This window comes from Lycium barbarum, chromosome 11, assembly GCF_019175385.1.
Source record: "Lycium barbarum isolate Lr01 chromosome 11, ASM1917538v2, whole genome shotgun sequence".
Taxonomy (NCBI): Eukaryota; Viridiplantae; Streptophyta; class Magnoliopsida; order Solanales; family Solanaceae; genus Lycium; species Lycium barbarum.
The window spans coordinates 2,025,412-2,097,500 of record NC_083347.1 but is presented as its reverse complement, the minus strand read 5'-3'; the positions used below and the strand labels follow the sequence as shown (position 1 = coordinate 2,097,500).

At 33.6% G+C, this 72,089-nt stretch overlaps 4 protein-coding genes across 4 annotated transcripts; 2 read left to right on the top strand and 2 right to left on the bottom strand.

The window, feature by feature from the left end:
* Positions 1–10,002: 10,002 nt before the first annotated feature.
* Positions 10,003–12,592, top strand: LOC132618800 (fasciclin-like arabinogalactan protein 1). The gene is made up of 3 exons (XM_060333806.1): positions 10,003–10,598; positions 11,155–11,562; positions 11,808–12,592. Exons 1-3 carry the CDS (start codon positions 10,193–10,195, stop codon positions 12,212–12,214), a joined length of 1,221 nt encoding a protein of 406 aa, XP_060189789.1. The 5' UTR covers positions 10,003–10,192; the 3' UTR covers positions 12,215–12,592.
* Positions 12,593–14,690: 2,098 nt separating this feature from the next.
* LOC132617753 (nudix hydrolase 2-like) lies at positions 14,691–18,646 on the bottom strand. Its single transcript, XM_060332826.1, has 9 exons — positions 18,347–18,646; positions 17,991–18,173; positions 17,351–17,416; positions 16,872–17,009; positions 16,231–16,308; positions 16,090–16,140; positions 15,899–15,933; positions 15,336–15,444; positions 14,691–15,250 (listed from the first exon to the last, which is right to left on the bottom strand). Exons 1-9 carry the CDS (start codon positions 18,386–18,388, stop codon positions 15,041–15,043), a joined length of 912 nt encoding a protein of 303 aa, XP_060188809.1. The 5' UTR covers positions 18,389–18,646; the 3' UTR covers positions 14,691–15,040.
* A 13,096-nt stretch (positions 18,647–31,742) lies between these two features.
* Positions 31,743–42,661, top strand: LOC132617889 (NAD-dependent protein deacetylase SRT1). The gene is made up of 14 exons (XM_060332957.1): positions 31,743–32,021; positions 33,442–33,471; positions 33,562–33,654; positions 34,642–34,761; positions 35,998–36,098; positions 36,263–36,371; positions 36,644–36,723; positions 36,876–36,954; positions 37,915–37,968; positions 38,712–38,808; positions 39,313–39,395; positions 40,158–40,225; positions 41,001–41,106; positions 42,142–42,661. Exons 1-14 carry the CDS (start codon positions 31,923–31,925, stop codon positions 42,433–42,435), a joined length of 1,413 nt encoding a protein of 470 aa, XP_060188940.1. The 5' UTR covers positions 31,743–31,922; the 3' UTR covers positions 42,436–42,661.
* Positions 42,662–47,691: 5,030 nt separating this feature from the next.
* LOC132617476 (uncharacterized) lies at positions 47,692–48,162 on the bottom strand. Its single transcript, XM_060332475.1, has one exon. It carries the CDS (start codon positions 48,160–48,162, stop codon positions 47,692–47,694), a length of 471 nt encoding a protein of 156 aa, XP_060188458.1.
* Positions 48,163–72,089: the final 23,927 nt, after the last annotated feature.

Here is a 72,089-nt window from a genome sequence, read left to right as displayed (position 1 = left end):
TAATTTAGTAACTAGTACAATATATATTACGTGAAGACAAATAATAATTAGTGTGTATAAAGTAAAAAATTAATTTAACGAGTACAAATCCTAAAATGAAACGATGACGAACCATTTAAAATTTGTGATAAAGTAATGCCCGTAAATGTTAAAAAAAATAAAAGTAGTGATATTAATAGTGGTAGCAATAAATATACAATAGTGAAAATAAAGTATTTAGCTCGTCAATAAATTTAGAAACCCGAGTAAATGAAATAAAAATAAAAGAGGGACAAAATTGGGTGTCAACAACATTGCCACGACAGTAGACACATGTTGCACCACGTCCGGTTTGCTAAAATAGTATAGTCCATCCCTCCTAACTCCCGTTCCAATCAGCTCCTTCAGTGGATCATGAATAGAATATAATCTTGAACCCTAGTGAAACAAGGAAACTAAGATCCTAGTGAAACAAGGAAACTAACTAATATATGGTAATTATCTCCCTACAAATATGCTACCAAATAATATCAAATAATATAAAGATATTATACCGCAATACCAACTCTTATCCTTACCCCCAACACCTTCAAGTTGCTCGATTTTATATCATTTTCTCTCTTGTTCTATCTATTTTTCTATTTAACCTCAAATCATTTTTTTATTTTGTGACATATCACTGTCAGTGATTACTATGGTGAGATCTTTTTAAGTGGTAGCATCTCCTCCATATAAGCTTCTAATATTTTTACAATGAAGAAAGCTATTTTTCTCACCGAAGGGTTTTAGTGGAGTTTAAAATTCTTTTCATTTATGGGTGAAGATTGGAAGAAAATGAAATTGATGGACTGAGATGTGTCGGTGAAAATACAATGATTTGTGAGTGAATTTTATGAGTCTTCTAAGGAGTGTATATACATTGTATAAAATGTAATAGAGGTGTATATACACACTATACACCTACATACAATATATATATACCTATATACACTACTTATACATCTTTATACATACTTATACATTGTATGATAAACATATAGCTATATAACAATGTATAAAAGGTGTATATACACATTTATACATTATTATATATTAATATAAGATTCTGATATATTTTTTGTATCTTTAACTTTTCTTCTTTGGATCTGAGTTTTCCTTCTTTTTTTATCTTTTTTTTTTTTTTTTGTATAATTATTATAGATCCTTCATTGTGATTATTGCAAGAGTAGTAAATGTGACAATTATGATATTTTCTGTTGATTTATGGATAGACCTTTACTTTTTTTTTTTATGTTGTTGAAAATTGCGATTGTTTATTCGGTGCAGGAGGAAGTGTGATGGTAGGGATGAAGTTGTGGTGTTGTTGTAGATGTGGTGTTGCTGCAGTGGTGAATAAATGAATTTATGAAATTTTATGAATGTGATAATTTTCTTACATGGTGATGGAAATGGAAATTGTTGTGAGATTATAATTGTGATCGATGAGCATCTTTATTTTTCTTCCCTCTATATTTTTATGAGCATCTTTATTTTTCTTCTCTGTATATTTTTTCTTGGTGAAATAAAAGATTGGTAATGCTCCGAGAAGAACATAGTTATACAATACTTGAAAAAAATACTTGAGAAATATGTTGTATTAAAATTATTTTGCTTGTGTGCTTTATTAACAATTTGTTAAAAATATATTGTCCAAAATAAAAATGAAAGATTAGAATTTGAGAGAAGGAAAAATAAAGGTGTTAGAAAGGAGTGTTATGTGGGAAGGATTTAGGAAAATGATAGACGTTTAGCAGAGTGTAAATCAATATGAGGCTATCAGAAGTGCAAAACTGTTAAGTTGGATGGTACACGTACGTAAGCTCCCCTTATCATCCTGAAATCTTTTGAACCCCCTTTGGTAAAATTGTTGCCTCCGCCGCTACTAAAATATAATTGACATTATTTCTTATAAGCACAATATATACGAATTTTAAAACTTAAAGAAGTATCAAGTCATTAGCACAAAGAGACAGGAAAAAAGACCAAATTTATTGTTTTGGTTAAACAAAAAGATTAATTTTAACTAAATATCATTTATAACTTAGCTATTGTGACAATGTAATAACATTTTTTCATTATTTAAATAAATATTTTAACTCTAATTACTATTTTCAATAATTTACTCTTTTATAGGATAAGAGGGGGGGAGGAGGGGGGGGGGGGGATGATTTGAATTATAAAGAAAAGTTTGGGGATCAAAATGAGTTTTAACCTTTAGAATTCAATCATCCAGCGTTACTTTTATACCCCCAAATTCCAATTCCCAAATCAAAAATCAAATTTCAAAATGGTTGCAATTCAATTTGTAAGCCTGATATTCCAATCCAGTTCTAAAGTGATAGCAAAGAAGGTGAAGAATTGATCAGCTTCTCATCCATTATTTTAGAAAGGGATAATGGATATGGCACACGCAGTGTTTTAAAAGGCAGTTTCAAGACTCGTCTCAGGGCGAGGCACTGGCAAAACGTCTCGGGGCTCACGTGCGGGGCTTAGTTCCAGTGAGGCTTACGCCCTAGGAGCCCGACTGTACCCCCTAAACACGCCCAACGCTCGGGGCTCACCTAACAGTTCTTACACAATTTATATATTAAATTCTTTAATTAAAATCGTTGACCCTTATAATTCTTTAATAAATGAATGATACTTAATAGTTTTTCATCTATAGAAATAAGAAGATTGAGTGTAACTCAAATAACAAGTCGTAGTATTGCATACTTACTATTTGAGAACATCGTCAGGGTGAATATCACTTAATATTTATTTTAAAAATACATAGTTGATTTGTACATTTTCACTTGTCATTGGTCTTTTGTCCTGTATATCAAAATTATCATATTTTATTATTTCGCTATTTGAAAGTAATTTTCATTTTAGTCATAAAGGAATTATGTTTTAATTATAATACTGATAAAATTTATTGATATAAAATGAATAGTGTGATAGTAATATTGTTTTAAGAAATTATGATTTTTTCATTGTTTGAAAAGCTAAGATGTTAGAGTTGATTTGTATTCCATAATAGCTTTTATTTCATTCTATTGTTTATACTTGTAAAATTATGTTATATATAATTACAAGTTGTAAGCAAGGGTGGCTCAAGGGTGAGGCTAGTAAAGCTTTTGTTTTAGACCCTCAAACTTTTGAGGCCCCAAAAAATTTTACTGATAAATTTTATGGTTTAAGTTTCTCTTAAATAATATTGAAGATTGTAAAAAGAAGTACAAAATATATATAACAAAAGAAAGAAAAAACGCTATTTACGTTTTAAAACTTTGAACTAAACTACTCAAATCTTCATATTATTAAATAAAGTTTTTATAATAACATCCTAGGTAATATCTTTAAAACACATAGCTAATATCTTATTGACTTGAATTGATCCTCACTAATATAAATACTAATGTTACTATTATCATTTATTTACAGATTTCTTTTATTTTTTTATGTAATTTTACCTATTTAAAAAATATTTATTGTAATTATAATATTTTACGAATACTAAAAATATATCGCCTAGCCGAGGTAAATGTTAAACGCCTGCCTTACGCCCCCGCCTTTTAAAACACTGGGCACAGGTACTGCAATTCGAATTTGAGTTCAAAAATCGATCAAATTCGAATTCGCATATTTATTTCTACTATTTTTTTCTTTTCAGAAGCAGAACTACTACAGATCTAGGTTCAATTCTGTGTTGGATGAAACCAACACAAAATTTGGACCTTTGGATGAAGAAAAAGCCTTGGATTGGCGTCCAGTCTCGTTGGAAATATGTTCATTTTATCTGTAAGTATATTAAATATTAAATAGTCATACAAAATTAAAACCCAGAATTTCTTCATTTTGTCCTTCTCTTCTATCGTAAGCATTTTGGAGTTGTATGAACTGTCACAAATTTGAATTTTAGAATTTGATTTTAATTTTCTGCTAATTTAGAACGAAGCTTTATGTTCATATTTACTTCGATTTCAGTTTCTGCTTCGATTTACTTCGATTTAGAATGAAGCTCTATGTTCGTATTTACTTCAATTTTAATTTTCTGCTTCGATTTACTTCGAAACTTAGAACGAAGCTTTATGTTCATATTTATTTCAATTTTAGTTTTCTACTTCGATTTAGAACGAAGCTTGTTTTAGTTTCCTACTTGGATTTAGAACAAAGCTTTATGTTCATATTTACTTCGATTTTAGTTTTCTACTTGGATTTAGAACAAAGCTTTATGTTCGTATTTACTTCGATTTTAGTTTCTGCTTTGATTTAGAACGAGGCTTTATGTTCGTATTTACTTCGATTTTAGTTTGTGCTTCGATTTACTTCGATTTAGAATGAAGCTTTATGTTCATATTTACTTCGATTTTAGTTTTCTGCTTCGATTTAGAACGAGGCTTTATGTTCGTATTTACTTCGATTTTAGTTTTTTGCTTCGATTTACCCTAGGGCAGACTACAATTTATTTCCTTATGAGTGGCAAGAATGGCCGCTTCTTCTTAAGGATTAGTGCTATTGTAAATCCAGATTGTTTAATCTGGATGGTTGTTTCCTATGGTATCGTATCCTATCGTCATTTTAAATACAATTTTTTTAATTATTATTACTTAAATTTTGCCCTGTCATATTGTTGAATCCATCCTCATGTAATGACGAAAAGTTCCATTTATGTAATGACCGATTTGGTGTGGCAGCATAAATTACCTTATTTTTTTTCTTCTCCTTTTGATTTTGCTTATTACTGGATAACCCAATTTTATCATTTATTCTATTTTTTTATTATTATTATTGTAACTTCACCCATATTGTACATTTTCTGTTTTATGAAATTGTAAGTTTATTCTTCACACTGTTGATGTGTGGAATTATATAACGACGAGAAACTATACAATTTATCCAAACATTATTTCACCAAAATAATATAATACAATGAGCTTTTATTTCTCATATAGTCATATGTACTTGCATAACAAGAAATGAGCTCTTTTATTTCTCATATAGTCATATGTACTTGTATAACAAGATAACATTAGTTGATTTTATATACACTAGATATGCAAATTTAATTTGTTACTGGAATGAACAACCTAAATGGTCATTAGACTATAGCAAATTCATCACTAAAGTCAATCAAGTTCCTATAGCCAAAAAAAACTAAAAGCATAATTACATAAACCTCCCCTAAAGTTTGAGGCTTGATCCTTTTTTTTTTTTTTTAAATAACTTTTTAACCTATTTATGACAAATTTTTCCTTTATGATATTTTCCTTTGCTTAAATGATTTTGTAAACTTCCTTTTTTAAAAGAAAAAATCATCTCCACTGCTATTGTGTTGGATTCTACTAGTCAAATTTCTAGAAACTTATTTTCAAAATACCAGAAGAAAAATAAGAAAGAAAAAAAAAAAAAATTTGTAACTGATTTTCAGAAGTATTTAGACCAAACCAAGTTAGCCCGCTAGATTTTCTGGCTTAACGTTTTATTGACTGGCTCGTAGAAGTTTTATCACATCTAATTAAGTTTTTTAATCTAAGTTTTCGGGCTTAGGATTGCCAACCTTACCGTGGGATGTTCGGGTTTTAGGCCGACAATCAAGTTTAGCCATCGTTTTAAATGTAATTAGAAAATAATTAATTTCAATGTGAAAATATATCTAGACAAAATACGGAACAACTCCGCCACACAGGTAGAGTTCAAAATTTGATAATAGCGGTGTAAATGATTTTTTCTGAAAGAGAATAAGGATCTGCTTACAAAATTATTTAAGCAAAAGAATGTATCATAAAGCCAAATTTGAATGGAGGTTTAAGCAATTATCTCTTTAATGTTTTAGCTACAGTATCTTTTTAGATAAATTAGCATAACTTGAGTGACTTTATTGATACAAAATAAATATAAATTTTTAGTAAATAATTTACTATAGTTGAATGATCATTTAAGTTATTCACTCTTTATTACCGGCGTCGTGCCTTTACTCTAATTTGAATATATACAAACTTCAGTATATGTGTACAACTGGGCGCAACAGCAACAAATTAAAGGGACTATTGTTAGTGCGGATGTAAAAATTTCACAATGTACCCTATTTGAACACTGCTATTTAATCCGTATAAGCATACTTTTTTTAAGAGTTTTTTCACATCTATCTGCTTCCGTAACAACTTCAGAAATGTTGTATTTGAAGTTCAGGCAAAAATAACTAAAATTCAGGAAAAAATATCTGCGTCAAAAGTCTCACACTGGGATTAAAACGCTCGCTACTAAAGGCAATTCCATTCTCAAAACAACATTTGTGGTTATTAGAAGATCTTTTTCACTGAGAATTTAATTAAATTATGCAGAAAATTGATTATATTATTCGTGTTTTTAAGGGGTGGATAACTTCTATAGCCAAAATTAAATAGTACTGTACAAGTTAAACACATATTTCTGATTTTGCAAGTAAATAGTAGTATAAATCGTACAAGAAATTAATCACTTTAGGAGAGTGCACAAGCTTCACTAATTTCAAAGAGTACTGTCCAGCAGACAGCTGATAACGTGCTGTTTGATTCCTACATAAAATTAGTAGTAAGTACGAAAACCATCTGATTCAGATTTCAGATAGGAAAAAAAGGGATTCTTCCCTTTCGTGCTTGAGCAATTCTTCACGTACTACAATTTATTATTTTATTTTTTGGTTTTTCATCCGATATCCAGTATCCGCTTTAGAGCCTGATTAATTCAAATTCACGTCAAAAAATCCCACTTTGGGGGTTAAGTATTCTCGATCATAGATCGCAAACCCGAGACCTTTGATGATGTACGGAACTTGTCACTCCACCATAATCTTTGGCAGACACGTACTACAATTTTCAAAGATTGTTAGCTATAGTTCTCTCTTGTGCGTGTAGAAGCCCAGATCTAGAGTGTTCTCTACAGATTCATGTGAACTCGGTAACTTTTGTCCAGACTTATGAAATTAAACTAAATATCTATAAGTATTTGACTATAAACCAGAGATTATTGTATATTATTTTGAGGTCGTTATAGAACTTGTAACTTCAAATCCTGGATTCGTTTATATGTACTTTTTTTAAAATATTAATGATTTTTTTATTTTCTCTATCATCCTTTTTGCCGTTTTGGAAGAAACCATTTTTCCTATCAACATTCAACATGCAATTTTGAAACTCCCGAAATCAACAAGTAGGTTGGGACATGAAGAAACTTGCGTACAAGGACAAAACTTGCGCATTTTTATTCTTGTTTGTATTCCGATATATACAAGAGAACGAATAAAAAATAAAGTTAGTTGTGTATATGAGATTTTGGAGCAGAAGTTGACTTGTAACAACTTCAGTTTAAAGGTAGTATTTGAGACCAATAATTCTCAATTGACTTACAATACTGCATTATAATATTAGGACACAAATATATTTAGATTACCAAAAATAATTGCATATATATTTGAATCATACCTCTGATTGATGAATGATTTGGTCTTCCTCTCTATTACCGGCCTTCTTTAATAAGACGGTGTCAATAAAATAACTACAGAACGCACAACGAATATTATGAAATAACGATGGTAGTATATATAATATAAGGGAGAGAGAGAGAGGTGAAGTAATTGCAATTAATTAAACACATAAAATGTACCGTTCAATAACCAATAATCACACTTATAAATTACGGAAAAGGTCCAAAAATACCCTTAAACTATTGAAAAAGACTCATAAATACCCTCCTTCCATCTTTTGGTCTAAAAATACCCTTCCATCCACCTTTTAGGTCTAAAAATACCCTTAAGGTTTGTTTTTGGCTCAAATATACCCTTTAAACTAACAGAATATGTTTTTTTGTTTTTTTTTATCGGAAAAGGTCCAAAAATACCCTTAATCTATTGAAAAAGGCTCATAGACCAAAAGGTGGAAGGAGGGTATTTATGAGCCTTTTTCAATAGATTAAGGGTATTTTTGGACCTTTTCCGATAAAAAAAACAAAAAAACATATTCTGTTAGTTTAAAGGGTATATTTGAGCCAAAAACAAACCTTAAGGGTATTTTTAGACCTAAAAGGTGGATGGAAGGGTATTTTTAGACCAAAAGATGGAAGGAGGGTATTTATGAGCCTTTTTTAATAGTTTAAGGGTATTTTTGGACCTTTTCCGTATAAATTATAATTGAGTTCACATTTATAGAGTATATATCATTAAACCCATAATGTCTAAAACAGAATAAAATATACTTAATGTACGATTTTTTTTTTCCTTACAATAATAACTACACATTAGCTGTATTATATATCCAAGTGTGAATCTTTTCTTCATTTGATCGATTCAAATGTAAATGTAATTGAATTGCCAAATTTCTGAAATTGTTACATTTTCTAAATGCTGCAAATTCATTTCAACGAAAATAGGTCCATGCATATGAAGCACGCTTTGTCATTACTCATAAATTAATGGTAGAATTGAATGAGATTTTAATAATTTTAATAAAATCATAATATAAACAGCTGTGATAGCTAGCATACAATATTAAACGTTATAAAAGCTGAGGTTTTAAAGAATACTCAAATATCTATGTTTTTTTTTAATTTTACACGCCCCTTAAGAAATTCTATTAATTTGGAGGTGAATTCGACCTACTTTACCCTTATTTATATCTAAATTATAATTTCTCAGCGTTAAATGTTTACTCTATCTATGTATCATCTGCGTTAGTGATAAAATCACTAAGGGTAAAAAGGAGAAAAAAATACTTGAGCATATAAAACGACAAGTGATTTGAGACAATTATTTTTAGCAACCACCGACAAATAATTTGTGATGGAGGGAATAAAAAAGAAAGCTGAGGGTGTTGCAGAGAATCGTACCCGTCAACGGAATTACGTATTTCTGACAGCAATGTTTTATACACGTGTCATATTCTTATTGGATCTCCAGCTTTTGAACCTTATTTTCCTCCTTTGATTGCTCTGATCTATTTGGGCCCCTTTAACCGCAATGCAAGTCATTCTTCCAATTCCAAAATCACCCTCATATTTTTCCGAAAGCACTAAATCATCCTCCCCACAACTTTTTCTAACATTTTTACGCCAATTAAGGACCAAAATCAGCAGCTTTTAAAATATGTAAAATCAAAGTAACATAAGAAGTCGTATACTATATTTGTCTGTTTGTGAAGAAAAGAGGGTAACTGAACCCGGATAATATGGTAATGCTTTTTATTTCAGTTTTTTGGGGATACATTCACTTAATGTGGAGGATGAAGTATTTAAATCCAACAGACTGATAAAGAAAACCACTTATTACAATAATAAAGGTAACATTGGAAAAGAAAAAAAAGCAACATTGATGAGTTCTTAAATCAGCAAATTTAGAAGGTTCTTCTAGCCGACCAAAAAAATACTGTATAACTTTGTCAAGTTTTTATACTGGGAAGAAGTTGAAGACCCACTGCATCACACAAATCACTTGATTCAAAATCATGATATCACCGTTTAAATTGTGATATTTTAACGAGCAAAATATGTTACAGAACTTATTTTCTCAAGCTTATTATTACTATGTTATTTTTGTTTTCCTTTTTGTTGAAATATAACCTTATAAAAGAACTTGGGAGCAGGCCGAGCTATAGCTATCAAAGGTGATCACTTGAACATTTTTTCATTGAATAACCTTGTTTACACCAAATTACTTTAATTTACTATAATTAGGTCATAAATTAAGTTGATAACATACATTAGTTTTCTTTGTTTTTTCATCCGATGTTCGTACTCTTTTAGAGTTCAATTAATCTGTTGCAACAGAAAATCTCACTCAGGGTGATAAGTACCCTCCATCAAAGATGATTATATTCTTAAAACTCAATACTTTTAATTAAGAATAAATGAGTATTTATCGTTCCGCAATAATATTGTGGGTCTACGTGAAAGCACGTTATTTATGTGTAAACATCAGTCTATGTGAGTGCACGTTAAATTAGTGTATATGTAAACATCATTATATGTCATGAAAGCACGTTATATAGTATAAAAAACCACATATTATAAACATCGTGTTGGTACCCTTTCTGTAAATTTAAGGTACGTACGTATAACTTGGTCAATAAATTTGCAGTCACTTGAGATCTCACACTAACCCCAATAACAGCTCCCTTTTTTTACTCTTTCACTAAACTCCCACTTCACTCCAAACAATAATATGCAGCTTCCGTCGTCAACCACCGTTGTCGCGGTGGTTCTTTCTCTTTCTCTACTTCTTTGTGTCACTGAATCTCACAACATTACTCGCATTCTAGCTAAACACCCACAATTTTCCACTTTTAACCATTACTTAACAACTACACACCTTGCCAACGAAATTAATCGTCGTCAAACAATAACTGTGTGTGCTGTTGATAATGCTGGAATGTCAGATCTACTCTCTAAGCATCTATCTATTGCGTCGATGAAAAATGTTCTTTCTTTTCACGTGCTTCTTGATTACTTTGGTGCTAAAAAGCTTCACCAGATCACTAATGGCACCGCACTTGCTGCCACTATGTTCCAAGCTACCGGCTCGGCTTCCGGTTCTTCCGGTTTCGTCAACATTACTAACCTAAAAGGAGGTATTGTAATAATCATCTTTATTGAGAAATAATACACTCTCTCTCCTAATTCATGTTGCATTTTAATTTTTCAAAATTTAAATTTCTTAATTTAATGTGTTTTTGAAAATAGAATCTTTATTTTTGAAATAAAATTTAAACTACTACTACTCTCTCTGTCCCGATGTGATACATACATTTCTATAATCATAAATAATTTAATTTAAAATTTCTCCTCATGATTTATCGTTACACAAATATATATAACTTATTTTAAATCACAAATTTTAAAATTCTTATTTTTTTGCTCAAACTTTATACATAGTTAAATTATATCATATAAATCGAGACAAAAGAATTATAAGACACCATACTTAATAGGAGTAATTTAAAATATCTAAAAGTCATATAAAAAAAATTAGCGTTAAAAAAATAACTCGTTTAATTTTTAAAAAGCGAAAAGAGCCACGTAAATCAAGAAAAAGATAGTAAGAGTTGGCACGGCCGTGAGTTTTCTTCTTTTATGTGTTAATTCTTTTTGTTGTTATTGATTTCATACATTGTTTTATCATAACAGGTAAAGTCGGGTTCAGCCCAGCTGATTACGATGGAGCTCCTCCGGCCAAATTCGTCAAATCCATTGACGAGATTCCTTACAACATCTCTGTTATTCAGATAAGTACGATTTTACCCTCAAACGAAGCTGAAGCTCCGACTCCAGGACCAAGCGAGATGAATCTTACTTCTCTAATGTCAGCTCACGGCTGCAAGGTTTTTGCTGAAACCCTTTTGGCTAATCCAGCTGAAAAGACATTTGAGGACAATGTTGATGGTGGATTAACTATATTTTGCCCTGGTGATGATGCAATGAAGAGTTTTTTACCTAAGTTTAAGAATTTAACCAAGGAAGGGAAACAGTCATTGCTTGAGTATCATGGAGTTCCTATTTATCAATCGATTTCGAGTTTGAAATCCAATAACGGAGGTATTTGATATAAATTTCATGAATCTGAATGCTCTCTAATTTCCGCAATTCTCCCCACTAGCACCCATATTTACTCCCAACGTTTCAATATATATGACATCTTTCGGATTTTAAGATTTGACCGAATTTTTTTATATGCATTTGAAATAACTCAAAACAGAAAATCAATTCTTATATGAATTTGACTATATCAAATACTAATCAATTTTAATTTCTTACGGCTTTAAATTATTTTTTCCTAACAGGTATGAACACGTTAGCTACAGATGGAGCTAAGAAGTACGCTTTCGTAGTTCAAAATGACGGTGAAGATGTTACTTTAAAAACAAAGGTTGTAACAGCGAAAATCACGGATACTTTGGTTGATGAACAACCACTAGCAATTTTCTCACTTGATAAGGTGTTATTACCTAAGGAATTGTTCAAATCTGCTCCTGCTCCGGCACCAGCGCCAGCACCGGAACACTCTAAGAATAAACACAAGTCGCCGCCGGCACCTGAATCTCCGGCGGAATCTCCGGCGGATTCACCGGCGGATGGTCCTAGTGATGATTCAACGGCAGATGAGGATAACGGCGCTGTTAAGTATAACGGTGGGGCATCGGTTGCTGTTGTTTTAAGTATATGGTTTGCCTTCAAATTGTTGATGTAAGTTTTAATTTATTTTCCTTGGGAATAAAAAAAAAAAAAAGTTTGTTTTCTTAGGTTTTTAATTTTATTTTTTCTTTGTTAATTCTAAGGGCTTTTTAACTTGAAACAAGTTGAGCCAAAATTAAAGTTTGCAACTGTGTTAGAATAGCATAGGTTCTACACTTTCTATCAGGTTTTATGGTTGTTTCTTCTTAAGTTTTTTTAGAGTGATTTTCTTCTTTGTTAGTGTGTCTTTCATTATCCTTTCTTAAGTTGATTTTTAGACTTGGGAGTTGATTCTGTAATATGAATCATCTTTTGCGTGTGAACCATTAATTATGGTAAACTTTTCATATATTTCCATGACCATCATATTATATATTGTCATAAAATTTTACTTTTTCCTTTATCTGGTTATTAAATGATTGAACAACTGGCAGAATTTATTTACGATACTTAATTGACATTCATAAAAAGCATCTAATGAATTATGAGTGCAATTAAGGATTTGTTTGATTGGTGATTTGAAATAATTAATCTCTGCATACAATAGTTCTTCACTAGGTAGTGTAGTTAGTAGTGTCTGATTCGCCGTAGAAAAGAAATAATCACCACATAATTAATGTAGTGTTTGGTTGAGGTATGAAATAATATTTTCATTAAATTATGTAAGAATTTACATCTTATGTTATGCATATAGAATGCGGAATAAGAATAAGAATACATATATTAACAAATAAGTACGAATTAACCTATTTAAAGACGATATATCGTTTTCAAATTAAGTAATTCATGTATATGATAATTTGCACATAATTAATCATTGACATACAATTCCTTTATCATTAATAAATAATGCACGCATTAATAATATTTACATTATAACTCCGTCTAACTAGATATTCAGTTACTCAGTGAAAATGAACAATTTTTGGACCGTTGTAACAAATTGTTTATTATATTTTCTACCTTGCTTTTTACGCTTAAGCAATTACGCGTAAACAAATTAATTGCTACATTAACAAATCGATGAATTCTAAATTCACCTTTCGCATTGGGGTTGCGGAAACTGAAAGAGATGAACTTTATTAGTACTAGTTTTTGTACTTTTAAATTTGGCACACTGATCTCTATGTTAAACTCAAAATTTGAGATTCTAGAAAAGGTCGTTGAAATTAGAGCTCTGAGTCACTTGTCTAGAGAATTCTGAGTCTTCAATGTTGACCACGGGATTAGCAGTTAGTTAGGCACCGTTGCAAATCCTGTGAGGGACCTTTTTCTTTTTTCTGGTTCGGGCACAATATTCACATTGAGACTCTATTAAATAGGAATTCTCACTAAAAAAATCTCATATATCACAAACGACTTTATAGCACGGGCTCAAATCTAAAATCTTTAGTTAAAAAATAAAAAACGAAAGAATATTTACCACTCTTCAGTAGCCTTGACTGGCGAGGAACTATGGCTTTTGACAAAGTTGCTAAGGCCCACTAACTGGAAAATGTTGAGCCTTGCTAGGGCTCATTTTTAGTTAGTTCATGTTACTGATGCAAGTTGCAAAAGTAGATCCTATTGTGGACCAGGCTGCAGCCACATTTAGAATGGCCTCCCACTCGCACTACAGTATTATTATACCTATGGCTATCAGTTCAAAGTTGGATATGCATTTACTCTTCAAACTGTCCTCTTTAATGTACATACTTATAAAGCAGTGGAATGATTGACTTTCGGATCTCCCAATGTTGATTCCCAAATATTTCATGAATCATTACAGATTCACGAGCTTGTCTTTACCAAAGCTTTTGTTCACCAACGAGGCCCAAACCAATAGTTTGGCTCCTAAAGACTCGGATCAGATCAATCATAACAGCAGTAAGCTGAAATATTAGTTGGGGATGCTTAAGTCACTTTTGGTTTATGTAGCATTAAGCAAATTAGATAATTTCTTCTCATCTATGTAAGCATACTTATGCTAGTGGGAGGTAATATACCCCCATGAAACTAGTCAAAAGGCACATAAACTGGGCCAGACACCATATAATAGTAACAAAATAGTGAAAACTAATAACTGTTAACTTTTCTTTTTAAAAAGGACGGTAACTTTGGAAGAACTACCCAAACATAATATTTTTTTAGAAAACATTGAAAAAAAAAACTCTTAACAAACATTTGCTAAAAACGCCCAATGGCCACTCTCCATCTTACATCAGATTATCATTGACTGTAGTAGCTACAGTCAAACCCCTCTATAGTTGTGTTCATCCTTTATAACGATATTTCACTATAATAATCATTTAGCCCTGTAACTAATCTTTCATATTATGTTATAATATATGCTCTTTATAACAATAAAAAAATATCTGGACAAACAACGCTTCTACAGAGATGTTTGACTGTATATTATCCTTTTATACATTAGACCTCATCAGAATTCTTTCTTTTTGTTTTTCGTATTAAGTGCAGTCAATAAAATTATAATACCCCAAACATGTATTCCGTAAGTTCCAAATGGGGCAAGAATTTTACATTATAAAGTAAATGAATAAAGAATAAGAGACGAAAGCAAGCAAAATGGAAGAAGCTATGCTTTCTGCGTTTCATCGGATTTACATAACATACTTAGAAAATACATATTGTTTGAGTTTACGACCAATCGATCGAAATAAGTACAATTAAACACCAATCATCAAATTAGGTGAATATAATTACACAGAACCTTATGCAAGCACTTATCTTACTTCTTTAGTTTTAGAGGACGCCTATAACTAAATGGACCTAAATGGAGCGGTATAGATAAAAAGGGAACGTACAGTCAATCTGGCAATTTTGATGGACCTACTCTGTTTCTTTATAGATTAATTGCGGAGTTTTCTTGGACCAGATCATCCTCGTTGAAATAGAGGTAACTCGCAGGATAGCCAAAATACGATTTAATCGGCACAGGCGTAAACCCCAGGTAATCCCCTTCTGCCTTTGCCAAGCATAGATCTTTGATGTATTTGAAAATGCCATGTTTCTGAATTAAAGGTTGAGAAGCATACTGTTCTAGTGACATCCACTGCAAGGCAGTAATATTGCGAAATATTTGTTAATTAGGACTTGCGGACAGTGTAACGCATCCGTAAAATAATCTCTAGAAATACCTGAACTGCCTCAATTTCTAAATCTTGCTTTTGTAAGTTAAACGTAAGAGGGCGCATCATGCAAATGAAGAACAAGTCTGACTTTCCAAAAAATGACTTGTGCATCTGCCTGCCAACAAGAAATGTCATGATCCCATATATTCTAGGTTCTGAAACATCAAAAAAAATTACATCAATTCTCCAGATACTCCTCCTAGTCAATAAGTCTCATTTAATCGTACATGAATTCTCTAACGCATACAAAAGTTACAACTTATAGAACTTTTAATAGTTTAAACATATGAACATTTCATTTCAAAAAGCTATTTAATTATCTTTTGATTTTCACCATGGAAAGTGGTTAACCTCCTAGGTAAACCAAACAACATAGTCAAATTAGAGGAAAGGCAGTAGTTGCAAAATTGTCTGCACTTGCACTACTTTTCTCTTTCTTTACACATGATATATCGAAATGAGTAAACCCGCGACCGAGTGAACAAACAACTAAGGTATATCACATTGAACTTGAATCAATTCCTTTCTTTTCCCAGTCACAGAATCAGAAAAAGATACGAATTTCCTACCTGAATGCAAGCACTTCCAAAAATTCTGTTTCAATCTGCATCAAAAGAAACCCGGGATAATCTCAGAGAAAGGATAATGGTCATATGTATGACAGAAAATTTAGATGCACTAATTGATTGATTATGTAGCATTTCGGGTCAACTTCGACTGCTGAATATTTCGGTCTTCTATGTAGTACTTATATACTTACTCCTGTTTCTTCTTTCACTTCCCTTACTGCACCTTCAAATATATCCTCTGCCTGCAGGACAAAAATCTTAATCAGTTTAAGATTTCAAGTTGATGTATGACTTCTTTTTAAAGCTGGCTTTAGCTTCAACATTGAGCATACCTCTTCAACAACACCAGTAGGGATCTTCCAGATCCCTGTTCCCTTCATTCTGCCACTACTTTCTTGGACAACAAGCAACTGAAGCAAGAATTTGCAATTATAGAATGGATGGCAAATCTACGAAATAATTAACTCCAAGATGCTTAAGCATAGTAGTCCAAGACGAGAGACGTTTCTAATGATAAAGATATTTTCATGGAGAGTTACCACAGAGGGCCAAAAGATCTAGTTAGACAGAGATATCTGCAAAATAGGTTAGTGGATTCACCAACTATGATGCTAAATAGCTCTTTCTTTTTTTTAAATGCTAATTAGTGGCAGGTGCATTCACAATCATTATTCTTTGACTAAGAAGGGTAAGATGTTTGCAGAGAAACAGCTTTGACAAGTAGGAAGTTAAGTGACCAAATATATCAAATGGCAATAATACCAGCTCTATCAGAATGGCAGACTTTAAAGCAACCATTAGATCATCTTCAAAAATCATTTGATGCATCGAGACTATGATATACCATTTTAACATAAGTCTGAGATTCAAGGGAATGTCATATTGAGAATTGGAACAAACACATTCTAAGTGAACTACTATCATGTCCACATGGGTAACTACTAGAGCAGAACCAATAGCAGCTTCTAACTACCTCTCTTTTCTCATTCAAGACAATAGCACCAATACCCACTCGATGTGAAGCATTTGCAGGGATCGTATTCTCAGTTTCAGGAATCCAATACACAAGCATCAGGTAATGAGGTTCTGCATGGTGGTACCAGAACCCTTCCTGCACCCAATGTTAAAGATTTGGATCAACGACTGCACAGTTAATAAATTGTTTCGCAACTGAGCATTAGATAAGCGGCAGTTTTGACTTTTGAGTTTGTGAAATGATTGGTAAATACTTTCTCGCAGTCGATTTCTAAGAGCAAAGTTAAGTTCAGAGTTATAGTGATTATTTCAATTCAATTTGGATCAAGAAGACAATGTCTCATCATACAAATACTTGGGATTTGAACTTTATTTGTGTGTAATAATACGTTGAAGTATTTTAGCTGGAATTACATGAACTTCATATATCAAGATAAACTATATCATCCAAATTACAAGAAGTACAGAATACATTACCTTAACTGCAGTTTCAACCAGATTTACAAGTTCAATCGGCATTTTAATCCACACGCCTTTTTTCCCCTGCAAGATAATAAATGTCAACTAGTTGAAAAGAATTGAAAGAGAAAAAGGGAACCCAAGTCAACCATGTATACACAAGTACCCAAGCACACTGCTCTCATTGACTATATCATCTTGTTTATGTGTCGCTATACAATGCCACAACGTCATGCAAATTGAAAATTTTTAAACAGCCGTAAAGACTGCAGTTCCACACATGCCAATGCACAGAGTCACTTCTTGTAACAGCTTAAATCTTGTAGCCAAATAAGAAAATACTGGTATCTAGCTGATTTGATGCTGCCGTGACAGTCAAAAGAAAACATTTCTACTTTATATAATGCGACCCACAAACTCAGTGGTTACAAAAGTTCCCCCGTGTAGGAGAACATTTGCTTAAAGCACGCTTTACAAATAACTCGTTTTGAAAATCCTCCAAATGGTAGTAAATGGAAGACGTGTAGCCTATTGAACTTGCAAAGAAGAGCTAAGGAAAATTTAAAACCATAATTAAAAGGGCAGCTCTGATCTGGAGCGGAGTTAACAGAAAAATCATGCAAATCTTTGCTCCTAATAAGACTAACAAAATATATACCTGCAACTTCCATTGACGTAATGAACTTCTAAGCATGTTATGGAAGACATTTGGGTCCATAGGCTCCTCTAGTTCTATTATAACTCCTCCATGATCATCATTTACAGCTGGAAGCAACTGTACCTTCTTAACACAATTTTGAACTAACATCTGCTCCATAAGATCTGAATTTAGTCCCAAGTTCTGCAGCCAAATTTCCTAATTAAGCACCTGACAAACACAACAGGCTAGAAATGCAAGGAAATTCACGTGCCAAATTGACTTCTGATAACAATCTTGCACCAAACTAATTGAAATTGGCAATAAGCAAAAGCCAGAACCAAAGCTCCTGCACTAAACATTTTCTCGAAATATACCATTAATGACAAGCTACACATCTCATGGTGCTTATGAACCATTAAAATAGGACAACACTGTTGAATTGACTAATCTGAACAACCTTGGTCTAATATATTAAACTTCTAGAGAAGGTATACTTAATCAATTTTTTTCCTTTTAATGCCTGCAACACACTCTCAAGTGAGAACCTGATTTCCATCCTTTTTTATTTTTTATTTTTATAACCAAGCATGTAAATCTCTTTTTAATTTTTCTTCTCTTGACAGGCGATGGTGAGACTCTAACCAAAGCATCTGTCACGTTGAATGGGTGATGAAATTTAAATACAACAACAACAACATACCCAGTGTAATCTCACAAGTGGGATTTAGGGAGGTAGAGCGTGCGCAAACCTTACCTGGCTGTTTCTGAAAGACCCTCAGCTTAAGAAAAAGTAAGGCAAAAGGTCAGATAAGAATTGACGAAAGTAAAGAAGTCATCGCACACTACTATAAATAAGCATTATGAAGAAAAGTACCAGTAACTGCAGCAAACTAATACCATAAATGAAGTACAAGAGATAGCAGAGAGTAGCAGAGAATCGAAGCGCAGAAAACTATAAAGATAATACTACGCCAACTAGTATGCAAGCATACACGAGACAACGCTCTACGCTCAATTAAACTGTCAAATTTAAATATGACAATTTAATGACATAATTCAACATATAGTATAGCAGCAAAGACAATTTTCATAGGTGCTTTCTGAAACAGTAGAGATTACATAGTTCGAAAAGAGCAGGCAGATGATAAATTTCGAAATGGAGTTGACAGCACGGTTCTGTCTTTTCACTAATCAAATTGTTCGGTACCTAATGAATGAAAGTGACAGTGTTCGTTTGTCACAAATCAAATATACTTCCAGAGATAATAGAAAAATATCAACAAGTAAATCAAGGAGAAATTGGAAGAATTTCATTAAGCATATATTCCTCGAAGCTAACTAGACCAAGTGTTTGAACATAATTGCCAAAAGGCGCGTGACAACTTAATTTTCCCTTTAAAATTTCGTCTATATGACAGCTATTTCGTCTATATGACAGCTGACTTATTAATTTTGAGGTGTGCTTTGATACATATTTGGTGATAGTTCGGGTTGAAAATATAAACACCTAATAGTTTCGGGTAAAAAGTTCACAAAAAAGTGATACTTCAGGTGTGTTTTCTACCGCAAACAAAAAACAGAACAATGATGCTGATCAGCACGGTTCGTCTCTCACAAACCAAATTGCTCAGAACCTAATGAATGAAAGTGACACTGTTCGATTCTCACAAATCAAATATAATTCCATAAGTAATTAAACAAAAACAAAAACTACAAAATATGATATATTGAAAAACTTGAAGAGTACCTTTGAAAATGGAGCTCAACAATTTGAAAATGTGGCGAGTGCTAATATGATAGTGGTGCAAAATAAAGTTGAAGACGAGGAGTTTAAATAGACAGTGACTATCATGCGCCGTGTCCGTAATGATGGGCTTTCATTACCCGCGTTCCTCGGTCACTTCCTCTTATCCATAATAAATGTTACCGTACCAAAAAATAACGTATATTAAGAAATTAATAATATAATATAAAATTTATTATTAAGAATTTAATAATATCAAATTACTATATAATTTTTTTAATTATTATTTAGATATTATTATATTATTTAAGGATAGAATTGAAAAAAATTAATTAATTTATATTTTGATTTTCTAAAGTGATATTTATTATGAGAAAAAAAAATTTAACTGATAGATGAAGTAGTTGATTGTGTCATGTGGACCCAATTTCAAAAGCCGCCTGTGGATGACGTGGTGGGGGGTTTATACGCAATTAAAACAGGCCGCACTCGAATTTTTGAGATATTGATTGGCCACACATTTATATCCCTTCTTTTGTTTGGGCCTTCGGGGGGGAATTGCACGTGTAACCGATTTCAAGGTAAAAGATTGAGTGACAACCTGTTTTGATACCGTCATTTATAACGGCAAGCTTATTTTTCTCTTAAAAATATTTATTTTTTTAATAAATATTTCTTTTAAAAAAATAAGGTATTTGGTTAAATTTTTGAGAGAAAATAAGTATTTTTGAAGAGTAGTAGAAGTAATTTTTCAGAAGTTAAAAAGATAGTTTTTGCCCAAAAGTATAAAAAATACTTTTGAGAAAAATATACATAAAAACACTTTTTAAAAGTTTAATCAAACACTAATTATTGCTCAAAAATACTTTTTAAATTAATTGACCAAACACAAACTACTTTTAGCCAAAAATATTTTTTTGAAAAATACTTTTAAAATAAGTTACTTTTAGAAACTTGACCAAACAGACTATTGATATGTATCCGTTTTTAAAAACAATTTACATGCACCAACTTCAGATTTCAGGTAACTGAATTTAGGCTTGACAAAATCAAATTTTAACTAAAATGTCTGAAGTTACAGCATTTCTGTCTGGAGCTCATTCAAAGATGGTTGAACTTCAGTCATTTCTGCCTTCAGTCTTATGCGCATGAACTTCTGATAGAAATAGCTGAACTCCAGGCAAATGAAACTTCAAATATTTTGTCGGAAGTTAAACTTTGTCAAGATTAATTGTAGACATCGTATGTCCGAATTTGTTTGGAAAAAAAAAAAAGAGGCACAGGTTAAATGACAGCGCCAAATCGATATCCGTGCACATCGCTGGATTTCAAGACCCTTATCTATTGTATAACCAAAATTCATAATTTTCTTAAAAATGTTGCCGCTTTGAATTTATTTTCATATGCGTGAAACTTTAGACATATACGTTTAAAGTTGAGCTTGCAAGTCCCAAACTTCAGGCTCGTGCTTAAAGTTTGAAGTACTAAACATAGAGAGTTTTTACATGTTGAATTTTGATTTCAAGATCCTTCAATCCACTTTAAAACTTGCTTCACGATTGAAAATAATTATATGTGCACGAAAAAGAACATGAATAAGCAATTAGATATTGAGCATGAGATCCAGAGAGTACCGTCTTAAAGCATTCATTTTCATGCTTTTCATTTTTCAAAAAGCAGTCAATTAATTCAAAGTTGGTACTTTAGTGTTTGACCGCCAAACAACTCATCTACGTACCATGTAAATTCATTATCTCAATGTCATACTTATATGTTTATGCCAGTACGTTAAGTTTCGTTAATCTTTTATATGTTGGCCAAGGTGGTAGCAAAGTCGAAAATCGTTGTTATGTCTCGCAACAATTAACACATCTGGATATAACAATCTGGATATGGTGCATGTATTAATTGGAGTAATATCTAGTAGCATATGTTTTCAAGAAGGAGAAAGAGGAGAAGTGGAGGAGCAACAACAACGTTTTTGTATGAAATTTGTTAATATTAACTACTCCTATATGTTAAATCATTTTAAGAAATTGAATTTAACTTACATAGCATGGTGAAAATTGACTATATGATGCAATTTCTACAATTATTTTGAAAAAGCTGGGGTGCTTGGATTGGATTTAGTATTACAAGTTTTAGGGAAATTAGGTCCTTCGGGAAAGTACATAGTAATTTATTGTTTTATTTTACATGACACTCTATTTCTTGTTACTAAATTTATGGCATATTTTTTTTCAGGACTTTGCAAACCTAAAACGAAATCGAATTCCATCAAAAATTTAATTTTCGCAAGACCGAGTATTTTCGGGAGGAACATAAACAGCTAGCCATGTCTTATTAGTTGTATACATTTAGGAGGTGTAAGATAATTACCGCATATAATAGTTCTAGACTCTAAGCGAACATGACTCATCTTACAAATATTTTAACAAGTCATCTTTTAATTTGATTAAAGTTATAATTTTCCTTCACTCCTCTTTGTATTGTTAACTACAACTTTCATAAAAATTCTTTCGCTTGGACCATACTCCAAAACGAGACCTTATCCAAAATAAAAAAAGGAGATAGTAAAAGAACCGGTAACCAGCCCATGTTAATGGTGAAATAATAATCATCATTTTGAAGAATTCATACCCCAAATGAGTGGTCTTATGTACGGGTTAGGGCTCAGCTTTTCAAGTCAAGAGTCATTAGTGGAGTATCACAAGATCCAACTAGAATCTGTCTGTTTGAATGAAATTCAACGATGTTTGAAAATGGAGACTTGAGACTCACGGTAAAAATTATTTGAATGGAGAGACGTTTTGCATAAAAGTAATACTAATAACACGTTTTGCATAAATGGAGAAATCTTCTTAGTGAAAAATTCAAACGTTACGCTTGAATGGTGTAGGGGAAAATGGAAATATTTAGCCTAATAAATCACTTTGTTTCCTATTATAAAAAGGTGCTGATTTTAATTTTGCGTGCTTGACGAGACAAAAGAGTTCTAAAATTCACGAAATTGTGTAGAATGAATATAAGATCGATCATTTCACTTTTAATCTGAAATTTCAAATTTGAGTCTTGAAAATATTTTTTTAATTGAGAGAGCATTTTCCTTTAATGAATCTTATACAAGAATAATACTAATTAATCGAAACAAGTATGAACATCGGGTGATAAAATAAAAAAGTGCAAACTCGCATGGTCTGCCGGTCAATTTTGCCCAAGCAAAACTTGATTGACAAAAAGAAGATCGAAGAAAGTCAATGCTTTACACAGACCTCAACTTCAAGTCATTGAAATCAGTACACAAAAGGAGAGTTGTGCAAGTCATTGAAATAAGTACACAAAAGGTGAGTTGTGCTTCTCATTAATACGAGGTCTCCTTCTAGATTTACACAGACCTCAACTTCAAGTCATTCAAATCAGTACACAAAAGGAGAGTTGTGCAAGTCATTGAAATAAGTACACAAAAGGTGAGTTGTGCTTCTCATTAATCCGAGGTCTCCTTCTAGATTCATCAGATTCCTGCTGCAAAGTAGGAAAAAACGGTCATAGTAAATGGAAAAAATGGCCCCACAAGAATTAGTATGAAAGTTCATGATTATTTTATAGATTGAGATTTATTTACTGAAAAATCATGATAAAATAATAAAAACTCTTTCATTCTTAGTCAAAAATTTCATGTTTGAGCCCCTAAATATAAAATCGCTTTTGGTAGAGATGTTTTTATCCCAAATCGAAATTTTCCGACACGAATTCTAGTTAATAAGACCGCAAAATAGATATTGAACTCTGGTTAAAAATCAAAACAAGAAACAAATTAAGTTGTTTAGCTAATGTGTTTGTGATCATTTTACTCTTAACTGATTTTTGGTTCGAGTCTTATGAATGAATAATTTTTCGATAGAAGCACAATTCACTCCCACGTCTATCCGCCACAAATTTGAAATATTGATAATTATAATTAAATCGAAAAAATGAAAAGTATTTAGCACAAAGATTAAAATATTATTTACATATTGTACACCTCATCGGTGGGTTGTGGCTCATTTTTATCCTTGATTAAGAATTTCGAATTCAAGAATTTTTTGACGAAAAAAACACTTCACCCCCCTTAGTAGGTTTATACAATGCGAGTTCGAATTAATTGGGTTAGTATATTTTAGATACTGAATGAATTATGGGAAAATTACGTGTATATATATATATATATGTTAAGTAGAAATATTTACGAAACGTGACGATAGTTTTGCTTATTTACAAAACATAACGTATTTTACGAAACATGACGGATTTTCAGATATTTTTCATTTTTTTATTTTATTTATAGAAAATAATGTTTTTTAAAAAATTAAACTTTTAAAAAAATAATTTAAAAATAAATTTTTTTGCTCAAAGGCTTTCTTCCGAACACAGCCTCCCTACCTAAGGTAGGGGTAAGGTCTGCATACACTCTACCCTCCTCAGACCCCACATTGTGGGATTCATTGGTTATGTTGTTGTTGTTGCTCAAAGGCTTAAAAAAAATTTGTGTATGAAATGTGTATGTGTAAGCGAAAATTTTAATATAGTTTTTCATACACAAAATGTGAATGAAATTCTAAGTCTTGAGCGAGATATACACATTTCATATCATTCTCATACATAAATTTTTGAGCGTAATATTTAAGCTTTGATCGAAATATACACATTTCATACGTTTTTCATACACAAAATTTGAGCGAATTTTTCAAGCCTTGAGAAAGATATACGCATTTCATACACAAAAAATTAAGCGATTATTTTAAGTCTTGAATGTTGTATCAAAGTTGTATATAATATTGTTGTAGTTGTATTAATTTTAGAGAAATCTAACATGAAATTTATACACGAAAATGTGAGCGAAATTCTAAGCCTTGAGCGAGATACAAATTTCATACAATTTGGAGGTGATGTTTCAAGCCTTGAACGAGATATACACATTTCATACAGTTTTCATATACTAAAGTTTAAGCGTACTTTTTTAAGCCTTGAGCGAAATATACACATTTCAAATAACTTTCATACATAAATTTTTGTGTGAAAAAAAATAAAAAATTAAATAAAAATATATTTTTTAATTTTTTTCCTAAAAAAAGTATGTTTATTGTAAGGTTTGTAATGTTATGTTTTGTAAATAAAAAAATATCATCGCATTTCATAAATATTTTTCTTTAATACGTATATATACGTACTTTACCCATGATTAAATTGGGAAAATGGGAAGCTGTTTAGCAGAAATTTTTAACTAATGTATACTTATGGTAAAAGTATGGTAAACGGTTGTGGGCCTTCGCTCATCATTGTGTCCCTCATTTCTAGACACACTACTAGACCTCTGCGCATTCGAAGAAATTGCACGAATTGACCTGCAAATGAGCTGGTATTTAATTTTTGTCCTTTAAATGGGCTGGTATTTAATTATTGACCTTTAGCAATTGAATTTATGTCTAATGGACATAAATTATTTAATGGTGTGTGACATAATTAGTGGGAAATTATGATATGAAAGTATAAATTTATGCCCCGTAAAACAATTGTTTATTACGAGGGACAAAAATTAAAGACTAGCACAAATTTAGAGCATAAGTGTCAATGACTTATGGTCACATTTCCAATCATCGTCACTCTACTACATCTCTACATTCTACTTGCAGAGGTGACTAAATATTTAGTTTCAAATTTTCATTTTTCAAATTCAAAGAAACAACCACTCAAAAATTAGTTGTATTTGATTCTCGTACTCTAAATCTCATTATTCCTTTTTTAGGAAGAAAGAAATATTGTGAGGGGTTGAAAATTTGTTTAATCATCAAAGAGTGTGGCGAAATGAATGTGATTTATTCACTGTTAATCGGGCGTCTTCGGTTCAAGCTTGGGAATGTAAAAAAGTCCTAGTCAGGAGCGCTTCCATTTTAATCAGCATATATTGCGCCAATCCGGATTGTCCATTTATTAAATTTTGCATACGAAGTAGGTAAACTAGAAAAGAGAAAGAAACTTATTTTGTTATTCTTTAAAAAAAAAAAAAGGTAGAATGGCTTGTGAACAAAATAAGAGGGAAATTAAATGTTGTGGTGGAGTGGTAAGTACTACTGATGCACGTTTAGGACTGTGTGAAGTAGTTAAAGAGTTAGTTAGATATTTTCCAGAGTTAGTTACAAATTCCCAAAGTTAGTTAGAGCAGTCAGGTTCTAGAAATTAGTTGCACTGTTCACGTGATTAGTTAGAGTTAAGCTAGACGTTATGTTGATTGTATAAATACCCATTGTAACTGAGAATTAACATTCATTGATTATGATTCATTGATTGTGATAATAAAATCTTCTTCTCTCTCTTCTATATCATTCTTACTTAGCTATAATCTCGGATTACTTCCCCGACCTAGCCATCATCTTCCTCGAGTTCACTCATAGATTAAAAACTATACATTTCAATTTGATTGTACATCAATTGGTATCAGAGCTACTGATTCTCGGCAGTAGAATAATGACCAGAAGCAGCGAAATTGTTACTAGAAGCACACATCAAGATCGACCAGTTGAGGAAATTGAGGATAAACTGACACAGATTTAAGATCAATTACAGAAATTGATGGAGGGTATGAATAACATGAATGATCGCAATCTTATGGTTGATGAGGAGATGATGGAATTAAGAACAACTATTAATCAGTTGAATGGGAAAGGAAAGGAATAAGAAGTTAGAATGGCCGAATCTTCATTAGTGGATACGAACTGCTCTGTTGAATTTTTGCCAGAGATGAGGAAGGAAAATCACGCTAATCATACTCCCACGCATAATGGTAATTTCTTTACAAGATATTCTAGGTTGGAATTTCCCAAAATTTCTGGCCATGACTTAAGAACTTAGCTGTACAAAGTATATCAATTTTTTGCTATGGATGAAATACCTTTTGATCAAAGGGTTAAGGTTACTTCCATTCATCTGGAAGGAGAGGCCATAGCTTGGCATAGATCATACATAAAGGGTAGAAATTCAGTCTTTGATCCAACTTGGACTGAGAGATCCAACTTGGACTGAGTATGTGCTAGCTTTAAATAAAAGATTTGGTGAGGAGTCTGAAGATCATATGGAATCCTTGAAGAATTTAACTCAAACTGGTAGTGTTAGGGAGTATCAGGCCGAGTTTGATAGACTTTTGACAGTTGTGAATTTGGCAACTAAGAATACAATCAGTTGTTTTTTAGGAGGACTCAAACCTGAGTTGAACAAAGCAGTTAAGATTTAATCCCCATGAACACTTATGCAAGCTTATAAGATTTCAAGATTACAAGAGGAGATGTTTGAAGCTCAAGCCAAGACTTGGGGTTTGAAACCTATAACTAAGCCATTTCAAGGTGCTCTTTTGCCCACTCCAAGTCACTACAGACCATAAAACTTCCAAAAACCTTCCCTACCAAATTCCACATTCAAGAAACCTCTTGAAACCAATCTCAATAGACCTAACAAATTCAGTTCTGGTAGGAGATTAACCACAACTGAAATGGATGAAAAAAGAGCTGCTGGGTTGTGTTTTTTCTGTGATGAAAAATATGTGCCAGGGCATAATTGTAAAGCTAAGAAACAGTTATTCTTAGTGGATGTGGTGGAGGATGAAGGGTTGAATGAAAAAGATAAAGGAGAAATGATACATGACTTGCTGGATGTAACTGATTAGTTTATGGCTATATCTTTGCAAGCATTCACTGGAGTAACAGGCTATCAAACAATTAGAGTAATTGGATATCATGAAAAGAAGCCCTTACAAGTGCTTATTGACACTGGTAGCACACATAATTTCATTGACCAAGGGGTAGCTTCAAGTCTTGGATACAAGGCTAATCCTATCAATAAACAATATATTAGTGTGGCTGATGGAAGAAAAGTGCAGAAAACTTCAGTTTGTAAGAATTTACAGTGGTTACTACAAAGTACCACATTTTCTTCAGATTTCTTACTCTTGCCCCTAGGTAATGTTGATATTGTACTAGGAGTGCAATGGCTGAGTACTCTTGGAAGAATTCTGTTTGATTTTAAAAACAGATCCATTGAGTTTGTATACCAAGGGAAGAAAAATGTGTTAAGAGGTGTTGGTTCTCAACTCAAATCTGCTAAGGCAAAATCTTTACCCAAGGATGAAGGACAAGATGCTCAATTCTTCATGATGACCTTAGTCAACACTAAAGTAGAAGGATCTCAATGCCACAACATTCAAGCTGCTCAAGGTATTGAAATTTCACAAGAATTATCTACTTTGATAGATCAGTATTCTTGTATCTTTGAGATGCCTACTACATCGCCACCAAATAGAGGTTTATATGATCACAGAATTCCTCTCTTAGACACAGCTAATCCTATTAGTAAAAGACCTTATAGATATCCTGGTGTCAAAAAAGATATTAATGAGAAATTAGTACAAGAAATGATGGATCAAGGTATGATACAACATAGTACTAGTCCTTATGCATCTCCTGCGGTATTAGTGGGGAAAAAAGATGGCAGTTGGAGACTTTGTGTTGACTACAGAGATTTGAATCAAGTTATTGTGAAGGATAAATTCCCCATACAAATGATAGAGTATTTATTGGATGAATTGGGTGGTTCTGTGGTCTTTTCTACAATAGATCTCAGGGCAAGATACCATCAATTGAGAATGGCTAAAGAGGATACTCACAAGACTGCATTTAAGACTCATGAGGGTCATTATGAGTTTTTAGTCATGCCTTTTGGGTTGACTAATGCACCTTCGTCCTTTCAAAGCCTTATGAATGTTGTGTTTAAATCATTATTAAGGAAGTCAATGCTTGTATTTTTTGATGATATACTGATCTATCGCAAATCTATGTCTGTTTATATAGATCATGTAAAGGCTGTGTTTGAACTAATGAAGCAGTTTCAGTTGTATGCTACGATGTCAAAGTGTGCTTTTGGGGTGGCTAAGGTGGAATACTTGGGACATTTCATAAGTGCTGAAGGGGTTTCTACTGATCCCAAGAAAATTATAGCAGTTCAACAATGGCCATGTCCTTCCAATATCAAGCAGTTGAGAGGATTTCTAGGCCTTGCAGGGTATTACAGAAGGTTTATTCAACGTTTTGGGGCAATTTGTAGACCATTACATGATCTGCTTAAAAAGGAGGGGTTTATGTAGTCAGATGAGTCTACTACAACTTTCAACACATTGAAGCAGGCCTTAATTTCTGCTCTTGTATTAGCTATGCCAGATTACTCTAAACCTTTCTTGGTGGAAACAGATGCTAGTGGTAAATGCACTGGGGCCATCTTGGTGTAACAAGGGCACCCAATTGCTTATATTAGCAAATCTTTAGCTCCTAGACATCAGGCTTTGTCTGTATATGATAGAGAATTACTAGCACTCATCTTTGCTGTGACCAAATGGTCACATTACTTGCTTGGCAACCACTTTGTTGTCAAGACTGATCAGAAAGCTTTGAAACATTTACTCGATCAGCATATTCACACAGACTTTCAGGTTGTTATGATTTCTAAGCTGATGGCATTTGATTTTCAATAGAATACAAGAAGGGTTCAGAAAATAAAGCTGTTGATGCTTTATCTAGGAAACCTGATGCTGAGATTTTAGCTATTTCATTGCTTACTCCTAATGATTCTTTGTATCCTCAAATCAAGGATACTTGGGAGTCTGATGCTGCACTACATGAAGTTCTTACCAAACTCCCAACACAATATTATAAATCTTACATCTGGTGTAACAATCAACTGAGGTGGAAGGGCAGACTTGTAGTAGGAAATAACCAGCAGTTGAAACAAACTATCATTGGTTTGTGGCACAATACTCCTCAAGAGGGGCATTCAGGTATGGATGCTATTGTTAGAAAAGTTCAAGCACTGTTCCATTGGAAAAATCTCAATCAAGACATTAGAGATTTTATCAGCAAATGTGACATCTGCCAAAGACATAAGTATGATGTTGCTGCTTACCTAGGGTTTGTTACAACCTTTACCAGTTCCTGATGGTGTTTGGACTGATGTGTGTCTTGATTTTATTGATGGCTTACCCAAGTCCAGTGGTAAAGAGGTGATTCTGGTGGTAGTAGACATGCTAAGCAAGTATGGGCATTTTATTAGTTTGCAGCATCCTTATACTGCTCAAACTATTGCCCAAAGTTTCTTAGACAATGTGTTTAAGTTGCATGGTATGCCAGTTACTATGACTAGTGATAGAGATCCTGTGTTTATGAGTGCTTTTTGGCAAGAATTGTTTACCTTACAAGGAGTGCAATTGCAGAGATCGACTGCATACCATCCACAAACTGATGGTCAAACTGAAGTGCTAAACAGAACCTTAGAGACTTATTTAAGGTGCTTTTGTTCAGATAGTCCTAAGGAGTGGGCTGCTTACTTACACTTGGCTGAGTGGTGGTACAATACTACCTACCATACTACTATCAAATGCACTACATATGAAGTGTTGTGTGGTCAAAAACCCCCTATACATCTTCCTTATCTGGTAGGAGAAGCAACTACTGATATGGTGGACAGATCATTAGCTGCAAGAGAAGCTGTTATTCAACTTCTGAAGTTTCATATTGAAAGGGCTCAGCAGAGAATGAAAGATTTAGCTAATAAACACAGATCTGATATGGATTTTGTGGTTGGTGATTGGGTATATTTGAAGTTACAGCCTTACAGACAGATTTCAGTGGCAACTAGACCCTTCAATAAGCTTGCAGCCAAGTATTTTGGTCCTTACCTTGTTGATGCTAAGATTGGTGCAGTAGCATACAAGCTTCTGATGCCAGCTGATGTTTTAATTCATCCAGTTTCCATGTCTCTCAACTGAAGAAGTGTCATGAAGTACCTCATTCTATCAACCACCCACCGGTGTTTCATTTATCCAGTCCTTATTGTCCTACTCCGGAGTCTATGCTAGAAAGAAGATTGGTAGGGCAACAAGGCTGTTTGTCAAGTTTTAGTTAAGTGGAGTGGAATGGATGCTGAACAAGCAACTTGGGAGTACCTAACTCAGATGCAACATAGATTTCCTACTTTTCATCCTTGAGGTCAAGGATATTCTTTAGAGAGGGGTATTGATACACGTTTAGGACTGGGTGAAGTAGTTAAAGAGTTAGTTAGATATTTCCCAGAGTTAGTTACAAATTCCCAAAGTTAGTTAGAGCAGTTGGGTTTTAGAAATTAGTTGCACTGTTCACAGGATTACTTAGAGTTGAGCTGGACAGTTATGTTGATTGTATAAATACCTATTGTAATTGAGAATTAACATTAATTGATTGTGATAATAAAATCTTCTTGTCACTCTTCAATATCATTCTTACTTAGCTATAATCTCGAATTACTTCCCTGACCTAGCCATCATCTTCCTCGAGTTCACTCATGGATTAACAACTGTACATTTCAATTTGATTGTGCATCAACTACTCCGTCCTTAATCAGAAGTCTCGAGTTCAAGCTTTGATTATAGAGTTGCCTTTGTAGGGAATCCCCAAAGTAAGTCTTTTCAAGGGAAACTTACGTAAATGTATCCTTTGGCCAACTAGTTTACCAACATGTATAGAGTTGCCTTTGTAGGGAATCCCCAAAGTAAGTCTTTTCAAGGAAAACTTAAGTAAATGTACCCTTTGGCCAACTAGTTTACCAACATGATCGAAGTATAAACTACCGACACACTTCGGAAGTATACATTGTGTATACATTTTATAAACTAGATGACTGAATAATATTCGGCTGTAATTTTCCTATTTTTCAATGTGAATGTAGATTAGTCGGGCCCACACTGGATATATGATAACAAGTGGAGAAAAAAAGAGAGAATAAAAGGTGGAAAAGAAGAGTCTTTGATTCAATTAGAACATTTACCTAAGAAGGTAAAAACTACCAGTTCTGGTAATTTGGGGCCTCATTACAAATAAATTAAATAGGCAATTGGGCCCTCATGAGAGTACACAAAATACTGTTTGGGCCCCTTAAAAGATACATAATTAATAAAAAAGGAATAAATGAGCAAAGAAGGGAACAAGGGGGGCAAAAAAAGCAAGTACTTCACCATCTTTACTAATACAGCAAACTGAAAAGGCACTTCTTGTATATTATTCCTCTGCTTCCATTGTTCTTCAGTGATCAATCAAACTTTTTTTTTAACAAAAAAAAAAAAAAAAGGATTGTTACTGAAGAAAGAAAAAAGAGAAAAAATGTCTTTAGGTTATGCAGAAAAATTATCTTTTATAGATGATGTTGGCAATGTTGGAATGACTGAATATTTCGACTCACCTATCGTTTTGCAAGAAAAAGTGAGAATTTTTTTTTATATATTTTTTTTTTTGCATTTTTGTTTGCTACCCTTTACTATTTTTGTGTTACTTGTTGTGTTCTTTTAGTTGTTGGATCATTTTATGTGGCTGCAAATATCAAGAACTGTTTTTTTATTTTTTAGGTTTTTGTGCTTAATCAAGAATGGAAGTTTAGGAAGTGGGGTCTTATTTAATTGCTTGATTAGTTTGCATTTTAGATGTTTCATGAGATCTAGAAGTAATTCCCACATTACTGAGTTTGAAAGGACCCTGAAAATTGCAATTTCATTAGTCTTATTAGGGATTGTTAAATTTTAAGGGGTGCAAAAATGAAGCATTGGGAGTTTTGTAATGGTTTTATTCAAAAGAATTTTGATAGTATCATGCATTGTTTTGGTAATGAGCAAAATGTTAAACATTTTAGGATGATAAACTTCTAAGGTCTTTAGTCTTCTCGATTTGATAGAAATTCACGGTTTACCATAAAAATTAATATCAGTGCAAGTAGGACTATATTTGGAACATTCATGTGCATTAGGGCTTCAATATTTCCTTTACGTAATGAGGAAGTCTTTCTATTAGCAGCATTATTGCAGCTTGTTGAATATCCATGTGAATTATGTATTTAATGCTGCGATCGTCGTTCCTTTTGCTTTATCTGCTATGTTAAGGGCTTAAGGTAGCATTAGTTAATCATTTAGAAAAAAGGATTAGTGTTAGGTAGTCAGTTGATGATCCTATTGCTAATGTTTACTGTCAGAAACCTTCTGATAAAACCGATTAAAGTAAGAAATGAGAAGCAGCATTTCAAATCATATGCTGCCTACCTCTAATATAGTATTTCTTAGGAAAAAGTTGGACTATATAGAATGAAGAGAGGAAGGAATTAAGGAATAAAGATATCAAATCTAAAATAGGACAAGCTAAGAGTACCGGGATAGTGCTCAAAACTTATCGTTGTTCATTTGGGATGTATTTGGAATTTTGAAGTTCCCACTGCTGTAGAAGATGTTTCCAGCTTTTCGTTATCTGTGTCTAGGCAACAGAAATGAACTTAATTTTTTTTGGCAGATATATAGCAATTGTTTCAAATATCATCAGCGTTGTAATTTCTAATTGTCATGCCGTACGTTGTTTCTTCTTTTTTAGAATTCTAGGACCCAAAAACATTCTTTTGTTGCCCTCACGTTAAAGTGAAATCTTATTCTTAATAATTAAGGAAAGAATGTGAAGTAGATTTTTATCGCTGAATATGTAGATTCTAGCTTTAATGTCTATACATAATGCCGTTAAGATTTTCTGGTGCTAGAGTATCTTCTGTTTCTTTCAGTTGCTTGTCAAAGATCAGTTAAAAAAGGCAGAATCGCTTTATATTTCTGTGTTCTTACTAATGCTAATTCTTTTTATATAAAATTTTCAGATTGAGAGACTTGCCGTGATGATACAAAAGGTGAGTCCTTAAACGGTTGCGGTCTTAGCTATCCCATGCATAGCTTTTCCCATTAGAAATAACCCATTCTAACTCTTGTTTCTTCTACAGAGTAAGCATTTAGTGGTGTTTACAGGAGCAGGAATATCCACTTCTTGTGGTATACCTGATTTTCGTGGTCCCAAGGGCATTTGGACTCTTCAGGTAATATCGTAGATATATCAGTAATTGCAAGCCCCTCTTTTTGAAAGCACATTGCTTGACATGTTTCTACCTTTGATAATGTTAAGACTTCTGAATTGAATGCTGCCCCTTCAACCTAATTTTAGCTTATTTGTTCATTCATTATCTCCAATCCTTCTCTTTCCGCCTGCAATGTCATCTTTTAGGCCAGATGTCGGCAACTGAGAAGAGGATGTCTGTGGCTCTGTGGAATCCTTCTTTTGTGTGTATTTGATCCGGAAAGATTATATAAATAAGTGGAAGAGAACCATGTACGATAAAGTTGTTTGCTAGGTCTCTCACTTTGCTTGGTAATAGTGATATGAATAAATAAAGGTGGCCTTGAAAGCATGATCTATCTTGCGTTGGGGGAGCTGTTTTCTCCCACATGAGTTAGTTAGATCTACCCACATGCATGATACCTTCCACGGTTGAAAGAGAAATAATATCTCAATTTCTGTTGTTTTATGTGGTGTCGTTTGTGTATATTGTCTAGTTCTCTTAATTCATTTCTAATATTGTATTGACTATTAATTTTTTCACTAAGTAGGAAGAAGCTGAAAAAAACACTATAGTTTATACTTCCATAAGGAAAGAGCACAAGTTATTGTAATTTTTTTCATTTTCTTACTTTTTTATGTTGCCCGAACCCTCTGAAAATGTTGTCACACCCGTGTTGGATATCCAAAATGCATAGCTTTTGGAGGATCCAACACACACCTAGCTGTATTTATGAAGAGTTCGAGCAACACAGTTTTTTTTTTTTTAAATTTATTATGGTAGTATCTGGGTTAGCTTGCGTGCACCTACCACTAATGTTGTCAGGATAAAACCATGTCTATGATGTGAATGTCTGTATATAGCATTGGAGCATTGTCCACGAATTAAAATTCTATAATAGTTCGTTACAGCAAAAGAATTATGGGCTATAATCTATCTTCTTATCCCTTTTATTCAATTGACTTGTAGAGAGAAGGGAAAGCGCTACCAGAAGCATCATTGCCATTTCACCGTGCAACGCCAAGCATGACACACATGGCCCTAGTGGAACTAGAGAAGGCGGGTTTTCTAAAGTTTCTTATAAGTCAGGTATGGCATTATTGGTTTTCTTACTATATGGGGTGCTTAACGTTTGTAGGGTTGTTAATTATTTCACTTTCAGCGTTTGTGTTTGTAGCTAGTGCTGCTTTTTAAATGAACTCACAATTTCAACCCCCGATCGCGCTTCTGTTTTTCATTTCTTGTGATTAGTCATTTAATTGTCCATTTCCATTCCCGAAAAATCCCTGTTCTACCCCTTCCAATTTCCTATGTGGTTCCTCTCCGTTAAAGTAGGAGAAGAGCTCCGCTCACTCTTCTTGCTTGGTGTCTATACCTGAAGCCGCTCTCTTTGACAGGCTAACCGATAGCTAGGGCTGTCAATTGAACACACCCAGTAATCGTTGACTTAGATTTAAAATAGTTTTGATACTGTTACTAGTCGTATTTGGCTCTGGTTCCAATTTGCACGTCATTCAATGTAACATGTTACTAGGAAGACCATGCTAATTCAGGTAAACTACTAAACTTGTGTTTTGCATAATTAAAGGCCTTTTGAGCTTGCTTTGCTAATCGATGGATCATGGTCTACCGATATATTAAAGTTTTGGATGATGGCGAGATTGAAGATTTAATCATTGAGTTAAATACAGCTCCTTTTACCTGTTCTTGTAGCACTATTTGACTGTATGCACGGTCAACTCTCCTTTTAGCCAACTTCAACTAATCCATAGTGACATTATAATTAACCAGCAATTGAATGAATACCTTCACGGTTATCATTCCACCCAAAAGAGGGGTGATATAGAGGATTCACATAGCCAACCTTAACTAGTTTGGGATTGAGTTGAAGTTGGTAAATTGATGTCTCCATTTATGTTTTGCTCTGTTCTGAGTGTCTTTACTGTTGTCCTTATATAGAAAAAAATATGTTTACTGTGACCTAACGGAAGCAACAGGACAAAGACAACACTCTTAGTTCCAATTTAATATTGTGTTGGGTATACTTTATGCTGGTGGTGTGGATGCATTCCATTACTCCATTTCCTTCCATTTCAAACTTTTTCCATCCCCCTCCTCAGCCCGACAAAAATTAGTTCAACCAATTAGAGAGGAGAGAGAGTTTCTATCTATTTGTGCTTAAAATATGACCTTTCACTTGATCAAGAGATGTTTATTCTACTTAAATGCAAAGCCTCAGATTCCATTTGTGTACTTTCAACTGTCTACTCCCAAAAAGGTTCAGATTTATCAAGTGTCACATCATTACTCATTTAAAAATGGTAGAACATTGATGGCCTCCATCTTCGCTCTGGAATTCCAAGGGAGAAGCTTGCTGAATTACATGGGGATTCTTTTATGGAACGATGCCCTTCTTGTGGAATTGAGTAAGATTCATCCTTTTCTATAGCATGCTATCCTTTGCTATTATGCACGTTCCCACAGTTCACGTGACTCTTTTCATATATTCACATTCATGCATCTTTTTATGCATGTAGTCTTCTGATAAGATTGGTTATAAGAGTCTAATTTTATGACTTGACCCATGAAGGTATATGAGGGATTTTGAAATAGAAACTATTGGGTTGAAGGAAACTGCACGGCGTTGTTCCAAGGTGGGCTGTGGTGCAAGACTTAAAGACACAGTTCTTGACTGGGAGGTAACCATAAGCAGCATTGTGTTTAATTACAAAGTCCTTGTATCTGCGCTTCTCTTTACAGTTGTAAAGTTATATTCTGTGGCCCTTTAATAGTGACAGTTAAAGATATATCCAGGGTTGCACCCTCATGAGCATCCAGTTGTAACAGTGTCGATTTTTTTTAATTACCAGCTATTTGGGTCAAATTGCCAAACGTTTTTATGGCTAACAAATGATTCCACCTATCACTCTGTTGTTGACCTCATCCATGCCCCTCCTATTTTCCTCCTCAGGATGCTCTACCTCCAAAGGAGATGAATCCAGCTGAGAGGCACTGCAAAATGGCTGATGTTGTGTTATGTCTAGGGACAAGGTAAAGCCCAATTATCTATTTGACTACCTCCATAATCTGGAATTTTGATGCATGATGCTAAAATAATGAGTTCTTACAGTGTTGTTGACTCTCAACTGTTGAACCATTTACTTCCGTCATTATTTGGAACGTGACTTGTTCTACTCTTGCAGTTTGCAGATCACCCCTGCCTGTAATTTGCCTCTAAAATCACTCAAAGGTGGTGGAAAGGTTGTAATAGTAAATCTTCAGGTACATTATTCCTTGTCCCTAATGTAACATCAGCTAACAAGTATCCCATATTTCCATCGACCTAGTTGTGATGACAAAAAATGCGCCAGACCCTCATATTCCCCCCCCCCGGGGCCCAAACCCAACCCTCCAAAGAAAAAAGGAATAACAACCACCATGGAGATGTCAGTGTTTTAACTAGTGATCTGTAAATAAGGATGCCAAAATCACTTCAGCATGATTTACAGTTTGCAACTGTTGTTAGAGGGTAAATGCTTTTTATTTCACCTCGTGTTCAGGAGACATCTTTATGAAGGAGACTAAGGTTTAATTTTCACATTTCAAGATGCGAGGATCCAAAATTGCAAGACTTGAATAAACAACAATAATAATGATTCCACAAAAATTGAAGATGAGCCGACAAGGACAAGGAAGTTTCCCTATGAATTGTCAACTTGACTTTTTGATCATCCTGTACTGCCATGGTTTAACCAAAAACAACAAATATTACTCTCTATTCTCAAATGAATGCAGTTATTTCTTCCTCAATCACTAAATCATGTAGGTAAAGCAATCATTTAGCTGATTAGTCTGCGGTACTTTGCCATGATAAAGGATTCAAGACTTGCTTATCAGAGCCAAAGAAAAAGAAGATAAAGACTTTCAGGTGCTGTTAAGTTTGAATTTTCTACTAGGTCAAATATAAGAGGATCTCCGAGGGAATAAGAAAGAAAGAAAAGCTTATTAACCTAAGGATGAAAATTTCACAAGCTCCGTAACCAAAATGTTATAAAAGATAGGTGAATATCTGGTTTTTTTGAGGAAGGAAGATAGGTGAATATCTCTTGCTTTTATATTGTGATACCCTGTCAATGACCACTCTTGAAAATACTCTCTGCCGATCAAGCTGTGGACAAAGATGCTTGATTAGTAGGAGCTCATCTGTCACGTAGCTCTTATATCCCTTGTCCATTTTTGCAGAAAACACCCAAGGACAAGAAAGCAAGCTTGCTGATTCATGGCCTTGTAGACAAGGTATCGTATTCGTGTTGTTGTATCACCCTGGAACTACTATGCTACTGATAGTTGTTATCATGTTACATAGTTTCTGTATAAAAAATATTACTATTGCTTGGTGAGCTTTCAATGTAGAATCACTAAATGGAATATTCAACCTTCATCTGACTACTTGGAACTAGCAGGTGCTAAACGGCTTGCTAGCCCAAAGTCAATGTTGATTCTTTAACCAAGTGCTTATAGAGCAATCTTCATTCATCCTGCTTGGATGTTATGGGACAATTAGGGTTATCAGAAGCACCCCCCCCCCCCCCCCCCCCCAAAAAAAAAAAAAAAAAGCACCACTACCAAAATCAACCTCAAAGTGACTTAAAATGGTTTTCTAGGACATGTCAAGTGGCTCCCATTGATCGCAAATGTTACTAGTAGACCTGTATCAAACAGTAGCTCTGGAACTTCCAGCTGGGCCAGCTCTAGTACCACTTTTGACTCCCAGGATTCATGTTTTTGATAGCTTTAGTCAACATATTGGGCTCAGGTTCTCATTATGTTGTTGTTAGTTTCTCAGAACGTTAGGATCACTAGTTGAAAGATGACGTTGGTTCTTTTACTCTACCTAGTTCCCAATGTGAGGGAAGTAGGGTGTTGCAAGCTTTGTTCACATGTTCGCATATGTTTTTCAGACGGTATTTGATCTGAAAAAGATTGTTACTTTTGATTGATCTTGTTTCCAGAGTTTTTACCAATATGGTTATGAACAGGTAATTGCAGGAGTCATGGAATTCCTCAGTCTGCGAATCCCGCCATTTATTAGAATTGATCTTTTCCAGACCATTTTTACTCAGGCCTTAAGTCTTGGTAATATCCCTGGATTTATGCCTATCTTCTTTTATTTAACTGTCCATTTGGTATTTTGAAGTCTTAGAGCTCAAAAGACATTTTCACTTGCACTGTGATTTTTATTTGCAAGCAATCTCAATGCGTGTGAATGTGCAAAAAGCAAGTTACAATTTGGCCAATTCTCTTCATCTTTTGCTGATACTAGTGAAAATGAAGAAAAAATTGCACGTGTATATCTTAGTTCTTGTAGAATGTTAGGAAAAGAGGCTGACAAATTTAGTTATTCTTTTGTTCCTCCAACTTGAAACATAGGATTTATGTAGGAATTCCTTTAAATGAAATGAAAAATACAACTTGTTTCTTTCGCTATGTTAACATATCTGGTAAATTAATATTGGATGTGGTCACAAGTAGTAGTACTATTAAAAAAATAGATTATAGGTCTGATCAAATTTCAAAATATGGTCCTCTTTTGAGTGGTTCATTCATTAAATGATCTATCTGATTTATTTGTTTTTGCAGATAAAAAATATTTAAATTGGACCCTAACGGTGACAAGTGTTCATGGAAATAGGGCACCGTTGCCTTTTATCAAATCTGTAGAGGTGAGTTAATAGCTTTGTCCACAGATTCAGCTGATTATGTAGAATAAGCATGTATGTGTTTCTAGAAGATAAGAATGTTGCTGTGGATCTGATAATTCAGCATCACATTCCCCACCCCACCCCTCCCTTACTTACTTTATTGCCCCTCAAGAAGTGAAGGAATATTTTCTAGCATGCCATCCCCCACTCCTCCCCTCGTTTTCTTCCAGGATCAAGGTTATTAAGCAGAACCCAACAATTTTCTTTGAGGAGAAGATCCAAGAAACAATAAAATAGTAAGAAAATAATCTTGGAAAATTAAATAGCAAGCAGTAATGGTGGAGTCCACCAATGATAAATGGGCTTTAGGAATCTTTTGTGATACCTTATCTTCCAAGAGTTCACCAATGATAAATGAGCTCTAAAAATGTGACTGGGGATGTGCTAAGTAAAAAGGAGTATGAATAGTCCTACCATAAAAAAGAGTATTAGCGCTACTTCGACTTACCTCTTGAGTTTTTCTGTTACTTGATTTAAGCAATTATTTTTGCATAGACTCTGAGTAGCTTAGAGACCTTTTTGAATTGTCAATGACTAATGGAAGTTGTTTTGTTATGATGCTCGTTATAGTCGTTTGTCTCATTTGCAGGATTCGTTTAATAAACAGTTACTTTTCTTCTTCTCAGTCACTTGACGTTTGTCATCAGTACTAGTCCTAAACCCTCATAAACTCTCTGGATCCACTATGGTAATATCTCTGCTGCTTTTGAAATGGAATTGTAGGTTTCTTTTTCAGAATGTCAAAACATGAAAGCAACTGTTCTGGATAAGCAACCTCTTCAGCTAAAAAGGTAGTTTGATAATTCTTGAAGCTCTATTATTCAGTGTGAAGTATAATCTTGATGTGTCTCTGTTATCCATTTTCTTTTGGCATAGTTTCTCCAGTATGTTCAAAATATTTTGCTCTTGTATTAGTTACTCAAGATTTTCTACTTGATGCGTTAAAATATCACGTAGAAAAGGATGATTAGATCCGACAATCTTGATCAGACATTTTCAGAAGTTATGGATATTTTGGAAAAGAAAGATGTTATCATTGTCAGCAAAGAGCTGTAGCATCCAAAAATAATTCTGACAATCAATTACCTTTTCCTCTCTCTTGTATACCTACCATTACTCTGAACAAAGTCTTAGCTACTTAAACGGAAAAAATGAAGAAATATAAATTGGACACATAATAAAATGAGAAAAGGACAATGAGAAGTAATATGAAAATCATTTCAACAGTTTCCACTTTTTCTAGCCAAAAAAGGAAAAAGAAAAGAAGACTCAAAGTTGGTATACAAAGCTAGTATGTTAAACTCAAATTTATTGATCAGGAAAAAAATCTAAAAGAAAATATATAGCAAAGTAAAAGGTGGAATCTTAAGCATTGATTTTCTTAATTAAAATTTTGAATTTGTCGAATCTTAAGCATTGATTTTCTTAATTAAAATTTTGAATTTATCTTAGTGGTATATGCTAGTTTTCCCTATTAATTATTGGTGAGGGTTTATTTATATGCTTACTAATGTCATAAGCTTTCTCAACTTGAGACATTCTTATTCAACTCCTATTCCTCGTCAGGCGGACAGTTAAGACTGCAGATCCTTTTAATGTTATGATGAAATTGAACTTCAGTGATGGTTGCAAGTGTTCATCGGCTGAAATCAAGATTCCTATTGATTTTAAGGTGAGAAGACGATTTTTTTTTTCCCATCCAAATCATCACTGATTTGATTAATCTCTGGCCACATTGTTATAATGCTTTATTCAGATAAATGCATAGAAAATTACTTTGTTCTGACCTGTATATTCATTTTATATTGATAAAAGATGCCTAGCCAATTCCATGCTAGCATCCATTGTCCTTTGTGGAAACTGAAACATGATAAATTGATAACTACCATACTTGTTTTAACTTCGAAATACTGAGTGTTGATCTTCTGCAGAATCAAAATGTTCTAGACATCAAAAAAAAATGTTTTACCCTGTGTGCACTCGAAGGGTAGCGGCTGCGGGTTCCCATGTCATAAAAAAAATATGTTCTAGACATCATTTTTATGTCCCACTGTCATTTTCCTTAGGCTTAGGCCCTTGCCATCAGATTTTCTGCAGTACGTCTCTTGGTAAATTTGGTGAGAGGCTAGAAACTATTTACGCACACTTTGGTGGGACTTTGACGCCAAGAACTCCCAGTCAACTATCTAGCTATAGCCTTGGCCACTAATTACTGAACCAACGCTTTATAGCTCGAGTTATTTATGGCATGATTCATGTTACATATATTTGCTTGGCTTTTGTGAGAACAATTTAATGATCTGATTAGAATCAATATCTGAATCTGCTTTATGTTCTCTGCATTAATGAATGAGAGACCACTTGTCAAGAATCAAATTGTTCTACTCTTTTGTTCTTTTGTAGAATCACAACTGCCTTAGAGACCATTAAAACAGGCTCAATATAGTAGTAATTGAATAATAAAATCTCTTCAGAACTGACCATCGTTGTAAAGGGATGAACTTTTGTATTGCCCGGTGCTATCTTAATGCTTGACTGTAGTAGTTAATGAATATCTTTTTGATTAATGATCAAAATAAGTTGTGAAACTAGAAGCTGGAGACGTACGAGAAACACGATTGGATAACATTTCAATATATATATTCTTGTTTATGAAGAATATTGACTGTCCCGAGAGATGATTGTAACGTTTTATTCTATTGTGCAGATTTCAGCACACGTGTTCAACGATGATAAGGATTCCATATTACAAGATCTAAGAGAAAGCGCCATCGTGGATCCTAGCTGTGGACAGACGGCAGTTATTGAGAAAAAGGTCATTATGGTTCCTAAAAGTGAGATCATGGTTCATGCCGTCGTAACAAACATCGTCAAGTTTGAAACAACTTGTGGGGATTTAAATAATGGCGCATTGAAACGGAAATATGAAGGTTTTAACGGCATCATTCCATCTCGAAAGCGATCCAACGGCAGGAGACCCAGAGTTGTAAATGGAAGGTGACCTCAGGGGCTATACAACTACTGTAAATATTCGTGTAGTAGTATTCTCAGAAAAATGTGTTAATATGTGGAGACTGGGTGAATTTTGATAGTTAATACACTCGGTCTTGCTCATGATAGAAATCTAAAATTTTACCCATTTTTTTTATTAGGCCTAAAATTTAACTCTCATTTCTTTTTCTAATCCATTCTTGAAATTCGTATAAAGGGTGTATTGTTGCTGATCTGATTTGTTCTTATCTATCACGCATATACTGCAAGCGAAATTGACAATGTACCATTGTAACAAAGAGAGTTAAGATTCTGATGGAGGGAGAGAAACAAACCATTTTGGAGTATCAAATCTTAGGATAAGAGTTTTTATTCAATAAAAACAAACAAACAAAGTTGACTCGTGGTTTGTGGTTATTTCTTCTATAGTTTAATTTACGTCTAAATTTGGTGTGTAGATTTTTAGGGATCACAATGCATTCTAAGCCACACTGTTTACGCAAAAGAAATAAAAATTTGAATATTTATTTGTCTTGAGAGATCACTGCTATTGAATGATGAGTCGCTGTCCGTGTAAAAATCATGGCAAAATACTATAAAAATCATGATAAAGTTGATTGGAAAAAGGAGTCGTCACTAATACCTATCACAAAATATTACTACTATAATCGAAGTACAAGATAGAAATTGAAGGACAGGAAACTACAAGTAGGACAACACCCAACTATCTACTAACCTTCTACCCTAATTTGTGTCATCCATAACCTCCTATTTAAGTTCATGTCCTCGGTAAGCTAGACCTATGTCATGTCATGTTTAATATCACTCCTCAATGCTTATTCGGCCTACCCCTACCTCTCCTAAAACCGTCCATAGCCAAACTCTCATACCTTCGCATTGCGGCATCGGTGCATGTCCACTGCACATGCCCGAACCATCTCAGTCTCGCTTCTCACATCTTATCTTCCACCGAGGGCACTCCCACATCTTGTCCCAAATATCTTCATTTCTAATCCTATCTCTCCTAGTATGCCTACACATCCATCACAATATTCTCAACTCCGCAACTTTCATCTTCTGAACATGAGAGTTCTTGATGGCCAACACGCCACCTCATACAACATAATCAGTCTAACCACCACTCTATAGAACTTTCACTTAAGTTTTGGTGGCACCTTCTTATTACACAAGACTCCGAATGTGAGCCTCCATTTCATCAACCCTACACCATTACGATGTGTGACATCCTCGTCAATCTTTCCATTTCATTAGATAATAGATCCAAGATACTTGAAACTAACTTTCTTTTGAATGACCCGAGTACCAAGCCTCATGCGTAATGTTACTAAAATTGCACTCCAAATACTCTGTATTGGTACTACTCAACCTGAACCCTTTAGACTCCAGAGTCTGTCTATAAACCTCCAACTTGGCATTAACTCCGTTGGAGTCTCGTCAATCAAAACTATGGCATCCGCGAATAACATACACCATGGCGCTGCACCTTGAATTTGGCGCGTCGGTCCATCCACCACCATGACAAATAAAATTGGGCTAAGAGCTGATCCCTGGTGCAACCCCATTATCACTGGAAAGTGCTCTGAGTCTCCTCCTAGTGTTCATACCCTGATCTTGGCTCCATCATACATGTTTCTGATCGCCCTAGTGTACACAATAGAGACACCTCTAGCCTCCAAGCAGTTCCAAAGAACCTCCCTTGGGACTTATCGTATGCCTTTTCTAGGTCGATGAATACCATATGCAGGTCCCTCTTCCTCTCCTTGTACTGCTATACCATTTTTCTTATAAGATGAATGGCTTCGGTAGTAGTGCGTCCAGGCATGAATCCGAACTAGTTCTCAAAAATAGACACGTCTCTCCTCACCCTCATCTCCACCACCTTCTCCCAAACTTTCATAGTGTGGCTTACCAGCTTGATACCCCTATAGTTATTGCAACTCTGAATGTCCCCCTTGTTCTTATACAAAGGAATCATTGTACTCTACCTCCATTATTCGCGCATCTTCTCCGTCTTAAAATAACATTACACAACCCAGTCAGCCACTCCAAATCTGCCTTGCCTGTGCTGTTCCAAAATTTCACCAGGATTTCATCAGGCCAGTTGCTCTTCTCCTATGCATCCTGCGAACAAACCCCTTAACCTCCCCAACCTTTATACTCCTACAATACTCAAAATCGCGACATCTCTCAGAGTGCTTCAAATCTACGAGTACAATGTCTTTGTCCCCTTATTCGTTCAAAAGTTCATGAAAGTATGACAGTCATCTCCATCTAATGAGAGCGTCCTCCATCAGTACTTTGCCGCCCCTGTCCTTGATGCATTTCACTTGATCCAAGTCACGTGCTCTTGGCTCCCTCGCCTTGACTAACATGTGCAATAATCTAAGAATGAGAGAGAGGAAGTTGAGTAGAATTAGTACAAGTATGAGATACTAAAGGAAAAATGTTTTCATAGAATTTGACATCTCTAGAAACAAATATCTTATGAGAGGAAAGATCAAGCAATTTAAAACCCTTTTGATGATAGGTATGCCCTATGAAAACACATTTACTGCCCTGGGATCTAGTTTGCTTCTTAAGTGAGAAAGAGTGCTAGCATAGTAAAGACAACCAAATTTTTTCAAAGAAATGTAATTTGGTTTCTTCCCAAATAGGACATGATATGGAGTTTTGAAATGAAGAGCTTTGGAGAGTAATCCATTTATCAGGTGAGTTGCAGTTAAGAGACATTCCCCCCAATAGATTAACGGAAGATTGGATTGACATAGTAAAACTCTACATCTCTACATATTTCTAAAAGATGTTTATACTTTCTTTCTACTATCCCATTTTGTTGGGGTGTGGCTACACAAGTTGTTTGGTGAATGATGCCTTTGGAAGCCAAAAAATCAGAATTATATAGACTTTTACCAATTCCTTAGCATTATCAGATCTGATTATCTTAACTTTGGTGTTAAATTATCTCTCAACTAAGGCCAAAAACTGTTGTAAAAGATGAAAGGCATTGCTCTTTGTTTTCAAAAGGTAAGTCCAAGTCCCCCTACTAAAATCATCTACTATGGTTAAAAAAATATCTATGTCCATCATGATTTGTAACTTTGTAAGATCCCCAGGAATCCACGTGAATCAGTTAAAAAATGGCTTTAGTTGAAATAGTACTAACTGGAAAAGAAAGTTTTGCTTGCCTTGCTTTTGCACAAATATCACAAGGATTGACAGAATGAAGTGAAGCAGAAGAAAAATTAAAATTAGATATATTTCTCATACTAGATATGGGCAAATGCCCCAACTCTTGATGCCATAGCATTACATTGAAATTAAAAGCACTAGAAATGGAAACAGACTCTAGGACAATATTAATACTAGAATTAAAACTCTTAGACTTTGAAACAACATTAGAAACTGGACTACTACAATGTTTATGTGGAATTGAAAAAGTTGTTGAAATAGGCTTGGCCTGGACTGCATGAACTCTAGGCCTGACGGGAGGCGATTTGAGAATATAGAGCCCTTCCATAACCTCCCAAAGAAGTAGTGGCCTCTTCATATTGTTGAGCTCTAGTCCTGCTGCATTGTACTGATTCTTCTTTGTCTTTGTGAACTTAAAAATCTGAGGGACGTCCTATCAACCTGTAGCATCTATTCACTTCATGATTAGTCATCTTACAATTAGTACAAAACAGTCCCCTCTTTGGTTTATAGTCAAAGTTAGGTTTGAATTTTTTGAAAAATACTTTCAATTACTGCTAATTTACCATAACAGAAAGTAGTTTAGCTTTAGGAGGAGTTTTGTTTAAATTCAAATTTAATTAGATAAGATTAGTTGAGATATTTTAGCTATTTTTGAATTTTTGTTATGCAGATTTGTCTACAGATTACATTTTCAAGTTGGCTATTTATAGCCCTCCTATGCTTAATAAAAATCATTAAGAGACTATTTCAATCAACACTTTCAACCCTTTTTGCTGCCCCATCTTTTAAAAAATCAACAGTGTTATCAAGAGCCTCATTAGTCTTATGGAATTGTGAGTTGTTAGAGCCTCCATTGATCTTATTCTCAGTGAGTTCATTGAAGAACTTTCAACCATTTTTAATTCATACCTATTTTCAACCCATTTTTAACCTTTGCTTATTTTTAAGGCTTGGGCCCCATTATCAATTTTTAACCAGTATCCTTTTTAACCAGTGCTTATTTTCAACGCACAGGGCTATTTTCAATCAATAACTATTTTAAACCAATATCAATTTAAACTATTTTCAAACATGACAAGTAACATTCACTCTTTCAATGCCCAACAAATCTTTACTGGTTAAAACTATCAAATTTGGTCAGTGAAGTTCAAGTGTTACTTTGAAACCTATGATTTTTGGATTGTTGTAATGGAAGAAAAATCCATATAACTTTTAGCAAATCCTACAATTATCCAAATTAAAACAATTTCAGAAGAGCTTTTAAACAACACAAGGTTATTGAGGGTGCTTTTTATGCACAAATCCAAAAGAAGAAAAAAAATCATGGCACAAAAGTGTGCAAATCCTCAAAATAATCCTCAAGCATAAGCAACAGAAGCAGAATTTGAGGAGCAACATTTTTAAATTGTAGCAACTGAAGCAAATGAGGAGTGTTGAAAAATACTTTCAATTACTACTGATTTACCATAATAGAATGTAGTTTAGCTTTAGGAGGAGTCTTTGTTTAAATTCAAATTTAATTAGATAAGATTAGTTGAGATATTTTAGGTATTTTTGAATTCTTGTTATGCAGATTTGTCTGCATATTATGTTATCAAGTTGACTATTTATAGCCCTCCTATGCTTAATAAAAATCATTGAGAGACTTTTTCAATCAACACTTTCAACCCTTTTTGTTGCCCCCATCTTTAAAAAAACCAAAAAAAAATCTCCTCATTTCCTAAATTTTTTTGTGTGTTTGGATCATTTTGCTATTTATTAAACCTGTAGTTGCTAGCTGAGAAAGCTACTTCAGAGACCTGAGCAGATACATGTATTTTTCTTTGTTTCTCATCTTGTATGAGAAATGAATAAGCATGTCCCACATATGGGAGTGGTTCTAGCATCAAGATGCTGCTTCTTACCCCAGAGTAGGCATCATTTAAGCCCATGAGAAATTGAATCAACCTCCTATCTTGATGAGACTTGATAGTTTTGGTCTTATCATCGCAAGTGCAAGTACAAGTACAGCGATCAAAGGCGTTAATAGCATCTAATTCATCCCAAATCTTCTTTACCTTTGTGAAATGTCCAATAATGTCACTGGATCCTGCACAACATCACTTAGTTCCTTTTGAAGCTGATATAATTGTGCTCCATTGCATTGACCAAACTTGGTTGATAATTCCTTCCAGATCTCTTTTGCAGTCTTTGAATACAAGACAAATTTAACAATTTCTTTGGAAAGTGAGTTGAGAATCCAAGAGATAACCATGTCATTGCATCTTGACCAAAGCTTGTACTGATCAGAAGAGGGTCCAGGTTGAACAAAAGTTCCATCAATCAAACCCTGTTTGTTTTTGGCTGATAATGCAGTCACTATTCCCCTGCTCCAACCCGCATAATTTTTTCCATCAAAAAGAGTGTTTACCAACTGCATACCAGGAGAATCAGAGGGATGAAGATAAAAGGGGTTTGAAGCATCAACTGTTGTGCTTGTTACAGTTTCTTGTTGATTGGTGGTGTTAGCATCACTTTCAGTCATGGTGAGGATGAAAAATAGAGACTGATAGATTCAGAAAAGAAAGAAAAGATTGAAAGAGAAGAAATTTTTTCCTATTGCTCTGATATCAACAAGATTGAAAATGCAGAAAATTTTCTATGTATTTGATTGTATACCCGGTATGCCTATATATACAAACTAATGGAAATAATAAGAAGCTTCTATGCTAATAGATTTTGCACAGCTGTCCTATACAAATTTTGGTTGTGTATGTAACTAACTTGATTCTTTACAATGTTGACTATTGAGAGGATAGATTAGTAAAAAACTAAGTACCTAGCGACCTAGATATTTTTCTTCTATGTTGTACATGCAGATTCAGACATGTAACTGCAGTTGGGCCAAGTTTTGACAGCAAATTGGGCCTTTTCTGAATATTTCCCTTGTCAAGTTGTAAAGGCCCAATATCTTACCCAAAACTATTCAAAATACTAAGCAGGCGTTTGGCCATGCGTTTTCAAATCATGGTTTCAAACAATGACCCCAAATCAGTGTTTGGACATGCGTTTCTACTCATGGTTTCAAACACCAAACCATCCAAAACGGCATGGTTTGGGATTTCAAACCATGGTTTCAAATTTTTATAAATATAAAATTGGACCCATATGTTTGTATTTTGTAAACAAGACCCATAAGTTGGTAGAAATGCATGCTCGACGTGAAGATATTGTTCGTACCATGTGGGAGGATTATATTAAAGAATAGTTACATTACTATTCACGTTAAATTTTCTTTTTTATTGAACTAAAGTTTGATCAATTAAAGACGTGAATTGATGTTGGTAAGATTGTATAAGAATTAAGAATGTTTTGATAATTTCACAACTTGTGAGGTTTTTATGTCTATAAGAGAACATAGAACTTAAATATCCAAATTGTATGTCTAAACATGGTTTCAAACCATGTCCAAACGGCCCCTAAAGAGGGCCATCGTTTGCTTCCCTCCTTCATTCGATGTATACAATGAACATATGTTCTGCTCTTTGTCAATGTTCTTCATTACTGTCATCATACCCACCGCGATAAAGAAGTCCCAAGGTGTCCAGACAAGTGTTAAAGGCCTTAAGAACATATAAGTTAGTGCACTTCATCTCCCATAGGGCTGTCCTGTCCCGTATATTGCTCTTCAGGTGCCAAACAGTGAGTCCCCGACTCATAGTTGCACAACAGAGAATTCCCCCCGAGACACCTAGAGATCTCATATAGAAATAGTTGAGCGTATTCAGGTAAGTCTAGAGATCAAAAACACATATTCAGACTATTGTATCGGTTGACTTAAGGTTGAAAGTCAAGCCAATAGAATACTCCGTCGATAGCGCCTCCTGATTTTGGCCGCTCTGAAGGGTGGTAAATGCTGGGGTGAAAATAAAGAGGAGTTTCAAGTGCGAGGGTGATTTCACTCCAAGCATTAGTTTGAGAAGAGAAACTGTCAATTGTTACCGTTGATTCTGCCGGCACCTTGTAACGAACTATCGTGAACGAGATAACACCCTTATTAATTGGGTCATCCAACTTGCAATTAAACCCAATTGCCACATACTTAGCACATATTTTTTATATCTATCCCAACCTCGACATGCTTAGTACATGTTAGTACATCTGGGAGGGCATATAGCAATAACATCTTCTCCATGAAAGGAAATGTGAAGAATAAAACTGGTGCAAATATGGTATAGACTATAGAGATTATATGGTCATTCCTCCCTCTCAAGTTGTTAACCGTGCTCCTTGGAATATTGTGTTACCTAGTTAGTTGTGCTTAGTTTGTGTAAATGTTGAATAGGGATCATCCGTTTTAATATGATACTCATACAAGGTAACATTTGAAGTCGACATATATTGTAATAGTCATGCTAATATCTGAAGCTATACACTCCACAATAAGCGTCACTTGCCAGACCACAATCACAAACTTTAGATGCCCCCCACCTTTTTAAGTTTGCTGATTTGAATATCGCTCTAATACTTTAATCAATTTTGCCAATGTGTTGCACATTTATCTCTTTCTTTTTCGTTTATTTGGAACAGAACTTTTTATATCGCCATGGAGAAATGGTTTCCTAATCTTTAATTCCGATTTGCTATATCATATTTGCACCAATTTATCTTTCTTTCGAAAATTCGAATTGGTTACCACCAACCCAAAGGCTTTTGCGAAATCCAAAAGTGAGACTCCTCCTCTGTTTTTGTCCCCGCAGCCACAACCTCCATGCACATCGTCATAACCATCCGGAATTGACTCGATGTGTCCATTGAAATCTCCTTCTACAAATAGCTTCTCAGTGGTTGGTATACCTCTCACCACCTCATCCAAATCCTTCAAAAAACGCTTCTTATAATTTTAATTGATGTTTTCGCTTTTTCTACGTTTTTCGTTTTTCTTTTGGATGAGTGATGGATTGAAACGCCTTAACTCCTAAAAAAAAAAATACATAATAGGTATTATTTTACCTAGAAAAGCTAAATTAATTCAATTACTAATGAGTTTGTCTGCACTTCGCACAGTCGTAAAGTATTCATTGAATTTATAAATTAATTTTTTTCGGAGTTTAAATAATATGCAACATGACTTCATCAGTAATAAATTTATACCATTGGTCATCTTTACCTATTATAACAGATAATATATCATTTTTCAGTATTTCAAATTTTATAGGTTAAGGAGGCTACTTACCCGACTTAATAACGTAACAAATTATTTACATAGACCGTGTCCAAAACTTAAACTCTTTTATGACCCAAGGTAGGGGTAAGATCTGCGAACACACTGTCTCCCTAAGAACTCACTTTTGCGGGATTACACTGGTATGTTGTTGTTGTTGCTGCTTTGTTAAGGCAGTTACAATGAGTATTCCAGACGAAGGGTCGAGGGGATTATGCCGGAGCGAAGAGAGATAGGGCCTAGGAATAGAGTTGAAGTTTCTGTTCATTACGATTGATTCAAATCGAGAGGTTATTTGTTGATCGTGAGTTGAGTGATTCATTGTGGAACTAAGTGTATTACGACGTTTCTTAAATAAAAGGTTAATTTTTTGCTTAACCATCACCACAATTTGCTGATGCAGGGATCAATGGATCAATACTTTCGAAAAAAAATACTTTTACCAATATTAGAGGGTGGAAATGTCTCAACTATCTAAATAAGTATTTTATTAAAAAAAATTAAAAACACTTTTGCTACCAAAGGCTTGGCTAAACAGGATGTTATTATTATAAAACTTGAAGGGCTAACCTTTTCATCTCAAATTTCTACGAAATCAAAAGTATCAAATTCAATAATTCATGTTATCGTTTTAAATTCATAATTGAATTCATGTTATCGTTTTAAATTCATAATTGAATCAGTGCGTGTGTATGTGTTTGGGTGGGGCGGGAGGGGCGGGGGGTGGGGTTTGGTATCTAAAACCTAGTTGGGGGATGAAAATGAGTTTTACGCTCAATTCAACTCTTCCGCCTTATATTACCCCATTTCCCCAAATTTCAAAATCAGAGAAGTTAAACAATTTCAAAATTAGAGAAGATGCCTGCAATTCAATTTGTGTCTCTAATCTTTCAATCATGTTCAAAAGTTTTAGCTAAACAAGTTAAAAAGAGTTCAGCATCTCATCCTCTTTTCCAAAAGTGTATTCTCGATATTGCACAGGTAACGATATTCACTCTCTATTTGAGTTCAAAGTTAATCAATCGAATACAATATGTTGCTCCCAAACGCACACGCAAGTATATGCGATGTATAAGTAATATAGGATTTTTAAATTCAGATATCGATCCCACAGGGACTTATGATTAATTATTTACTAAATTAAACTAATACTAATTGTCTAAACAAGAAATAAAATGCAGAGATATAATTATCAACTAACTAAAAATAGAGAAAGCAAATAATGAACTTCAACCAAGAAAGAGCCGATTTTTATCGGAGAAGAGATAGATCTAGGGTTATGACTACTAACAATCCAGTTGAGGCTTCAAATCGTTCTACCTATAGGTTACTAGTTGACAGGTTAATTATAACTTTATGAGTATCTTCCGAGTTGCTCACAAGCCTGTAGATGCTACTATAACGCCTATATCCCTATGATCGCCAGAGGTAACAAGAACGCATTTACTTCTCTGTATTTAACTAAGCAAGACTAAAGGGTATATTCCTATCCTCATTAGCGAAACGATTATATCGAACAACCTCTATTTATTCTTATTACGCATGCAAATTCCCTATCCCTAGTTCAATTCACACGCCACAGATAGTGTTCAACTATTTCGTCAAATAATCAAATAATTAAGACCAAGAATAAATAAATAACCCAAAGATGGAAAATCAATAGATAGAAACGATAATCAAACGTTAATTTTCATGCTAGTGTCAAAACCCTAGAACTAAAGAGTTTAGCTCCACATAGACATGGAGGAAAAACAATAAATCATCCGAATAAAAATGTCAAAATAAGTAATACAGAGAAGAGAAGATAAAACCTTGTAACTACGGCCTCCACGGCGGCTCAAAGCTCTCTCTAGGTCCAATATTTTGAACTAAGGATTTCAAGCTATCCAAAGTTATGTCAAAACAGTATAGCATATGTATTTATAGGATACCAAAAGACTTGAACTTTTAAAAACCAAATCCAACTCGAACTAGAAAAAAAATAGCGAGCTTGCGTGTCACACCCGCGTCGCGGGTGTAACACGGACTGATCAGAAAAATAGATTCAGAGGCTGCTTTCTCCCGCGTCGAGTGTGCGACGCGTGAGCAGCACATTACTGCTGCCAAAGTTCTTTTTCCATTCTTCTTTTCACGATGTTTCTTCATTATTTTGTTTTTCAATTCTTTTCCTTCTTTGCTTTGTTTTCTTGGCTTTGTTTTGGGAGACAAAGTTTATTTAATTTTACTCTAAATCTCTTCATCTTCATATTGCTTTATTTCTACACAGTAAAAATATAATATTAAGCACAAATCAATATCATTAATACTCAATAGACAATTAAAAGATTAAAATGTGAAGCAACTAATAGCTAACTATATGCATTTTTAGGCCGAACATCACCACTCACTCTCTACTTTTTTTCTTCAGAAACATAATATATACATGTCTAAATTGAACTCTGTATTGGATGAAACCAAAATAGAGTTCGAGCTGTTGGACAAAATCAAAGCTCTAGACTCCGCTTCGAGTCTAGTCGGCGATTTCGTCATTTTATCTGTAAGTTTATCACTTTCTCAGCTTTATTGCCCTAGATTAGCTTACTTTGTTTTAATTTAGGTTTTGCTATTTCTCTGACCAGTTTTTAGTGTTTTTGACAGGATGCTTATTTGTTTGATGAAATATTGCTATGTAGTAGTAAATTATGATCAGAGAGAAACCAGTTCGTCGTAAAAGTTTGTGCCTTTTTGAGAATTTACATCTTATTACGGAATCGTAGAATGTGCAGTTAGCTGTTGATACTGATTTTTTCCTGTTGTTTATGCCGTTTAATTGGTTTACTATCTTACATGCCTGATAGAGTTTGGAAAGCATGTGTTGAAGCAAATATCAGTGTGTGTGAGGTATAATTTACAGCTTATTAAGTACGAATTTTATAGAACGTACAATTAGCTCTCAATGCTGATATTTTGTGGTAGACGTGTCAGTACGGCATCGTAATTAGTTAGATTAATTTAAGTTAATAAGATGCTAGCCATATATTTACGATACATGTTGAATGTTGTTGTATAAAATTTATTTACTAATATGAAGATGTTAGTAGTTTAATTCTAATTCTAAAATATTTCTACTATAAAAAGTAGATAGTTTCTCTTTATTTTTCTACCAAATTCAGTATTATCTAAGCAAAAAAAAAAAAAAAAGTTAAATTTACTATTACTGGGAAAAAAATGGGGCCTCAAATTTCCACCGGCTGTGTGGGTGGGTGGGTTTTTTTTTTGGGGGGGGAGGGGGAGGGTGGGTAAAGCAAAGGCTTTACTAACTTCCTCTTGAGCCAACCTTGTTCGCACTTGCCCGCACCCCCCACTCATCCAAGACGCACTCAAATTCTCTAAGAGAGACTGACCATCGACCTTAAAACTTATTTTGCTTCTAATTTGATTTTTTTTTTTTCAAATACCAAACCTAACCAAATAATTATATTTAAAAAAAAAAAAAAACAGACCAAGTTAGAGACTTTTTTTTTCGCTTCTCTTTAGTTCTATTTTTCCCAAGCATTATACAATTTTAAAATAAAAAATAAAAAATTACCTATCAAAATAAATCTCGGTCCATAAGTAAACTACTTCTTGGTCTATCAACCATTACACTTTAATCAACCTTTTCTTTTATCGATAATCAACCAATTATCTATTGATCAAGTAACCTGTCACGCCCGTATCATAAATCATGAATCACAAAGGTTACTGAGAAAAAGGTCATTATGGTTCCTGAAAGTGAAGTCATGGACTCATGGTAAACAAACATTGTCAAGTTTGGAAAAAATATTATACATAAACAGACCCTTAAACTTGGCATCAGCTGACAAGCATGCCCTCCAATTTTGGGTGTGTACAAGTGGGTACGTCAACTTGTCTCCATTTTGTCAGTTGAATACTTCAACTTACAAAATGATCATCTAGACACCTCCAAAATCATGTGTCACGTCAGCATTTATATTTATTTGTTCAATTTTAAACAAGTTGAAGTACCTACTTATGCACATCTAAAGTTAGAGGACATAATTGCTATCTAAGATCAGGTTTGGGCGCATGTTTATGTATTATGCATTTGGGAAAAGCTGTGGGCACTTAAGTAATGGCTCATTCAAAAGGAAGTATGAATGTTTTAATTGCATAATTCCATCTCCAAAATGAGTAGAAAAGAAAACCCTTTCCATTGCAAACTGGGAGGGTGTTTCTTTCCCCAAATTTGCTTGACTTTTGACTTAATTGGTAAAGGCTAGAATATTGACTTAATTAGGGCAAGATAATCTTCTTTTTCTCTAGTAAGCGTTTCTTAGCTTTTTACAGGTTCGATTTTTTTTTATTTTAAATTGAGTTGTTTCTCAGTTAGGTTTGAGATTGCACTAGTTTATCTCTTGTTAATCGTTATGTTTATTTGTTAGCTGGATTAAACATGATTAGATTAGATTTAATAGCCTATAAGGGCTTGAGACAGATTAGAGTAGTGACTTCCCGTTTAGTTTTAACAAGTGAATGCGTGTGTATGTTTTATTTTTATTTTTGAGTTCATGGTCAAAAACACAATTGAACTGTCACTTTTTCGCGAGTTTCACACCCAACTATCAGTTATTCCGTTTTCCTATCTGAACTATCATCATCATTTATGTATTAAAAAATGCATCTCAACTATCAACTATTCCCGTTTCTTACCTAATAGGTTTAAGATTTTCAGGTAGGAAAAGGGAACTATATATAGTTGAAGTGTGTTTTAATACATAAATAATGATAGTTCTGTAGGAAAAGAAAACAATAGATTATTGGGGTGCGAAACTCGTAAAAAAACTATAATTCATGTGTGTTTTTGACTATTATCTCTTCCTTTTTATTTCCAAATATATATTGGGAGCAATTATTCCTTTTTTTTTTTGGGATAGTGGAAAAGTTGACATCTTGAGATTACCATTTTAGTAGAACCCACTGTGTTTAGCTCCTCTAGTGGTTTGAGAGTGAAAGCTCTAAAAAATTTCATGTAAATAGTGCCTTCCTGTTGAGCTATCACCATTGAATGTATTATCGAGAGTTTTTATTTATTTCCAACTATGTATAGACAACCTTTTTTTTTTTTTTTTTTTTTTTTTAGGGAAACTTACCTAAATATACCCTTCCGTCATCTAGTTTACCAAACACGGCCAAAGTACACACTACCTATACACTTCGGTTATATAGGTAGTGTATAGGTATGTATATTAATACATATAGGTATGTATATTATGTATAAACTATACACTACCTATACACTGTGTACATATTTTATAAACTAGGTGGCCGAATGGTATTTGACGGTAATTTTCCTTTTTTTTCGGTTGGCGTGATTAGTTATTGATGCCCTGTGTCCTTTTTCAATGTGTTGTAGGTTATTGTGGGTTATTTATTCTCGAGAAAAGACTCCTCATAATTAATCATCATGACTGGTTAGTCTTTTCTAAAGCATTTGCAATCTTACTCTTACGGTTTATGGACTTTTTAATAGCTGCAGAATCCTGCAAGAAAATTTCAGATTATGAATTATTGATCTAGGCTGAAATTTACCCTATCAAAAAAAGGATTTATAATTCCAGATCTGTAAAGTCCCCTTGATACCAACCACAGCTACCTCTTGAAACTCCCATCACTTCTCTAGGTACTTTTCTAATGCAACTGGCCGCCCTATCCCACATATTATCCGCATCCCCACTATTCTCCCAAGCCTCCATAGTCATCAACTTCTCCCACATCTCCTGGGCATTGGTCATAGTCAAACTCCCCCATTTGATCCTTGGCTGGTCAATCACGATCCTCTTCCTCTTGATTTCCAAATCCATCACCAAGAGCCTATGTTGGTTAGTAAGGTTCTCACCCAGAATAACCTTACAATCTTTACAAAGGCCTTTATCATTCTTCTTAAGGAACAAAAAAATCTATCTCAGTCTTAGTCACCGAACTAAGGAAGGTTACCAAGTGCTTCCCTTTCTTCCGAAAACTCGAATTGGTTACCACCAACCCAAAAGCTTTCCCAAAATTCAAAAGTGAGACTCTTCCTCCGTTTTTATCCCCGCAGCCAAAACCTTCATGCACATCGTCATAACCACCTGGGATTGACTCGATGTGTCCATTGAAATCTCCTTCTACAAATAGCTTCTCAGTGGGTGGTATTTTATGGAACATGAATTCCTCCTTTATTGAGTTAGCTAGGTAGGATTGAAATGTTGGGTAATAAAGTTTTGATAAATACCTTTTTCTGTTAAAATGATTTTAATGCCCTTATAGTTATTTAAAATAACAAGGATGTGATTTTTGCTACATTTTAAATTCCAAACTAATTCAAATATAAAATTATTTGTCTCATTAATTTTTAATAAAAAATTGATTAGAAAATATTACTTTCGATAAAAATGTATTTATTTTATGATAAACTAAAATATAATCGACGTTATGTCTTACAAGCGAAACATAGACAAATTTTAAAACGTAACGAAGTATCAAGTCAATAGCACAAAGAGACAGGAAAAAAGACCAAAATTATTGTTTTGGTTAAACAAAAAGATTAAATTTAGCTAAATATCGATCATTTACAAAGAGATATCAAGTAAGATCCTAGTAGCATATTGGCATCTCATATAATAAAACATATACTCTTATAAATATTGTACAACTATATATTATACTAAATTCATCATCCATGCATACCAAATTTAGCTATTGTGACAATGTAATAACATTTTTTTCATCATTTAAATAAATATTTTATTTATTTTAAATAATTACTATTTTTCAATAATTTACTCTTTTATATAATTGTTTTAATGATCAACACATAAATAAAAAGGGTATTATATAAATGAATTGAAATTAATAAGGGTGAAATAGACATTGTATAGGATAAAAGTGGGGAGAATGTATATTGTTTAAAGTCGAAGGGGTGTTTATTTGTAAAGCAAAGTTGGGGATGAATATCCACGTTTTAGGCTTTGCAATTCAAAAATCCCGCTTTATATTACCCCATTTTCCCCAATTCCAAATCATTTCAAAATCAGAGAAAACAATGCCTGCTATTCAATTTATTACTCATCTTCCAATCATGCTCCAAAGTGTTAGCTAAGCAAGTGAAAAAAAAACCCTCTCAATCTCATCCCTTGTTTCAGGAGGGTATTATTTCAATGGCACAAGTAATGAAATTGTGATTTGAGTTCAAAGTTAATCAATCAATCTAATATTCACTCTCTATTTGTTTTTTTCAGAAACATAATATATACAGGTCTAAATTGAACTCTGTGTTAGATGAAACCAACATCGAGTTCAAGCCATTGGACGAAATCAAAGCTCTAGATTCCGCTTCGAGTCTAGTCGGTGATTTCGTCATTATATCGGTAAGTCTATGTTTTACACGATTAGCTTACTTTGTTTTAATTTTCACATCCCTTATTCCAGAAGGGAATAATCGGTATTGCACAGGTAATGGCAATTGGGATTTGAGTTCAAAAAATCTATCAATCTATCATTGCATATTTGCTTTCTATTTGTTTCGAAACACAACTACTACTTGTCTAAGTTGAATCCTGTGTTGGATAAAATTAACATTGAATTTAAGCCTTTGGATGAAATCAAAGCCCAAGATTTGGCGTGGAGTCTACTTGGTGATGTCTTCATTGTTGGATTTTTTTGTGTGTGAATGGGAAATGAAGAGGTGCTTTCCTGGAAAAACACCAGGAGAAAGGATGCAGCCCATTGAATAGGTTGTGACTTTTCCGAAAAGGCACAATTGCACCCGTTCACACTACCTTTTGTCGGCTATAAATAGAGGGTCTTCCCTCATTTTTCTACATTCTGAAATTCTGGAAATACTCTTTGCATACTTTCTGCATTCTGCATATTTTTACAAACAAAAACTGAGTCAGTGTCGTGTATGATTTGTTGCCATCTTTGAGTTCGCTTGAGGTCAAAGGCATTTGAGGTACCGCTACATCTTTGACAGGTTTATCCGTTTTATCCTGGGAGGAAGTAATCCTTAACCTCGGGTACTTGAGGGGATTAAATTCCTTAAGGACACACAGTGAATTCTGTGGACTCGGATATTTATTTTCTGAGTAGTCTTATCGTTTTCAGTTTCTGGTTTACTATTTTTGTCACTTTCTTTTCTCAGTTTATTGAGATATTAGTTTCTGCTTTCAACATTGTTTTACTAACAACGTTTATTGTTTTGAGCACAGATTGGACAACATTCATTATATCGGTATCATTTCTAAACATTAAATCCTCACTACAACACAGTGTATTTATAGCTACGAAATGTAAGCTATGAATTAAAAATTCGTAGCTATTACCTGGTAATAGCCACAAAAAATTGAATTTCGTAGCTATCTAAGAATTCGTAAAATTTCTTAGCCACGAAAATAAATTGACAAAGCTAATTCCTTATTTTTGCTATAATTGCTAACTATCGTGGCAATAACTACCTAAATAGCTACAACTTTATTGCTACGACAAACTTTTATAGCTGGTCATAAGTTTTTGCCACACAATAAAGTTACTGTAGCAATAGTAACCATTTAGCCACAATAAATTATTTGAAACAAGATATCGTAGCCAAATAAATATTTTTCCTACAAATTCTAAAACATTGTGGCAATAATTAAATGATACAACCACAAATTTTTTGTTATAGTAAAATGTCGTAGCTAATTATAATTTTTTGTCACGAGTTGAAATTTACTGTAGTAATAATAATCTTTTAGCCACAATAAATTATTTGTAACAAACTATTGTAGCTAAATAAATATATCTGCTTCAAGTTATAAAAATATTGTGGCAATAGTTAAATGATATAGCCACATAATTTTCGCTATAATAAAATTTCATAGTTAATCATTATGTTTTGCCACGAGTTAAAACTTACTGTAGTAATAGTAAACTTTTAGAAACGATAAATTATTTGAGACAAAACATTATAGCTAAATAAATACTTATTTTTTGTTCAAGTTATAAAAAGTTACGGCTATAGTTAAATGATATAGCCACAAACTTTTTGTTCTAATAAAACTTCGTAGCTAAAATTATTAATTTTTACCACAACTTGAAACGTATCGTAGCAATAGTAACATTTTAGTCACAAAAAAAATTATTTAAAATAAAATATTTTAGCTTAATAAATATTTTTGCTTCAAGTACTAAAAAGTCGTAGTAATGCCTTGCTTAATACCTAGAATAATCAGTTCGAGGTTTTGATTTGATGTCTTCAAAAATATCATCAGCTAAGGTAACATCAGTGTTGAAAATAATAAGTAAAAGCCTTATCTAATTAATATGTGAATAACCAAATATATAGAATTTAAACAACTATAATATTGTATCAATTGCGTTGTATAACATATTGTATTTGTTTAATTTAGACAATAAAATGTGTTATATTGTCTTAAATAATTTATTGGGTATCATAAATAAAATTATATATGTCATACCCCATTTTGAACGGGTTAAAGTAGAGTACAACATATTGGTGATTCCTATTTTGTTTTGTTTAAGGAGTCGCCACCTAATTATTTACGGTGAATTAGGACACCTAAAGTTTATTAAAGTGATTATCTAAAGTTAGCTCTGTTTAAGGTCTGCGAAACTTAAGATTCTAGGTAAGGGTTCAATTAATCTAAAGGGAAGGTATTAGGCACCCTTTAAGACCCATTAACAATGGTTAACCGATCGGACTTATGATTAGTTAGGCTAAGTGTAAATATAGTATTATAGAAAAGAAAGTATCTTTGTAAATGTGGCTAAAGTTATAGATAGACCTGTAAGAATGCTATTTAAAATAGGACTTGTAAAAAAATAATAATTTGTATAAAAGAAGATGCTAAATGTTAAATGAGACTTAAAGATATTGCGTAAGATGAAGTGTTAGTCAAAACAATACAAGTTAAAATGCAATAAATAAAATAAGAGGTGTAAAATGTAATGAAATGGGCTGCTAGCTCGAGCAAAACCTCAGCTACTGTTTACTCCTAATTCCGGGCTGAAATTAGAGTTGCCATAACTCCAATATTCTCCCATGTGCGTTCATGCAAAAGAAAGGAGAAAAAGGAATTAGAAGCAGTCTTAATAAAAGAAATATAGCAAGTAAGAAATGCAATATATACAGTTAGTTAATTCCAAAAGAATAGGATAACAGTAACCAAGGACAACGAGTAGTGATAGAAACTAACAGCATTTAATCAAACAAGACAACAACAAACATTTTTAACGAAAGATAGGACTGAGAACACATCAATCAACCCATTCAAAAGCAGTAGGAATCTTCCCTCAAAGGCAGCAACGAAGTACCCTTATAGTGTAGCAATACTGCCTTAGAAAAGTAAACATGGTGGGCCAATAACATAGCCAAACATTCCATCTGTCATACCCCATTTTAACCGGGTTGATTTAGGAGTACAACATATTGGGGATTCCTGTTTATTTGTTTTTAGGAGTCGCCACCTAATTAATTTTACGGTGAATTAGGACACCCAGATGTTTAACTAAGGTAAAGTTAAAACTAAATCTCTGTTAATAGTCTGCTTAACCAATGTGATTCTAGGTAAGGGCTCTATATTATCCTAAAGGGAAGGGGTTAGGCATCCTTTAGAATCCGTTAACTTACGATTATCCGACCAAACTTAGGTTAATTAATTAAGATTAACTATAAGGCTTAAATCTTAAGAAAATGGGTTGTAAATATTATTGAGGTTTAAAGGAAAACATAATGATGTTATTTAAACTGACTTGAAGAAATGCATAGCAGTCCACTTGAAAATAAAACTTATAAATGTTTTTAAGCCTAAAATAATAATTTTTATTGTAAAAATGAGACTGGCAAAATATAATGATTTGTATATAAATAGAAGCTTTTTAGAGAAAACGTAGCCAATATGACATTATATCAGTATAATAATGTAAGAATGCAAAGATGATGAATTTCTTTCTCTTTTTACTGATTTATTTAATTATACTCGGCTAAAATAGACGTGATTGATTCAAACTTGAAGAGTTATTTATAAAAAAATACTTGAGTTTATATTTGCATATTAATGGCGTTTTAAAATGTTTAGATAATAAAATATGATTCTCTTCATTTAAAATATATATAATCATTCTATTTTGCAAATCGATTTTCAAATAAAATAAATATTAGACCTTGTAAATGATTTTAACATGAAAAGAAAGGAGTGAAATTTATGAAATTAATTGTTAGCTCCTCTTAAACTAACTACCCATGATTAAAACTAAGCCTACTAATTCATTAGGATTTATCTAAACCTAGAAAACAAAACAAAACAAAGAGTTAATTGCATAATACGAATTAAATTCACAAAAACATAGAAGTAGCTAATTTAAATGGGCTCAGCCCATTTTTTAAAAGATCTGCTGCAATCTGTTTGCTGCTGTTGGCCTTAGCCCAGAATTTTATTTCTTTTATTTTTGCTGCAGACCGACTGGACGCGGACAAGATTTCGTTGGGCTTTTAGCTCAACACTGGATGTGGAGGAAGAACGAGCCCTCTCGGATTCGTATATGACATTCATGCATAAAAATGGAAGAAAGGATTAGTATACGATCAATGAATAATGTTAAACGTACGAAATATAAACTCAAAAATAAATCAGCAGATTGTGTATATACTATGTATGTTTAAGTATACCTCATGTACACACATTCATAGCTGTTTTAAATATAGGTATACCAATAATATATGCAAATATACATAATCAACTGAAATATACTTGCAACGACGCACATAATTTAAACAACACCAAATGACAATATAGACTATGCGTTTCACCGAAGTATGGTAATCTGTTTCTTCTAAGAAGGCAACAAAGTTATGATAGCAAATATTACATCAAGTGTAGCATATATACTCATTTAAACACCAATTTAAGTAGCCAACAGGGCTGCAGCTCGATCACAAGAATGTGAGAGTCAGCTCATAGCATCAATATACTTCAAACATGCAGGCAGCCATAAATAGTGCTTTGAACCTTAGACACCATCAGTTATCTCAGAGATAGACTCATTAAGTATAGAGCCTGTTGGTTTAAACCAACAGCTAATCCATTAAGGATACTTCAAGAGTGATCAACATGCTTGACTGCAAACAAAATCAACAGAATGGCAGACAAGGAAGCACCAAGTTTATCCCAAAAATGTGACAGCCACAGAGGAGTCTTAAAAGCCAAAATGCTACAGTTCAGAAGACACCCCAGCTACAGGCAAAACAAGTTCTAGACACCTAACATGCGTAATACATTTAGAGAAATATGTATATGGAAAATAGGCTGCAGATTTTCACATGGCTCATTTAGTCACTAACCGAACCTTTAGCAAGGAACATAATGACCATAGCAGAATTTTAAAGAAAAGAAGTCAACTAAACCAAATCATGCTCGAGTTTATCAACATGTCATATGTCATCTATAAATAAATAAGAAAGGACCAACCCTGCCCTAAACTGATCAACCCAGAACTTTAGCAGAAACCAAACCTCAACAAAGAATGAAAACCCTCAACAACCAAATCAGCCATCATTTATTTTTTCTTAAGATAAGTCAAGAAAAGGAGCCTGAAAAGAAACACTGTTGAACTCAAAGGAAGCTGAGTTAGCCAGTAACAAAACATTCACCAGCAATCCCTTTAAAACTCAATCAAGTTGAAGCCTAGTTTTTACTTGACTATCCCCTTAACATTTTTAGAATAAGAGCAATCATTTGGCTTATTAAACAGCAGGAAATAGACTAATTGTGGTGTAAAACTTAACACACAGAAGACTCAATTGCACGAATAAGTTTTGATTTCTTAGGGTATAACCCCCCAAACCTTGTTAGTGGATTTAAGCATAACTAATCAAACTTTCTGTCATATGATCACATAGCTCATGAGTTAACTTGTCAAAACAAAAGACTAACAGAGAGTGGGTTGGGCTCTTTGAACATAACTCGCAATGATCATTTCCACACTTAGTCAATTACAAGATTTATGGTCACAACCAAAAGCTTTTTACAGTATCATTATGGACTAAATTAAAAGGTGAGGAGTGTTATGGTTCTACACAGATCTTGGAAAGATGCTGAGAAACCGACAAAAGGACATAACAAGTTAATGCTACTTCTCCCTTTAACTAGCAAAAATGGAACAATAGCAGATTCTTACTAAGAGTTCCTATGAGTACCTTTGATTCATTGAACATCTTTTCCAATTAACATGGTACCAAATAAACAAGCTTTAGACTTATTGGCAGAATGAATTGAGGCTTCACACTTGGTTATAGAAAGATTGCCACAATTAGGGAATAATGGACCTCATCCGGTCTTAAACTAAAGTGATTAACATATATGTTTTGAACCTACTTTTTCTCTAAACCAAACAGAACCTATTTGAAATTATAGTATGTTAATTCACATCATGATATACTGATAGTGATAACAATATACTGAAATGATCATGCTTATAGATACTTAAGGCATAAAGAAAGAAGGAAACAACATTATTTTAACCTTACACACAGTTTTCTTTAATCTGCTGATACATTTTTGAACTTAGTAGAAAGAGAAGAAATGCAAATGTTCAGCAGTTAACACGAAAATACTACCCATGCTTTCATACGTAACTGAAGACAACTAGACATCCATTTCACAATAAGGATCAAATTCTGATCAAATGACAAGCATAAGAACCAAAACAAACACTAATAAAACGGGGAATTATTGAACTGGAAATTAAACTCTGAATAAAACATGAACCGCTAAATATCCTAACTATTAAACCGAAACTAAACTTAACTAAATACAAACGCACCTAAGACTACCATGCTGCTAAACTGAAAATAAACCAGCTACGACAACTATCACGTACGGACACACACACACACTTGTCAAATACCATACTGAAGCTAAACCCAAACTAAAAAGGGAAGTTATTCACCTCTTCTGAGTGCAGCGAAGTGAGGCGCGGAGTCTCGATTTCCACTCGAACACCACAAATCTACTTCGAAATACCGCGAATCCCGAATTTGTATACCCTCAAATCCAAACGGATGACAAGGGCAAAAACAGAACAAAAGAAAACGATTTAGATTTTAACTTGATATCAAACAACGCTGCTAAAAGAACTGATGTTTTCTAAGAGGGATTTCTGCTACTGAAAAACTTGTTTTCTCAGAGAATAAATGGATTTTTTCTGTTCTCCCCCAAAACCTTTTTCTTTTTTCTCCTTTCTACTGGAAAGCTTGTATTTATAGGGTGAATTAGGGTTTTCTTCGACGAAAAGAGAGGATCGGGGGATAAAATGAAATGGGGGTGACAATGGCATGGTGGAGTGGAGGCGGAAAAGGGGAGTGGGGGTGTCAGAGGCGTGAGGGTAGACAGGGGAAATGGGAGAGACAGAGGCGTGGGGGGAGCGACAAGGTGAAGTGGGGCGGCAGAGGTATAGTGGAGGCGTGGGAGAGAAGAAGCGAAGGAGAGAAAAGAAGAGAGAGGATGGGGGATGCGGCGGAAAGAGAAAGAAAGATGAAGGGGATAAGGGAACCCTAATGGTTCATTTTGTGCAAGACTCGGGTCGGGTCAAGGAGTTAATGGACTGGATATTGGGCTAAAATAGTGGATTGGTTGGGTAATTATTTGGGCTGAGTTTGTTTTTTAAAATGCTAGGCTGGGCAAAATTAAAAAAATGGGCTGGTCCAAAAATGTTGGTTAATTATTTGGGCTGGTAAATAAAAATGATGCCAGGGAAATTAAAATGTGGACTGGTTTTGTGCATTGGTCTGAAAATAGTATGAGTTGATTGGGCTACTACATTTAAATAAAAGACCTATTTAAATAACTTGTGTTAAAATATTACTTCATATAAAATATGCAATTATTAGTGCTCAGATAAAAATGGCGTTGTAATAGCCGTGCAATAATATTTCAAAAATCCACAGTAAATAAACACTATTATCTAATTATGCAAAGATAAATGCAATGCGCGTGCGTAATCTGGCAAAAAATGCCGAAATGATAGAATTGTGAATTATAATAATAATGATGATAATAATAATAATAATAATAATAATAATAATAATAATAATAATAATAATAATAATAAGTAACTGTAATAGAATAATGAAACGCCGGTATTGATAAGAGACTAGTAATTATAGTAAAATATAATATATATATATATTTTTTTATTATTTTTCCAAAAATATTAGAAGCGAAAACAGGTATTTCGAAGCAGAGGCAGGACAAAATTGGGTGTCAACACCATCAGAAATCAACCACCGAGTGCAGCAAATAGCAATTTTTTGGCCCAAAAACGCAACAGCAATTTGGTTAGAAATGCAACAGTAAATCAGTCCCAAAATGAGATGAAAATGGCCTAAAATGAAGCAACAAATGGCTCCAAATTGCAGCAGAAACTTAGCGGCACTGAACCACCAAAATGCGGCAGTTAATAAATCCCAAAAGCAGTGCAAATGGTCAAGAATATAGCAACTCATGGCAGCCAATATGATAACAAAATTGAAACAAACATAATAGCAATATCTTTTCCTCGAATTGCCTCAGAATTAAGCTCATTTCAACAATCAACATTGAGCAGTAACTTGCTCAAAAAATGTAGCAAGAGCAGTGCCCTAAATCAGTGGCTAATGACTCTAAATATGGCAACTTTTAGCCTCAAGCAAAACTCAGCAATAAGCACATCAAACAAGCAGCATGTCTTCATCAGATATGCGATATCATTTAAGGTTTGAAACTCCCCAAGTCATGCAAAGAAGAGGAAGGGTGAAGAATAAGCATCTAGGAGTCAACATAACAGCTCACCAAAAAAAACACCATAATTCAAATGTAGTGTCTGTTTCTATTTTCTCTTAATGTAGCAGCAGAATATGCTAAATGCCTAGCTAGCATCAAGGTGTGACTGATATATATTCCTCTCAAAGTTCAACAACCATATCATACCGGGTGCAGCATCACATTTTCATAAAAGAGACAGGTAGCAGCCAAAAAATTAACAAAGAAGAACAACAGCATAGGAGATTATTACGATCATAATCATAGTTCCAAACAACATAACAACCCAGCGGATAGGTAGCACAGCAGTAGCAGTCGACTCGAAAACATAGCACTATGGTAGTACACAGGCCGATAGAAACAACATACACACACAAAAAAAAAAGACAAGAATGGCTTAAAGGAGTAAGGTGAGCCCAACACAAGGATGACCAATTCAAGCATGATTTTAAGAAATAACTCATGATGACAAACAAGCTGCTAAGGCTTAAAAATATACATGGAATAAAAATAATAATTATGAAGTTCACACTTTATCGGAAAAGAAACTTAAGGCCACAACATAACTAGGGATGAAGGTGAAATGTACTCACTGATTTTAAAAGCAACAGAGGAATAACTTTAGGCTAACTGTTCATCTAATCACTTAGGAAGCTTAATCTCCGTTATTCCCCAATGTTTAAGGATCGTTTTAATGAGGAACACACACTTATTTATGGAATTACTGAGTTATTCTCGAGAACAAACACACAAGAAGGATACTGCTCGGTTAACATGCTTTACTTCCTTTTGATCTAACCTGATGATCACACACAAAGCAAACCTAACTTCCTATGAAACAGCCCCCAAACACACGTTTAACCACACTAGAAACATGTACCTTTTGCAAGATTCGTAAAAATTCTTATTGTGAAAGAACAAAGAAAACTCAAGCCACAAACTTATTACATTCTTTACTGCAACAGTAACACGAAGAATAACTGCCTAACTGTTATGCAAAGCAGCCTCAACTTAGCCAACTGAAACACTAACAAATAAGATAGCTTGCCTGATTACTTAAACATGAAAATCTCATTTTAACATAAGGAAATACCAAAATCTAAAAGGGATGGATGTTACTCTTCAACTCTAACATAATAGAGGTTTGACACTTAAGATCCAAACATATTTAGACTCATGAAACAAGTACTGGAAGTAAACATGGACTAAATCGCATTAAAGCTACACCATAGACTTAAACTAGAACAGTGCATGCTACAAGTAAGGATCAGCAAGTTTGATGTTTCAAACAGCTTTAATCATATATGGCAGGACATTCAAACTAGACTACAATTGCCTGACTTAAAACAAGGCAAGTATTTAGCACACAAGACTCAGAATAGGCAATATAGGAAAAACAGAGGCAAGTTTGCAGAGGTTAACAATTAAGATTGGTCAGGGTGACTCAACAATCAGTTGTGATTCAGAATTAAACAGACTTGCACTGATGTTGTTCCACATTCATGACTTGGGCCTTTACTACTGATGTGAGATCCTATTATTGGCTAATCACATTTAATCTGAACAACAACAGTAATGCAAGCTCAAAATCAGACCAGAAGTTCATATGGCATCAGTCATATCTAGATGGGAGAAACAATAAGGACAAAAGAGATTAACAACATATCATGAAGCTTATTCTCAGTACTGACCATATCCAGACTTAAAGCAGATAACTTATATCAATGTAGGCTAGCAGAAATTGCAAAGTTATGGTTCAATACTAATCATGTTCAACTTATGATAGTCGATTATGACAATACGAACTAGTGTGAACTTCAAACCAACCCTTTAACATTGATCAGATTCCATTTTAACAAACAGTCATGGCGATGTAAACTGGAGGAAATACAACCAAACAGACAAGCCACTATCATCTGGCATTAATCAAATTCGACTATGCAGCAATGACATGGTAGACTAACCTAAGTCTCAAACTAGCCATTCAACGATAATCCTATCATTTTAGACAAACAACCACGACCTTGTAGACCCACATAAATCTTAAACTGATCAACCATCATGAATCATATCAATTTAAACAAGCAGCTATGACATTGTCGACTAACAGAGATTTCAATTAACCAACATCAATTACAATAAACCAACTAACAACATCTTGGTATGGTTAATCAGGAATTAAAACATGCATAACACTACCTGATTATCAGCAAAAAAAAAAAAAAAACTCTTCAATTACACTAACACAGTAAACTGCCTAAATTAACGAAATTACTACTAAATCAAATCACACAAAAACTCATAAACAAACTAAACTACTAGAATGAAAATAAACTAAGATGAAGAAGAAAATTACCTTTTTGTGGTACAGTGAACGGGGACACGGAGTCGCGGATCTACCCTCTTATGCCCGAACAAAATTCGAATCGGATCGAAACAGACCAAAATGATTTATGTAGAGAAAAATGTTCAAGAATAAAATGGTGATTGATCGGAAGTGTATGAAATTTGGAAGGTAAGCTCTGGAAAACACTGAGTAATTGTTGTCTGAAAAAAAACGCTCAGTCTTTGTTATCCCTCACGGCTAAAGTTCACCGGAAAGAAAATCAAGTTTGGAAGATGGTTTGTGTCCCTCAAAAAACTAAATCATCCCTGATCTCCTCCCAATTCGGAATATTTATAGGATTGTGATTAGAGTTTGAGAGAAGAGAAAGTGGAGCGTGGGAGCGAGAGGAGCGGGGGACAGAGGGAAGTGGAAGAGATAGGCGTGGGGGACAAGGGGAAGTGGAGAGGAGCGTAAGGAGAGAGGGTAAGGTGCGGTGGTGATGATGAAAAGGGAAGAGGAGCGGAAGAGAGAGAGAGAGAGAGAGAGTGAGGCGGCTGAGGAAAAGGGAAAAAAGAAAGAGAAAGAAAGATAGGGATTAGGAAAAGAATAAGGAGATTGGGCTGGACCGGGTCGGGTGAGGTGTTGGGCTGGTGTGGGTAGGGGAATTATTTGGCCTGGTCGGGTAGGAATGGGTAATGGGCTAGTTTGATTAATTTTCACAAACAGCTATCTTTTAACTTTTTCTAACAACCTATAACTACATATTCTATATTTACAATTCGTAACTAGATGACCCTATATTTATCTAGTAGTCGGGTATACCAAAATATAGCATAAATATAGCGGAAATACAGACGCGAGTCTAACTGACAGTGCTATATTTATGGAAACAAAATCTGTTCCATTTTTAATTAGAATCAGTTATATTATTCCCTGATTCACGCAAATATCCTCCCATTCCATATCTGATTTCATATCTCATTCAAACAGCTAACAAATTCAAAAAAAAATGAATTCAAACATTACAATCATATTTTTAACCAAAAATAAAAAGGTTGAAAAACCTTTGAAAAATAACAATATCAAACCAGTGAACATTTTGGCTAATAGTTTTATTTCGTTGTATGATTTAATAGTTGTATTTCGTATATATTTTGGATATATTTTAGTTGCATTTTGTCCGATCTGGTATATAATACTTATTCTGGTTTACAGTTAACTATATTTGATATATATTTTACATATATTTGAAGTGTATTTAGATGAAATTTTAAATTTTGTAACAAACTGTAATTTTAAAAATGGACTTATGGAATATATCTGAGTTATATTTTCTGTATATATCGACTGTATTTAAATGTTTATATATACTACTTTGTTAAATGAATACATGTCACAGATAATGAAAAATGTTATTTATGCATTGAAAAAATAACATACTTGAAAGAAACAACAATATAAAGACCATAAGGTGGTGTTCAATATTAATCATCCTAAAAAAGATTACTGCACATGAAACAATATGTCCAAAATGAAAAAACAGCAACAAAAGTCACAACCAACTATGCTATTGTTCAACATAGGTAAAAAAAAAAAACGCCCAAAAATATAGGTTAAATACACAGTAAAAAATAAAAATCTGTATAGAATCTTACTTTATTTTGGGAATTAGATTTGAAACGTGAGAGAAATCAATGAGTAGTTAATTAGAGATAAAAAAGGAAGTTGAATAATTGAAAAACTGATTTGAAATTGGAGGAAAGTAATGGATATGGTGAATAATGGCGTGTATTTAGGATGTAGGAGAGAGACACGTTTTTGTTTTTGCTTAAATTTAGGGGAGTGGGAAGTTATCAGATAAGTGGTAAAAACATGGTAGCTATGTGAAGTAAATATGATATATTTTAGCTACTAAATATAATTATTGAAAAGTTTAGTTATGTTCCATAAATAGGTAATAATGGAACCTATGCCAAGTAAGGGCTGGGTGAAATCCGAATTTGGCCCTTTTCTTCCCTTAATTTAGTTATTTTTTGGGCTTCTAATTTAATAACTAGTACCATATATACTATGTGAAGACAATTAATATGTAGAAAAAAAATAAGGATTTAACAAAGTGTTGTCTTATAATTAATTTAACGAGTCCAAACCCAAAAATGAAACGATGACGAACCATTTAAAATTTGTGATAAATTAATGCTCGTAATGTTGAAAATAAAAGTAGCGAAAATAAAGTATTTAGCTCGTCAATAAATTTAGAAGCCTGAGTAAATAAAATTAAATAAAGGAGGGACAAAATTGAGTGTCAACAATATACAGAGTCCAAAAACTAAAAACTTAATACGATTTGTATACCGTTCGGGGTCTTGTCTCTTTTTTTTACTACATCTGGCATTATAATACCTAAACTATCAAGAATTATATTTTAAAAATTCAATAATATATATAATTGATATAGAAGTGCATAACAATTCTAACTATATATCATAATTCGTATTAAACGAAGATTCCTTGTAATTTTCATCTATAGCTTTAATTAATATCTAATAAAATTTATTAAATTATGAATTTTCTTTTGGTACCTAAATTTCTTGTATTAATCACCAAATTAATATTCACCAAATTATTAATATTTAAATATACCAAATTTAAATAACTATGCTCTTGTATTTATTTATTGATCACTATTATATCCAATTTAAATAAAAGTTATCAATTGAATGGTTTAATGCTATTTTAATAACTTGATAGTTATCCGGAATCTAATTAAGCACTAACAATTAATATAATTGACATAGGAACATATAACAAATTAACAAGATTATTTAAGACGAAAATAGTTTTAAAGCAAAATATATTTTAGTTATGAAATCTATCGCTGATTTGGCACTAATATTTAAAATGAAATCTCATTGTTAATAATATTATTTTAATAATTATTTATAGGCTATATTTTTCTAATTATGTAACATTTAAGAATAATGTTTTTCTTATATCTATTTACACTAACAATTAAAAATTTAATATGGTTGATATTTAAGTCCATTAACAAAAAGTGATTATATAATAATCCTTATTAAATAAGTATTATCTATTAGTTTTAATAA

What these genes read in the sequence shown, in the direction of transcription:
- LOC132617476 (XM_060332475.1), bottom strand. Translation starts at nt 48,162, where the DNA reads ATGACTGAAAGTGATGCTAACACCACCAATCAACAAGAAACTGTAACA.
- LOC132618800 (XM_060333806.1), top strand. Translation starts at nt 10,193, where the DNA reads ATGCAGCTTCCGTCGTCAACCACCGTTGTCGCGGTGGTTCTTTCTCTT. An exon ending in CATTACTAACCTAAAAGGAG is followed by an intron (nt 10,599 to 11,154) that starts GTATTGTAATAA and finishes TTATCATAACAG; the next exon opens with GTAAAGTCGGGTTCAGCCCA. An exon ending in TTTGAAATCCAATAACGGAG is followed by an intron (nt 11,563 to 11,807) that starts GTATTTGATATA and finishes TTTTCCTAACAG; the next exon opens with GTATGAACACGTTAGCTACA.
- LOC132617889 (XM_060332957.1), top strand. Translation starts at nt 31,923, where the DNA reads ATGTCTTTAGGTTATGCAGAAAAATTATCTTTTATAGATGATGTTGGC. An exon ending in TTCATGGCCTTGTAGACAAG is followed by an intron (nt 37,969 to 38,711) that starts GTATCGTATTCG and finishes GGTTATGAACAG; the next exon opens with GTAATTGCAGGAGTCATGGA. An exon ending in CTTTTATCAAATCTGTAGAG is followed by an intron (nt 39,396 to 40,157) that starts GTGAGTTAATAG and finishes ATGGAATTGTAG; the next exon opens with GTTTCTTTTTCAGAATGTCA.
- LOC132617753 (XM_060332826.1), bottom strand. Translation starts at nt 18,388, where the DNA reads ATGGTTCATAAGCACCATGAGATGTGTAGCTTGTCATTAATG. An exon ending in TACGTCAATGGAAGTTGCAG is followed by an intron (nt 17,417 to 17,990) that starts GTATATATTTTG and finishes ATTATCTTGCAG; the next exon opens with GGGAAAAAAGGCGTGTGGAT. An exon ending in TAGAAATTGAGGCAGTTCAG is followed by an intron (nt 15,251 to 15,335) that starts GTATTTCTAGAG and finishes ACTGCCTTGCAG; the next exon opens with TGGATGTCACTAGAACAGTA.